General features: G+C 37.3%; 1 protein-coding gene and 2 non-coding genes across 3 annotated transcripts; all 3 read left to right on the forward strand.

Moving 5' to 3' along the window:
* The first annotated feature begins 5,075 nt into the window (after positions 1 to 5,075).
* On the forward strand, positions 5,076 to 43,059 carry LOC105035619 (plant UBX domain-containing protein 2). The gene is given in 5 exon segments (XM_073253803.1): positions 5,076 to 5,593; positions 5,596 to 6,236; positions 39,635 to 39,794; positions 39,797 to 39,912; positions 42,493 to 43,059. Coding segments are annotated over 5 exon segments (1,404 nt in total). The 5' UTR covers positions 5,076 to 5,358; the 3' UTR covers positions 42,745 to 43,059.
* Positions 23,382 to 23,487, forward strand: LOC140856812 (small nucleolar RNA R71). The gene has a single exon (XR_012140414.1). It is a non-coding gene; the product is annotated as a small nucleolar RNA R71 (small nucleolar RNA).
* On the forward strand, positions 33,391 to 33,496 carry LOC140856741 (small nucleolar RNA R71). Its single transcript, XR_012140345.1, has one exon. It is a non-coding gene; the product is annotated as a small nucleolar RNA R71 (small nucleolar RNA).
* Positions 43,060 to 72,089: the final 29,030 nt, after the last annotated feature.

Below are 72,089 nucleotides of genomic sequence, written 5' to 3' on the forward strand. Positions count from 1 at the left end.
TTTTAGGCTCTATTGTCTAATGAGCTCGGATGTCCCTAGGATTAGTGTCTAATTGATTTTATTTAAAGGTTAGGATTAATACAAATGAGAAAACATATTTGTGGATTAAGGAAGGATGATAAAATCTCCACCTTATCTTATTTAGGTTCGTGCCCTTAAAGTAGTTTAAATATACTTATGCACAACCAATAAAAACAAACAAGTTTTAATGAAAAACTAATAACAAATAAGATTTAAGTAATATGCAAAAATAAAAGAATAGGTTAGACTACGTAGGTAGCTACCAACACTCATCAACTTAATGTAAAGCAAAAAAAATACAAAAAAGAAAGGCTAAAACTAAGTCTAAATGTACGAAGAGCAAAAATTTAGAACATAAATTAAAGCATGCCAAATTCTCTGGCAATAACGTCAAAAACTTGATATGTCTTAAAAGTAACCATAAGCGCATGGTGTGTAATGCAGCACGTTTGGTGAATACAGATCGATCTCATAAGGAATTGAGTGTTTAAAATACATTTAAACTTTTACTCAAGCAAGCTTTGAAGAAGATATGGAGATTGTTCGTTAACTAAAATCAAAAGAACACGGGTACAGAAATATGATATTTAAGGGATCTAAGATTTTCGAATCCACTAAACCAATAGATGAGATAGCCTTCTTCAATGATTTCTCAAATAATACATCCTTTAGGTCTTTTTATTAGGGTGTAAAGTATGAACAAACATGAATTATAAAGAGATTTAACTCAACTATAATCTATCAAGCATTTTGTTTTATCCTAGACAAGGGACTCTCCTTTCTTGTGTTGATCCAAGCATAGGCCATGAAGGGACTCTAACCCAACTATGATCTATTAAAGTTTTATAGCAAGAAATGGTTGAGGACTTGTAGAAATTATGAGCCTTCTATCTGTTATCTTTCTTGCACTGAATCAAGTATGAAGTATGAAGGAATTTCAACCCAACTATAATTCATCAAGTCTCTTAGCAAGGGGATAAAAATAGGACTCTTCAACATTAAAAGTAAGCAAAGAACTATAAAACATCAGCATCTAACTACGGTCTAGTTTTATCGTAAATCCTAGAAGGATGCTTAACTAGACATGATGTCATAAAAAAAAGTTACTTGCAAAATAATTAAAGATTGTGGAAATTAAAAAAAAATTGTAAGATAAAGTAAACTATCCTATGTTGAAATTAAAATTTGTAGAATTTAACTCATATAAAAGAAAAAAAATTTATTGCTAAAATATTAAAACCTTGATTACAATAAAGTCCCAACTCCTAAGCCATTAAAGAGATTTGGAGTTGGATTTAAAATAGAAAATAAACAAAAGAAAGAAATCACCTAAACTAGAATCTCCTCCCATAGCCTTTCTCTGTAGAGCTTTCTCTCCTTCTGATTTTCACACTTCCCCTGTTTGACTCTCCTTCTCGTGCATTGGAAGGATGGAAGAAAATTGGAACAAAATAGCTAAAGAACCTAAAAGATGGGTATTCCTGCCTGCCACACAGGCTTTTAGAAGAGCTATGGTGTGGAGAAAGAGATGTCTCTTAATAGAGGCATTGGGTTTATTTATAGATGTAAGTAAGGAGGAGGTTTTCATATTTTTTTAATATAGGACTAATAAAAAGAATAAGAGTTAGGAGATGAATGGATGAGATTGAAGATCAAAAAAAATTTGGATGGCTTGATAAAGAGGATGTGATGCAAGATTTTTTTTTAAAAATAATTTAAAAAAAAAAACTATTCCTTTTCTGCATTGATCCATGCACTGTCCTTTTCTACTTTCGTGATTTTATCACGTTTCGTGCTTCATTGCCACGCACCGTAGGTCCTCAGCTCCGCTCACTAAAGCCCAACTCACACGCAAGAGCCCAGCCATCCCGCTTCTTCCTACATTGCTTCTGTGTGTCCTTTCCCTCCGCATACCCATTTAAAACCCAACCAGCATGTGTAGCGCGTCTTCCCGCATCCAAACCCAGCTCACGCACTCATGCTTCCCAAAATCCACTGGTTTAAAAGCCCAAGATACCTGACTGCTTTTAATACTCTCTTTTAATACTCCAAAATTCTCCTTTCAAAATCTCACTTCAACCAAAATCTTCTCTCAAAATACCTTCTCACCTTTTCTCTCAAAATTCTTTTGACTTTTAATCTTACATGGTCCAAATCCAGTACGCATCTATTCTACATCCGCATGCCTCCCACATGGCGTGTTCAAGCCATGCACCATTTCCAACCCTGCACCGCACGTGCGTTCCTTCCAAAGCCCACGAGCCTTTGGTTTGAGCTTGATTTAAATTTGAGTTAGACTATTTTGCTTATTAATTTTTGAATAATTTTTTATACTAAATAATTTTTAAAAAATAAAAAAAATCAAATTCTACATAATATGTATCAATTGCTAAAGGATTTAATATTTTTATATCCTAATTAGTGCATTTATTAGTTTTCTTATCGAAGAGGCTCACCATGTGGGTTTTCTAAGATCCGTCATTCATCAATATAGCACCAAAGACATCCACATCGAAGGAGCTCCTCTATCTTCTCCCTGAGCTGCCAACATTCTTCTATATCATGTCCGTGGTCACGATGGTACCTACAGTATTTCCTCAAATTTCTTAGTCGCATCAAAGCGAGCATCCTCTTTGGCCGGGGGAGCTCTTCATTAGTATCTGAGCTCGAGAAACATTGAGCGGAGTGAAGTAATGAAATCTCTGTAAAAAGTCTTAGATCGGTGAGGTGCTGCAAGGGATCTAGATCGATTGTCCTAAGATGGGGTTTGAGAATGGTGAGGCTTGGTTTTGCACGTCAATGCTACACTCACCGATAGTCTTTCTTCTTCTCCTGCCCGACATTCGACTATGATCTGTCATTGAGATTCTCCCCTTGCTGACCTCAGGCTTCCTCGGCTTAAGCATACCTCTCAGCCCGCTCCAATATTTCGGCAAAATTCTTCGAATAATTCAAGTTGAGCGAGAAAAAGCGGTCATTTTGAAGAAGTCTAGCCTTCAATGCAGTCATCACCACAAACTGATCTAGATTTCGAACCTCCAAGGTCGTAGTGTTGAAGTAGTTAATGTAATCCCTAAGTGGCTCATTCTCCCGCTATTTTATGCTGACCAAGAAATCCAAGTTGCGATGCTACCGATGACCGCTGATGAAATGGATGACGAACAGCTGACTTAGTTGATGGAAGGAGTCCATTGTATTAGGTTGCATATTTGAATATCAGTGGCGGACAGCCTTCCTTAGAGTCGAGAGAAAATCTCTATAAAGAGTCACGTCGTTGGCCCCCTATAAGAGCATAAGAGATCTAAAGTTCTCCAAATATTCCACCAGATCAGCAGTTTCGTCATAGAGTTCCATCTGAAGCATTTTGAACCGAGGTGACAAGGGCTCATTCATAATCTTCTGAGTGAAGGGAGAGTTAGTGTTGAAACCCATATCATCATTTGGCTGTCTCAGTGCTTGTAGCACGTCGATCCGTTGTTGCATCTCTTGGAACCTTCTTTTCATAGCGTCCTACTGAGTTAAACGATGCCGAGGAGAAACGTGACCCAGAGTCAAATCCCTTCTCAAGATCGGGGAAGGTGATCATTTATGTCTGTGGCAAGGTGAGTTGTCAGGGCAGCTAAGATGACTGGCTCTCATCCTTGGGCTACGGGGAGGTCGGTCTGCTGGCCTTCCTCTGGCTGACTGTGGATTTTTAGGGAGAAGATGAGGTTCAGTGTTCTGTTGCATCCCTTTCACTGTAGCCAAAAGCACTTGCACTTGTTGTACGAGGCTATTATATTGGTCCTGAGAGACTGCTGGTGCTAGTGATGGGTGGTTCTCCTGAAGCGATGGCGGTGGTGCATTGGTCAGCAGACATTATTGGCCTGTCTGCTATTGGAGCATTACAATGCATTTGATGCCCCTCTTCGTGTCCTCATGATAACTGGTGGTGAGCTCTCTCCTCTCGAAATAGGATCTCAAAATCAGTCGAAGATCTTTCCTCTTGCGTCAAGTGTTGCTCCTGATCTCCCCGCCTGAGGTCGAACAACCAAGATGAAGGTGGCCGAATTGATGCTGTTACTAGAGCTCCACTTGAATACCTGCAAAAAGTCCTTACTGGGGTGTTCTCTGGTGAAGACTCTGGTGAAGACCCTCCGACGCTCAAGTCAAGAGATGGAGAACAATGATAAAGAAAGAGGGGGCATTGGAGAACTTACTTTGAGGGTTCCAGAGCTCCTTTATTTATAGGGAAGGAATTGGAGTCGTATCCATCTCGAAATCCTGATGGTTTTTTGGATTTGTCATATAGATGGATTCAGATGAGATATTTTCTTTTTATGGAAGACTCGATTGTGGAAGAATTCTAATCTATTTGGATTTTTCCAATTTAGGAGAAGGAAAGGCAGATCTGTCGATAAAGAATATAGCTCGACTGTAAACGAGTTATGTTAGATCGTCTAAAGTTGAGGTCATAGAGACTGTAGAGTGCATGTTAATCTCAGACGATCGGAAATAGGTTGGTCGAAAATGACTAGATCGTTCAAAGCCGAGGGATAGAAAACCTCTGCTGATGAGGTATATTCGACGATCTTCATCTCTGTCGTATATACGCATATCTAATGGGTACTTATCTTTCATTATTTAGCCGGAGTCAAAGATGTTATAATCAAAGCCAAGGTATAAATCCATAATAAAAACTGCGACCCAAAACTTCATCCAAAAGAGTAGATTGCCACCTTGAACAACCGAGATCCAAATCTCTATCAAAGAAAGCAGCAACTTGTGTGAATCGTTGTTGAAGAGCCAAAATATCATCATTAGAGGGACGAGACGTGGTCCACCGAAATATCCGGGGCCCTTGGATGACCTCAGACCAAGAGCGGCCGGATTCCAGTGAAGGACTCTCACGGGCGGTAGGATGAGGAGACGACGTGGTCGGTCCCTTCCCATAGAATCGGGCCCCCAAGGGACGAGGACTGTAAAAACGAGACCCTCGGTGAAGAGCCTTTACCTTTTCGATGGAAGAAAGGATGTACTGCACTAGCGTTTATACAACATGATCCGTTACCGTTACAACAGATCCAGCTCACCTGCCCGTGCTCGAAAACGCGTTTCACCGACCTGCCGTCCGTTTACAAGCCGGGGAAATATCCGTGCGATGTCCCGTCCGTTGTTCTTAGACGCGAAGCAACGGGTCTCCCAAAGTCTACGGGCGCAAACCTCCAAGTCAAGAAGTCTCTCCCCTCCTTCGTTCCCTCCGTCCCCTCCTCCCATTCCTTCTGAACCCGCCTTCCCTTCCTCCTCCTTCCCCAAACCCTCGTTTCCAATTTCCCCTGCCGACCTTCCTGTTCCGCGATGGAAGATGTGAAGGACAAGATGAAGGGCCTCATCAAGAAGGTCAACAACCCCTTCTCCTCCTCCCCTTCCTCCAAATTCAAAGGCCAAGGACGAGTCCTCGGCTCCTCCTCATCCTCCTCCTCCTCCTCCGCCTCCGGCTCCGCCTCCGCCTCCGCCTCCGCCGCCGGATCCTCTCCGTCCTCCTCCGCCGGCTCCGCCGCCGCCTCCCGTCTCCTCCAACCCCGCCATCCTCCCCCTCCCGATCCCTCCCCAAGTCCTCCCTCCAATCCGTCCCCAAACCCTCCGAGCCCAATCCTTCCACCGAATTCAGCCCCTTCGACCCCCTCATTTCCTCTGGACGCCAGCTTGTCAATGGTTCGATCCAGTCCTCTGTCAATTCCTTCGACTGCCCCGTCTGCGCTCGCTCCTTCCCCTCGGAGGCCGATGTCGCCGCCCACATCGATGCCTGCCTCACCCAAGATGCCGCGACCGCTTCACTGGGAAATGGCGTCGTGGCTGAGCGTGTCTCGGCTTTCTTGTCTGCCGTCCCAGCGGATGGGGCGGTGGAGGTCGTGCTGAAGCTGCTGAGGAATGTCGTCCGGGAGCCGGGGAATGAGAAGTTTCGAAGAATAAGAATGGGCAATCCGAAGATTAAGGAGGCAGTCGGCGAGGTAAAAGGAGGTGTGGAGCTGTTGGAGTGTCTGGGGTTTGAGCTTGGAGAGGAAGGGGGTGAGGTTTGGGCTACAATGCCGGCCCCAGCAGAGGAGCAGCTTGCGGTGGTCAGACAAGCAGTGTCATTTTTGGAAAGGTGGAAGTCACAGGATTCTAATCCTACATCGGCTGAGACATTGGGTACAGTAGTGGAGGGTTTGGATGAGCAGAAGATTGACCGGCAGGTAGTTTCTTGAACATATATTTTCCCTGTATAACTTTTCTTTACGGAGTTTTGGAATCTTTAGCTACATTTGGTTGCAGCATTTGATATTTCCTGGATACTGATAATATGGTATTACTTCTACTTGGAGAATAGTTGCTCATTTGTTGTGTGTTAGTGAATTTGCTTTCTGTCTTGTTGTTTGATCTTATAATTATTTCATTAAATTGTTGCTGTGCATCTTCGGACTTGTACGTATGCCATCTATGCTGACATCCCACATTATTTTTATATATTGTGGATATTGATTCTTACTTAGCTGATTCATTGGGTCCATGGCTGGTTTCTTCGGGTGTTTGAGGTGCAGATTCGGCATGTCATTGAGTTGATTTTCTACCATCAGTCCCTTTGTTAGTTTCTCTTGAGTTTCATCATTTTTCAGAAAGTTTTGCCAATTTTACGTAGCTGACCATTGTAATGGTACCAGCTAGCACTGGCCCAAGTTTTTGGGGATGACTCTTTGAGTTCTCTTTCTGCTGCTAGTCCCTTCTTTAGTTTCAATTACTGTTCATTTTTTTAAAAAAGTAATTGCTATGTTGTTTTCTTGAACATTATATGAGTACACACCCTGCATGACTTTGACATGCATTTGATTAGTAAAGCTAAACTACGTATAGCTGCACTAGCATAAGATTATGCCTTGATACTTTTTTCCTCAAATAAAAAGCGTCAGTGCTGTAAAATATTTAGTCATCAAAAAATGTTGAATTAATTGAAATAGCACAAGTTATAGACCATTGTTCTTTATGGAGGAAATTACAAAAAATATCCCTGAAATGATCATCTTATTAGTTATATGGAATTTCCTTGTCGATTTGGTCACTAACTTTTCCATTGAAGTTGCATATTGTTTATGAACAGCTCGTAACCTGATCTTGCCATCAAGTTATGAGCCAAGTCTTATAACTGAGGCAAGTTTTGGTTGAGTTACCCCTATGCCACGAGACCCTAGTGAAGGTGGTATCCAAAGCTATTTCTTTGGTACAACCACCAATATCTTGGTAAGCGGGCACCTTTAGCAAGAGGACGGCTTGCTACATGACTCTTTAATGGCCCAGTACTACATGATTCTTATAGTAGTCTTGATGACCCACTAGTAAATGTTATGCGATGGTCCAACTACTCTCCTTGACTCTTTGTGACATTGCATATAAAATAAATGTCACATTATACCTCGTGTATATAGTCATTACCTGAAATATAATGGTTGTCATCACTTACCATGTACTTAATCTAATTATCACATGCAAATATATGAAAATAATAGCCTTGCAAGCAAAGAACAAGAATGAGGTTTGGTATAAGATAATTTAGACAATGTCCCATTAATTCTCCTTGCATTGGGGAGAGCCCATCCTCAAGTTTTAAGCTTCTAGCTTGGCAAATGCCTCGATCTAATACTCCATGTAATTCTATAATCTTGATGACAATCATTTGCACATCTTTCTTTTATTAACATTAAGTTCTCCACAAATTCTTGGAATTTGATCTCTGCAAAGCTGATGTGTGAGAGAGGGGAGGTTGGAGGGAGGGAGCTCGGTTTGGAGTAAGGTAGGAATGCATAGGAATCTAAACTTAAGAGAAAATACAATAGACTGATGTGTTGGGACCCTTATAAGAGCCTCTTAGTACATTTATTTCCATGTTAGGTGAGAATAAGATTTTCAGATTCTCTATAGGAAAAAAGATAGTGGCATAGTTCTTTTAAAAGAAAACAATAAGAATGACTTGGGAGGATGAGTGGAGAATTACAAAGTGAAGGTAAGAAGAGAGTTAAAAATTATAAGAGAGATGTGAGGGGGAGGGGGGGGCGGAAGATAGAGGAAATTCATTCATAAAAAATCATCCAATTCTTCTTTCCCTTTTACCATTTTCTACAACTACTACGTAAAAAAGGTTTTCTTTTAAAATACCTAAATGATTCCTCGCTAGTGATGCTTGGACTACTTTTGATATTGCTAGTAATTAAGAGATGCAACCAAAAGGTTGTTAACTGTCTCATATTGTATGTAGATTGAAAAGAAAAGTGCTATGATCTGAATACATATCAGATTTGCAAAAAAAAAAAAGTTTTTTTTTTAAGCATCACATCTATGAACTACAAGGAATAACTCTTGGCCAAAATTGAAGAGAAGTTGTTCAAGAGAGAACCAAACAGAAGTCTGAATTCACAAAGATTTCCAGTGACACCAATCACAACTCTTTCTAAATCCTAAACATCTCCTATTTCAAGTTAGAAGTCATTCCTATAGAAGAATTCTGCCCTTTATTATTGAGCAAGATAAAATAAAGGGAAAGAAAAGAGGTGAATATGACCACCCTCCTTTCTTGTTATCTGACTCACAATTGGTTGTTGACTTATAGCAGCTGGTATTAAGACCCATTATAATAGAAGCCTTATTAAAGTTTTCTTTTTTTAACAGCAGGCTACCATAAATGCTGATGTGGCAGTTAACATAGAATGTTGGATTGAGATAAACTTAGGATACCAATTAAGACTTTGAAATATCGGCAGTATAACTCTCAGTGTGCTCAGAAATAAACTCCAAACCCCTACCTAAATGACGTCTGGAAATTAATCATCTTGTGCCCCTCTTTTCCCCTTCTTGGTTTTTGCTTTGGCAATTATTGGCGGATTTGGCTTCAATACTTTGAAGATACTCTTTTGCACTTTAGGACCTCACTCTGCAGCTTGAGGAGTCTATTGTTGAAGGCAAAATTGTGGTGATTTGTATCCATGGGCTCAACGTTGAGCTCCCTTATGCTTGATTGTCTTTTAAGGAACTATGATCACCTTGGTTTCATTGGCTCTTGCTAGAGGATGATTTGTTGATCTTTGTTGAAGTATTCACATGCATAGGGTGCACGCAACTTTGGGTACTATATCAATGGTTAGTCTAAAGAATGCATGATTTAGAACTCATCTAGGTTTGTGTTTAATCCCACATTGATTATGTGTTGGGTAGATCTTAGATACTTATGTAGGCCTAAGCAATCCAAATAATATATTTTAGTGTATAGTTTCGAGCAGGATCCTTGGTTCTTACAAATTTTATTAGAATTGGACTTTGCCCATGACCCGTGTAGACTAGGGTACATTGCAGCACAGGGCTTTTTGAGGCTGATCACAAGTCATCATGGTGTTTGTGCTTGGACTTGTTTGAATCTGGACTCTAAACATGGCGAGGATGCGAGAGCTTAAATGAAGTGAGTGTGTAAGGACTTTGTAGGCACATGTTTAGTCCTATATCAGTTATATGTTGAGTAGATCTTGGATACTTATACAGTGTCAAGGAATCCAAATAATATCTTTTTGTTAGACTTTATGGGTGAGATCTTGGGCTATTAGACATGATGCCATCATGAGCATAATTGCATTCCAAATATGTTTTTCAGTTCTATCATAATAGGAAACTATAGCAAGCAACTAGGTTAGTGTTCAGCCTTTTAGTAGGTTGGCCATTGTAGTCTCTTTCAGCCCTAACTTTTGAATGTAATCCTTAGGTATCATTTAGCATTGCTGTTGGTAGTAGAGCTTTTATTTTTAGGGCTTTAGACGGTAGAGCTATCACTAGTAGAGCTTTTAATAAAATGTTGTTTGCTATTTGGTAACTACATTTCTTCGGTACTATAGAACATTAACATTTGTTTGGTAACCAATCAAGAAAATGATTTTAATATTTGTAAATGATAATAAATGTTATTATGTAGTGCTTTCAATTGTCATTTTGTATTATCAAAAATAGTTATTATAAAGTAGTCTTAAGTTGTATATTTAACGTAAAAAATATAATAAATAATAAAGTTTTAAATTTATTATGCAAACTAATATATTTATAATATTATTATATAATGACATGATATTTTAGTATATTATAATATTATTGTAGTATAATAGTATTATGCTATTATAATATGATTATTATAATGTAATAATGATGATGATAATATAAGATTAATGTAATATAATAAATTATATTGTATTTATTGTAAAAAATTATTACTATAAAGTGCTATTAACATACATATTATTTTATATTTTTTGAAAAAAATATTGTTGGGAGTCAAACCTGTGTCTCTTGTTTGAAAAACAGGTTCTTGATGGATCTCAAGTTGACCTTTTGCCCAAAAGTCGGAGCTTTTGCCTAAAAGCTACATATTGGAGATTTTTCGTGGTAGACCTTTTACAGCTTTTGGAGGAGCTAGAAAGCTGTTTCAAAATTTCTGCCAAACATATCAAAATCTTCCAAAAGAGTTTCCAACCCTCCAAGAAGCAGTTTTTGGCCCTCCAAAAGCAAAGCCAAAAGGAGCCTTATAATATATATTGTGAATCTTTTGCTGTTAGTTCCTAGTTACTTTCATTCGTGGGCTCCTCAAGGTTGCTATACATGTCATCTTTCACCTTGTTTTCTTCAAGAATAGACCCATTTTATTCGTAATTACTTTCATTCTTAGGCTTCTCGAGCTTGCTATAATTGTCACCTTTCACCTTGATTCTTCAAGAATAGACTCATTTTCCTTTTCTTGCTTGCCTTTGTGTTCCTCTTCTTCTCTAATGTTGTAGACACTAGAGAAAGTTTATTATGCAATCTTGGTGCTGCCTTTTACAACTCTAGGTAGCTGTACAATTGATTTAAGTGATGAAAGTCATGTCCTTGAAGTAGGATGAAACATAGCTGATCTCCTTTCAGCTTCTCTTTCATTTGAGGGCAACCTGGTATATCTCTTGTTTTGACAAAAGTCACTATATTATCCTAGATGGATGTCCCTGGTCTTGCAGCATAACTTGGTACTGATACTTCTTTGGACTTATAAACTCTTGCTTGCATAGGTAGCTTGAAAATTTTATATGCACTCACATACATAATTGTCCTATTGATGAAGTTGGTGGAAGTTGATAAACAAGCTATGCTGCCATCTTAAAGAAGAAATCTTCCTCTTCTAGAATATCTTGATCTCATTCCAGGAGGTTACATCACCCTTGCTACTTTCTTATTGAGCTAAATCAAAATCTACTGCATGTATGCATCTCCTTTCATTTGCTATGGCAAATTGATATTTGTATCTTCCATCAGTTGATGCCATGCTATGATATTCAACTTGTTTTGATTAACCTTTTTTACTTCCAACTTCACACCCTTTTCTATTGTAAAATGATGTTTAGCTGCTAGACAAGTCACTTTGGATGGTTATGTTGATTCTGTCAATGATGTGCAGCTTGCAAATTTCTCCGAACTACTAATTCTGGTTCATTTCCTCAAGAGGGAGATAGTTACCCTCTTTTGTCATCTTGAATGATCGGAATAATTCTGAGTCTATTTGGATGCAATATTAGGGTCACCCAAGGATAGAGAGGATAGAAGTTTTGAGTCTGTTTGATTGGGCTGTGGCACATGTTGGACAGTTTGTCATTTTTCCCAAGATTTCCACACTGTCATCTATTTTTGTACAACTTAGCCCAAAATTGGCAAAGTGTGGTGGACCAATCTACTAACCAGCCTGCTTGGTCAAATTCATGTTCATATACACTTTCAGTGCCATATTTTTTATATCAATACAAAGAAAACATACAAATGATCCATAAAAACCTAACATGCAATTGGCAATCCGTTCACTTTTACATCTAAACATAGAAAGAATATCAAAAACATAGAACTTGGTGCCATTATCAATTTCAAACCAAGTTCCAATAAAATCTACATTTGTCCTCATTATTAGCTTTAATTCCTGCACACATAATATCAAGGTAGGCCTGTTACAATAGAAATTGTGGTGTCATTCTTTTCGAAGTAATGCATTGAAATAGGAGATGCAAGGATGAGCATTTGAGATATTCGAGGCTAACATTGCATCCCACTTATTTGAATCATTGAAATTGGGAACTTCCATTGCAAGTCCCAACTTCACCTATCCTTACTTTCAATATCATGGTAGGGTGCAAAATAAGACCTCTTAGATGGGTCTTTAATGCCTGAAGGCTGATCGATAAGTTGGTTTGGTCATGGAAATCTGAGACCAAGAATCAATGTGAAAAGTGCCCCTCGTAAGAATTCTTTGTGGTACTTTATCCTTATTAATCCAATCAGAAATTGATCTACATTGTGGTTATAATGGATTATGGGCATCTTGAACAATGATCTATGTTGAATTTGTCCTCGTGATGTTGAAGAATAAAATATACAAAATAATAATTTTAAAAAAAATTGAGAAATATAAGATAAATCTAAGGATAAAGGGGTTCAAAGTGGTAAAATGTTGTCGGATGTTACGATTGTATGCCATTTGTTTGCATACTTCTTTAGCTAACACTCATGAAAGCCAGTTGGTCATCATTGTCTTATTCAGATGATATCAACAGCAAGATTTTAAATCCCGTGGGATGGAGATGTCCCGGTTTCTTCATGGAACGGGATATCCTATTGTCTCATCCCATCTCGATAGCAGTTCTGATCGTGCATCCCTATACATATTCCAAGTCTCTTTCCCCTTCTTTGCTTTCTTTCTTTCTTTTTTTCTTTCTTTCCTTCTTTTCTTTGTTTTCTTCTACTTTCTTTTCTTTCCTTTTCTTCTCCCTTCTTTTCTTTTTTTTTTTCATTTTTCTTCTTTCCTTTCACTCTTTTCTTTTCTCCATTTTTTCTTCCTTTCCTTCGTTTCTCTTTCTTTTTCTCTCCTCATGTTGATGGGTTTTTCGAACCTATCTCGGTCCCATTTTTCTTATAGGAATAGGATGAGATAGTCAGAACACCCCCATCCCATTGGGACGTAAAACCTTGACCAACAATTGCCTTCCCTTTCTTCAAGCATGACTATCCTAGTTGGCATTAGAGTGACACCCTTGAGGATACGACTATCTCTAATCACCTTGAGTTATCCAAAAAATTTGCAAGAACGCATGCATATTAGCACCCAAGCAAAGCATTTCATGGTCAATCCTCATTGAAAAACAACAAGAGCAAATTAGAGCAATTGAAGTAAATTTTAACTCATGATATTGACAACATAGAGCAATCTAACCAATTCATGAAAGAAATTTTGCAAATTAGGGCAAGGCATGTCCATATTTAAATTAAGCAATCAAGTCATAACAATGTGGAACATTCTGATATGGTGATGCCTAAGATATTCAAGCTCAAATTTAGCTCCAAAAAAATGGATTTCCATGAAAATCACATTATTAAGAAATTCAACCAAAAAAAGGTTAACAAGGGATTGATTGCAATAATGAGTATTCTAGAATGATCAAGCCTTATTTTAGGTCAATATGATATGGATATTCGAAGAACACATAATGTGAGAAACTCAATAGAAAAATTGCACAACAAGGGATTGGCCATTAAATCGTCAAATATGGTCAACTAATCAAACTCAATTTAGCTCATGTCATGGTAGTGACATGTAATCAAGATGCATCAGATCGAAAAAATAATCAAGAATATCACATGATTTAGTCTAAGACAAGGTTTTAAATATTGGTGGGATGATGGGGCTTCCCACCTTTCCTAAGTGTTAGGATAGATGAGTTGGGAAATGGACTAGGATGGGGTGGGACATCTGTCATCTCGAGTGCCAAGGCATAGAGCATCCATGGAAAAACTAGGATGACCCTATCTCACTGTATTTAAAACCTTAGTCTAAGTTTTTTGGGGACAAAAAAAAGAAGGGCAACATGCAGATTACTTGGAATTAGGGACAAATTGAATGGTATTGGTGGTTGGTGGTCGGGTTTAGTGAACAATGGCGATTAGTGGCCTGCAAAAGCTTTAGGCTGTACTCATGGTTGGTGGTCTATATCACTAAATTATGTCTCCCCACCGGTAAGTTGTGCATTTAACACTTGCAAATATTATTCAATTCTCAAATTGATCATGTGATGGAGTATTTTCTCTTGATCAATATTTCACATTCTTCAAGTTGATCACAACCTTCAAGCTGATAGAGAAGCTTTTGAACTCCAATGGCCAATGTCAGTAATTATTCCAAATCTGAGCAGAAAATTCTGCTAGGCTTTAAGTCCTTGGTCCTAAAGGATATCGGTCAATGGAAAACCCAGGATCAAAGAGAGCATAAAAAATAGCGAAGATGGAAAGGGGAAGTATGACTTTTGTTTTTAAAGATAAAAATCCTCTACTTGGTAGCTGTTTTCCGTCTATTTTTGGATCGATACCCATGGGACGCTACCTTTGTTTAATTCTAAAATAAAGAAAAAGGTAATAAAAGTAAAGAAGCGTGTGATATCCAGGGACAAAATGGAGATAAAGATGGGATGGCTAGCTACAGACCTTTTTCTTTTAGTTGGTTCCAGAAACAGTTGTACACTCTGTATCTCATGATAAGTTGGTTAACAACTTGTCGCTCATATATGTCAGGACATTTTATAACAGTCAGGTCTCAAAAACTCTCCTTTGAAGAGGTAGGCTCTCATATATGCAAGGAACACAGCATTTTAACTAGTAGACATGCACCCAAAAAAAAAAATAAATCACAGAAAACTTCTAATATTAGCCATCTATGGTAAATTATACAAAAAGCAATGATGACTCAAAAACTAAGTCCTTTTGTGTGCAAATTTCCCCCTCGTGGTTTGTATGTGATCTTCTTTTTCAATTACAATAATTTAGGAAGACTCTTTAAGGATCCATTATATCATGATTCTTTGGCTACTTACCGAGTCTTTCACAATCCATTATTAGATGACACTTGCACTATTTTTTGATGACTTCAATAATACATCATGGCTTTTGAATTCAAGGTTTTAAATATCATGTGGTGGGGCCATCCTGATTTTCTCATAGAATGGGATGCGTTGCTAGCCCCTCCCTATTTTGTACTTGGGATAGGGATGTCCAAGGTCATGTCAATTCGGAGTTGGAATGATTGCAAGATGGTTCTGTCTTAACATTTGGTGAGTACCCTATCCGGTGTCTAGCAGAATGTAGGGGTGGCAATCAGGTTGGGCTGGATTATATATAGGTTGGTTAGATACAAGTTAGGTCAAAAATCTGTTGACTCGAACTCAACCTATTTATTAAGCAGGTTAAAAATTTAGGCCTTAACTTGGCTATTTTGTTTAACAGATAATCTGACCTGACCTACACTGGATTGAATCAAGTTAAATAGGTTAAATAGGTTAAAGTATTTCTATCCCTAGTGGGATGTCCCACCAGAATTTGAGAGCATGCTTTTATCCCTCTTCATGACATTTGGTCAATTAGTACAATTTAAAGGCAAAAGGATGTATAGCAATATCTTAAATACCAAACCTCTCAAAAAATCATGGTGACTATTTATAATGTAAACATCTTGCTGTTGCATCCAAACACAAGAAATTGTCTTATAACCAAAAGGACTTGAAATGATATGACTTCAGTTGTTAAAGGTGTTTGCGTTGCCTAAGTACCCCATCACTTTGACATTTGTCACTTACATGGATCCTAGGCAAGGTGGTTGCTGCCTTGCCAGTGTGCCCAGTTGGTGCTAGGAGGGTACCTTGGTTCCTAAAAGACTACCTTCTGATTTGGGCTAGCACCCTGATCGCCACTTATTACCTAAGGGTGATTTATGTGATATTGCTTCTACTTTTGTTAAAAGAATAACGAATCAAGTCAAACGTTCTGTAAGTGTAGTTTGCATTGTTTTTGAAGATTGTAGTATTAAAAGTTGGTGTTTAATCTACTTTTCTTCTTTGGAAAATGCATTCTCTTGCTTCTCTCCAAATATGGTCAGGCATTCATTAGCTGGGTCTGGGTTAGGCCGAGCTTCAGCCTGGCTTTACGCAGCCTACATCCTAGACTTCGTAGCTTGAGCCCATCTGAAGTCAGGGCTTGAGCTGGTGCCTAGTTTATTCTGCATAGCATTGTCTTGACCATGGTGGCATCATTGCCTATCCAGGGCCACATTATAGAAAGAGAATGCTGGATATTAGGCTGGTTGTGACAGGAAGAGAGTGGTAGCTGTGAGGATGCCTGTAACAGTGGTGGGTAAAAGGAAGGGGACATACTGAATAATGGTGTAGAGAGGATATTTGTGGTGGTGAGGAAAGATGTGGTGAGGGTTAAACTAATGGTAACGAGCAGATTGTGACATTGCTTTGGAGCCAATCAGTGGATTCTCTTTGGGGTTAGCTATTGCCTAGTGATAAACACTTAATTTAAGTCATTAAAGCAGAAAATCATATTTAATTTATTTTATTTATTAAGAATTTGATGCTTCTTTTTATGTTTTACAGGAAAGATGATCGCCGATACAAAGAGTCCGATTCATAGATCAAAAAGACTCAAGTTTGAAAAAATTGGACTTAAAATAAAATTAAAATAAAAGAAGGATGCATACGGTATTATAGAAAATGAAGATATCCAAAAGGATATAGACGTTATTGTGAAGAAACAAAAGTTTCTTTTTGGAATATAAAAAGAGTATTCACGCGGCAGTGTTCACGCGGCGCGCGTGGGCGCGAGCGCGGACGCGGGGGCGGGCGCGAGCGCGGGCACAGGCGCGGCATCGCGAGCGGGCATGCGCAGACGCGCGGGTAGTCGTTGATAGCACCAAAAATAACTCTACTCACTACGTAGGTAGGATGAGTCGAGATTGTATCTCAGGGACCTTGGGCTAAGTTGAGATTGCAAAATAAAAGAAAGAAGCGTTGTTTTTGATTTAGAAAATAAATTATCTTAAAATTGATGTAATTAGAAAATAAAGAGCTCGGGAGTTTTGAATTAATTTTGTACTAGTAGAGTTGTATCTCTTTTTTTTAATTAAATAGATGTGATTAATCTTAGAAAAATACTTGTCTTTTCTCGGCACGCCCCGTATCCGTAGATCACGGCGCGTCTCCGGAAAGTACTAGGTTGTTCTTAATATTAATATAAGAAGAAAGCATAAATAAAAGCATATGAAAGGGAGCAAATAAAGAACTCATGATGATTTAAATAAAAAGCATAATCTTTATTGCATATAAAGAAATACAAGAAAGTTTAGAACAATAAACCATCTCTGTGTCGTTACAAAATTTTTTCTCCACTCCCGAGACTGCTAGCCTAGCTGCTCATGGAGTAGTCTCTTTCTATTCCTCTATGCAAGGCTCTAGAAGAATTTCTGGGCTCCCCCTCCAATGGGAGTACAAAAGCCTTTTTATAGGTGTTAGGAGGGAGGAGTTTTACATGGTTTTTCGATATGGGACTAAAAAAAATACTAATGACTAAAAAATGGATGGATGAGATGGAAAGATCACAAGCAGATAAAGAAAATACAAATTTTTCTTCTTGAAGCATTTCCAAATATATATTTCCTTTCATCTGTTCGTCTGTCCCCGCGTGCCCGCTTGCCTGCCGTGCCGCGCCCGTGCCCGCTCCGCCCCGCGCTCGCGCCCATGCCGCCCGCGCTCGCGCCCACGCGCGCCCGCGCTCGCCCCGCGCGCCTGTGTGAACACTGTCGCGTGAACATTGCTTTTTTTATTCCAAAAAGAAACTTTTGTTTCTTCACAATGACATCTATATCCTTTTGGATTTCTTGCATAGTATCTTCATTTTCTATAATACCGTATGCATCTTCTTTTATTTTAATTTTTTTTAAGTCCAATTTTCTTCAAACTTGAGTCTTTTTGATCTATGAATCGGACTCTTTGTATCGGCGATCATCTTTCCTGTAAAACATAAAAAGAAGCATCAAATTTTTAGTAAATAAAATAAATTAAATATGATTTTCTACTTTAAATGACTTAAATTAAGTGTTTATCACACCCCCAACTTGAATTTTGCTCGTCCTCGAGTAAAATAGATATATCAGAATTGTGTACCGACTCGGTCTTGAATCAAAAGTTAGGTTAGGCATCCCAAAGGTAAATGATATCTGGTCAGACCATTAAAGAGATATTTCATTGGATTATCAATTTGACTCAATTAGTGGCTGAGTATTAACTAAAGAAATTTCAAAATCTTTCTTTCACCAACTCCCACTTTACTCTTTAAATCCTCTAACTTAATGGGAGAGAGGTTTATTATCTTCTTGCAATTTAGTCCCCTTATTATCCACTATTTTTTTTTTTTTTTTTTAACATTGCCTACCTTTTTACGCGAACCACAACGCTTAGGCGAAAGAGCCCGGTTACTCAGTAAGAAATCAATATATTTTTTTTTTTAAGTAAATTTTAAAGAGAATTTTTTGCATACCTCGACCTTTCCACCCAATCTCTCATGAAGCAGATTCTTTATTGAGATCAGTAAGAAGAGGGTTGTAGAATCACTCCTAAAATTTGGTCTAGTTTAAACTCTACCATTCATTGAGTTTTCTTAATAATTTATTCCTTAGTATCTCTAAAATTATCTTGACCATTAATCATTCATTGTTTAGGATGCCTAATTGACTCTTAATCAAAATAAAATTTGGATACACAAAACTAATTATTTCTGACCATACTCGAGGATTTGATTAATTTCCTCCTCCCCTAACTTAATCTACATTGTCCTCAATGGAGTAGGAAGCAAAGAAAATAAAAGGAGAGTGCACCTGGGATAGTTTTACTTCGGAAGTTGAAGATAGCTTCATTGATTAATAGGCTCTTGTTCTAAATTCCTGCAGCTGTGGTAAAGTAAAAAAATATGAAATCATTGGGTTGCCTCCCAACAAGTGCTAAGTTTTACGTCTTCAGCCAGATTGAATTGAGTATTATAGCGGTATTGGATCCACTAAATCAATAGATTCAATTAATTCTCCATCACTAATTTCATCTATGTAAGGTTTTAAAAGCAGTATGGTAAGGTTTTAATTCCTATGGGTGTTTTAAAAGCAGTACGGTAAGCCCATAATGCATCATCTAAGCGTGCTGATCAGTCTTTTCTATCGGGTCTTACCGTTTTCTCAAGAATATGCTTGATCTCCCTATTGGAGACCTCAACTTGGCCACTTATCTGGAGGTGATAAGGTGTGGCAACTTTATGAGTTATTCCGTATTTTTTCATTAGCATGTCGAAGTGCTTATTTGTGAAGTGTGTACCCCCATCGCTAATTATGGCTCTTGGGCATCCAAATCGACTAAAGATGTTATGTTGAATGAACTTGATCACGATTTTGTGATCATTGGTTCGGGTTGCCATAGCCTCTACCCATTTTGATACGTAGTCCACTGCTACCAAAATATACTCGAATCCAAATGAGGAGGGAAAGGGTCCCATGAAATCAATTCTCCAAACATCAAAAATTTCTACTACAAGTATAGGGGACAGGGGCATCATATCTTTTCTCGAAATATTTCTTGTTTGCTGGCATCGCAAGCAATTACGACTGAATTCATGTGCATCTTTGAATAGTGTTGGCCAATAAAACCCACTCTGCAGCACTTTTGCTGCAGTTTTTCTTCCACTAAAATGTCCCCCACATGCCGAAGAATGGCAAAAAGTGAGAATGCTTTGGAATTCACTCTCGGGGACACAACGGCGAATAACTTGGTCAGGACAGTATTTGAATAGTTCAGGTTCTTCTCAGAAATAATGTTTAATTTGTGAGAAAAATGGATCCTTTTCTTGTTTTGTCCAGTGAGAAGGTACTTGTCCTGTTGACAAGTAATTGACAATATGAGCAAGCCATGAAGGACGGCTAGAGGAGATTGCGAAAAGTTGTTCGTTAGGAAATTTTTTTTGACCTCATCTATGCCTATCGTGTGTTCAACTAAGATCCTGGAGATGTGATCAGCTACCACATTCTCAGAACCCTTCTTATCTCGGATTTTCAGATCAAATTCTTGTAAAAGAAGGATCCATCTGATCAAACGCGGTTTAGTATTTTTTTTTGAGAGGAGATGTTTCAGAGCCGCATGATCAGAGTAAACTAGAACCTTAGACCCTAACAGATATGAGCGAAATTTTTCAAGGGCGAACACTACTGCTAGTAGCTCTTTTTCTGTTGTGGTGTAGTTTAATTGGGCATCGGAAAGAGTCTTGTTAGCATAATAGATCACATGTGGCTCTTTATTGATATTTTGGCCTAAGACGGTACCTATTGCAAAGTCAGAGGCATCACACATAATCTCAAATGGAATGGACCAGTCAGGGGGTTTTATTATGGGTGCTGTTGTCAGGGCTGTTCGTAATGTGTTGAACGCTTTCAAACAGTCTTCGTCAATGACAAATGGTGTATCTTTGGCCAACAGATTGCACAAGGGTCTTGAAATCTTGTTAAAATCTTTGATGAAGCGTCTATAAAATCCGGCATGACCTAAGAAGGATCGTATTTGTCGGACCGAAGTAGGGGGTGATAGTTTTGAAATGACCTCAACTTTGGCTTTATCTACCTCGATCCCTCTTTCAGAAATAATGTCCTAATACAATTTCTTTCCGCACCATGAAATGGCTCTTTTTCCAACTTGGGACAAGATTTGTCTTCATACACCGTTTAAGAACTTTGAAAAGATTATGGAGACAATCCTCAAAGGTGGTTTCAAACACAGAAAAATCATCCATAAAAATTTCAAGACATTTGTCCACCATATCCGAAAAAATGGCTAGTATGCACCGTTGAAATGTAGCGGGTGCATTACAGAGCCCGAATGGCATACGCCGAAAAGCGAAGGTGTCATAGGGGCAGGTGAAGGTAGTCTTTTCTTGATCATCCGGAAATACAGGTACTTGATTGTACCCTGAATAACCATCAAGAAAACAGAAGAAATTGTCCTGCTAACCGTTTTAAGATTTGGTCGATGAAGGGCAATGGAAAATGGTCCTTTCTAGTAACGGCATTTAGTTTTCTATAATCTATGCATACTCGCCATCCAGATGATATGCGAGTGGGAAGCAATTCACCTTCTTCGTTCTCAATCACAGTAATACCTGATTTCTTAGGTACTACTTGAGTGGGACTGACCCATTTACTATCGGATATGGGGTAGATTCCAGCATCTAACCACTTTACCACCTCTTTCTTTACTACTTCACGCATGTTTGGGTTCAATCTCCTCTGCATATCTCGATGGGGTTTGGCATGTTCCTCAAAATGAATATGGTGCATGCAAATGGAGGGGTCAATTCCTTTTAAATCGGCAATGGACCAACCGATAGCCTCTTTGTGTTCCTTCAGAATACCAACCAATTGTGCTTCCTGATTAGGGATCAAGTCTGATGCAATGATTGTTGGGAGGGTGTCATTGAGTCCTAGAAATACATACTTGAGCGTAGCAGGAAGGGGTTTCAATTCTAACGTAGGTGGTGATTCTAAAGATGGGACTATTGGTGTACTGGCTAATGTGGGCAATGGCTCATACTTGATTGTCCATGGAGGAGTGGTTTTATCGTGTGGTGTATCCAACAAGATGTTAACTTCTTTCATATATTCCTCAAAGTCATACACTCCAAAGTGAGCCAAGCAAGTATCTAAGGGGTCTGGTGCTAGAATTGTGGGTGTTGCATCTTCTATAATATCTTCTAGTGTATCTACTTCGAAGCAACTATCCATTGATGGTCTTGGGAAGCACCAAACACATTCAGTCTTAGTTTCTTATTCTCAAACGATACGTCCATGACTCCTGTCCTACAATTAATGCATGCATTTGCCGTAGCTAGGAAGGTCGTCCTAAGATAATGAGAATTTGTCTGGGGTTGCCACTTAGTTCCATGTCGAGAACTAGAAAATCAACTGGAAAGTAAAACTCATCTACCTTGACCAAGACATCTTCAAGCATTCCATGTGGTTCCTTAATTGATCTGTCGGCTAACTGCAGTGTGACTGATGTGGGTTTCAGTTCTCCGAATCCAAAAAGTTCATACACCGAACTAGGTAAAAGATTCACACTTGCCCCTAAGTCCAGAAGAGCTTTTTCAATATGATAATCTTCTATAACACAGGAAATGATGGGGGCTCCTGGGTCCTTAAGCTTTGGAGGAGTGGCATGCTGGAAGACAGAACTAGCCTGTTCAGTGAGGCGTACTTTCTTTGAGATTTGTGATATAGATTTACGTTTTTGGATGCACAAATCCTTCAAAAATTTGGCATAAACAGGGACCTGTTTGATTGCGTCTAGAAGGGGAAGATTAATTTGGACTTGCTTAAACAATTCCAACATCTCATCGAGTTTTTCTCCTTCTTATCTGCAGGAATAGGGGCTTTCAGGGCATCCGGAAATGGGGTTTAGACAAGTAAGATGATTCCTGTGCAGTTGGTTCATTCTCTATTTTCAGGTCCTCCTTGTTCTTGGGTGATTTGGCTTCGGTTAGAGGTTTAGGGACGGTCTCATTGGTTTTACTAGTGTGTTTAATGACCTTCCCACTTCTCAGAGTCATGATTGATTTGGCGTGTTCAGAAAAAGCTTCTGGGGTATTAGAGCTCTCAATCACAAATTGCCCTCTTGGGTTGCTCTCGGGTTGGCTAAGTAATTTTTTTCTTCCCTCCTACTGAATGCAGTCGCTAGTTGACCTATTTGGGTCTCTAGCTTAGCAATGGATTGTGTGTGGGAGTTAGGGGTCTGAGTGTTGACTTCTAATCGTTCTAATGCTTTCAGAATTTTTTTTCAAAAGCTGAGCTGTGATCAGTAGTAGATGGTTGAGGAGTATTTTGAAATTGATGGTATGGTCCATGCCTATATGTTGGGTCCTGATATTGAGGTCGAGGTGCGGCAGGGCCAACCACTGGTTGTGATCTCCAGGAAAAATTTGGATGGTTTCTCCAGCCGGGGTTATAAGTGTTCGAATATGGATCGTTTCCTGGTCTGCGAGCTTGTTGAACCTGCTCGTGCACAAACTCAGGAAATTGAGATGCGGCTGGGCATTCACTAACAAAATGGTTCGGACTTGCACATAATACACAAACTTCTTGGATTGGGTGAGGTGGAATCGGGGATTGTCCAGTATTTAGAAGACGATCTAATTTTTGGGACAGTTCATCTACCTTATGATGGATATCTATGGCATTTCCTACATATATTCCACCTCTCTTTGGGTTTAACATGGGTTTATCTCTAATAAAGGCAGACATATGATGTAATGAATTTTCACTTAAAATTTCAAACAGTTGTCATGCCTCATCCTCACTTTTAGCATGAATGTCCCACCGCATGATGCATCGATCATTTGTCGATGTCTTTCCGATAGCCCATCATAAAAACATTGGATTAATTGCCACTTGGGTACAGCATGGTGGGGACATTTTCTAATAAGGTCCTTTAATCTCTCCCATGTTTCATGAAACATTTCTCCATCTAATTGGTAAAAATTAGTTATGGCTTTCCTTATTTGATTAGTTTTTCCTATGGGAAAATATTTCTTGAGAAACTCTCCTTGCAGCTGGTCCCAGATTGATATAGTCATGGAATCCAAAGTATGTAGCCAGTATTTGGCTTTGTTCTTAAGTGAGAAAGGGAATAATTTTAACCTAAGAGCATCATCGGAGAAGTGAATTTTGACAGTTGAGCATATCTCAAGAAATTCTTCAAGATGTTTATAAGGGTCCTCGTTACTAAGTCCATAAAATGAAGGTAACATTTGGATTATACTGGATTTAATTTCATATTGAGTGGCCTCCACAGGGGGCACTTAATACAAGGAGAGTAGGTATATGTGGAAAGAGTAAAGTACTCTTTAATTGCTTGGGTGGATCATTCTCCTGATTTCGGTCCATATTTTTACGTCTGTTGGTTCTAAAGGTTCTTTCTATTTCTGGATCAAAAGGTTGGATTTTTTGTCGTAACGATTATGGCCAAGCATACACCTTACAATTATACTGTAGAGCAAACACAGAAAATTTTATTTTTATAATATATATATTTTTATAATAAAGTGAGAAAAGAATGAAGAAAATCTAAAGAGAAGAACTTAAGAATCTTAAATCTATGAAAAGAGAGAAATTAGTTAATGTTAGATGTTAATTGCAATCAACTTAAACAATCATAGACTCTCTATCCTAAGGTTAACTTAGATCTAGACAGCTCCTAACTTCCAAGACTGCCTTTGAGCACTCCAAGCTCAAGACTGACTAACTGACTCGGCCAGATAAGCGTAAGATGTGGGAGGTTCCCTGCTCGTTGCTTTCCTTAGATACCAACTGAGTTGGCCAGGTCAGTCAACGGAACCAATCGAAAATCATTTTCTTTAATCACTTGCCTTAGACACCGAGCAATTAACCAATCCGCACTCGGTTCAACTCTAGAGCTTTCTTATCCTATTGAGCTCGAAATTCTTAGGGCTGATGTCTAGTTGATTTTAGATTAAGGTCTAGGTTATGCAAATGCAAGGGAGTGATTTGTGGGCCAAGGAAGGGTGATCAAATCTCACCTTATCTTAGTTAATGGATTGCGCCCTTAAAGTTAATTATGGAGATGAGATGCAAAGAAACAAGGTATCCAATCAAGTTAGAAATTTTTATATTTGAGGTTACGCTATTTTATTTAAGTGTTATGAAATGTCAGTGGCTTTTTTTTTCAACCGTACCAAGGTCCCCGGAACGGTGCCAAAATTTGATGCGTAGTCGTTGATAGCACCAAAAATAACTCTACTCACTACGTAGGTAGGATGAGTCGAGATCGTATCCTCAGGGACCTTGGGCTAAGTTGAGATTGAAAAATAAAAGAAGGTGTTGTTTTTGATTTAGAAAATAAATTATTTTAAAATTGATATAATTAGAAAATAAAGAGCTCGGGAGTTTTGAATTAATTTTGTACTAGTAGAGTTGTATCTCTTTTTTTTAATTAAATAGATGTGATTAATCTTAGAAAAATACTGTCTTTCCTCGACACGCTCCGTACCCGTAGATCACGATGCATCTCCGGAAAGTACTAGGTAAACAACTTTCTTTCCTCGACACGTCCTGTATCCATAGATCACGGCGCGTCTCCGAAAGTACTAGGTTGTTCCTAAATTAATCTAACAAAAAACATAAATAAAAGTATATGAAAGGGAGCAAATAAAGAACTCATGACGATTTAAATAAGAAGCATAATTTTTATTGCATATAAAGAAATACAAAAAATTTAGAACAATAAACCATCTCTGTGTCGTTACAAAATTTCTTCTCACTCCCGAGACTGCTAGCCTAGCTGCTCATGGAGTAGTCCCTTTCTATTCCTCTATGCAGGCTCTAGAAGAATTTCTGAGCTCCCCCTCCAATGGGAGTACAAAAGCCTTTTTATAGGTGTTAGGAAGGAGTTTTACATGGTTTTTTGATGTGGGACTAAAAAAAATACTAATGACTAAAAAATGGATGGATACAAATTTTTCATCTGCTTGTGATCTTTCCATCTCATCCATCCATTTTTTAGTCATTAGTATTTTTTTTAGTCCCACATCGGAAAATCATGTAAAACTCCTCCCTCTAACACCTATAAAAAGCTTTTGTACTCCCATTGGAGGGGGAGTCCAGAAATTCTTCTAGAGCCTTGTATAGAGGAATAGAAAGGGACTACTCCATGAGCAGCTAGGCTAGCAGTCTCGGGAGTGGAGAAGAAATTTTGTAATGACACAGAGATGGTTTATTGTTCTAAATTTTTTGTATTTCTTTATATGCAATAAAGATTATGCTTTTTATTTAAATCGTCATGAGTTCTTTATTTGCTCCTTTCATATGCTTTTATTTATGCTTTCTTGTTAGATTAATATTAGGAACAACCTTGTACTTTCCGGAGACGCGCCGTGATTTACGGATACGGGGCGTGCCGAGGAAAGAAGAGTTGTTTACCTAGTACTTTCCGGAGACGCGCCATGATCTACGGGTACGGAGCGTGCCGAGGAAAACAGGTATTTTTTCTAAGATTAATCACATCTATTTAATTAAAAAAAAGAGATACAACTCTACTAGTGCAAAATTAATTCAAAACTCCCGAGCTCTTTATTTTCTAATAACATCAATTTTAAGATAATTTATTTTCTAAATCAAAACAACGCTTCTTTCTTTTATTTTGCAATCTCAACTTAGCCCAAGGTCCCTGAGGATACGATCTCGACTCATCCTACCTACGTAGTGAGTAGAGTTATTTTTGGTGCCAAGATAGCATCATTGCTATCCGATACGCATCATTTTGGCACCAAAAATAACTCTACTCACTACGTAGGTAGGATGAGTCGAGATCGTATCCTCAGGGACCTTGGGCTAAGTTGAGATTGCAAAATAAAAGAAAGAAGCATTGTTTTTGATTTAGAAAATAAATTATCTTAAAATTGATGTTATTAGAAAATAAAGAGCTCGGGAGTTTTGAATTAATTTTGCACTAATAGAGTTGTATCTCTTTTTTTTAATTAAATAGATGTGATTAATCTTAGGAAAAATACCTGTCTTTCCTCGGCACGCTCCGTACCCGTAGATCACGCGGTCCGGTCTAGGTACCTCTTCCTCGCACGCCCGTATCCGTAGATCACGGCGCGTCTCCGGAAAGTAAAAGTTGTTCCTAATATTAATCTAACAAGAAAGCATAAATAAAAGTATGTGAAGGAGAGCAAATAAAGAACTTATGACGATAAAAAGCATAATCTTTATTGTATATAAAGAAATACAAGAAAGTTTCGAACAATAAACCATTTCTGTGTCGTTACAAAATTTTTTTCCACTCCCGAGACTGCTAGTCTAGCTGCTCATGAAGTAGTCCTTTCTATTCCTCTATGCAAGCTCTAGAAGAATTTCTGGGCTCCCCCTCTAATGGGAGTATAAAAGTTTTTTATAGGTGTTAGGAGGGAGGAGTTTTACATGATTTTCCGATGTGGGATTAAAAAAAATACTAAAGACAAAGATGGATGGATGAGATGGAAAGATCACAAATAAATAAAGAAAATACAAATTTTCCTCTCAAAGTATTTCTAAATATTATTTTTTTCTTTAATAAGCATCTGTTCGTCCGCCAGCAAAAACTCTCCGCGAACCCGCCTGCCGCGCACCCACTCGCCGCGCGCCCACACGTGCACGCCCGCACCTGCGCATCTGCACACGCCCGCTCGCGATGCCGCTCTTGTGCCCGCGCTCGCATCCGCCCCGCGTCTGCGCCCGTGCGCGCCTCGTGAATACTCTTTTTATATTCCAAAAAGAAACTTTTGTTTCTTCGCAATGACGTCTATATCCTTTTGGATTTCTTGCATAGTATCTTCATTTTCTATAATACCGTATGCATCCTTCTTTTATTTTAATTTTATTTTAAGTCCAAATTTCTTCAAACTTGAGTCTTTTTGATCTATGAATCGGACTCTTTGTATCGGCGATCATCTTTCCTGTAAAACATAAAAAGAAGCATCAAATTCTTAATAAATAAAATAAATTAAATATGATTTTCTGCTTTAAATGACTTAAATTAAGTGTTTATCACACCTCCCAACTTGAATTTTGCTCGTCCTCGAGTAAAATAGATATATCAGAATTGTGTACCGACTCGGTCTTGAATCAAAAGTTAGGTTAGGCATCCCAAAGGGTAAATGATATCTGGTCAGACCATTAAAGAGATATTTCATTGGATTATCAATTTGACCCAATTAATGGTTGAGTATTAACTAAAGAAATTTCAAGAGCTTTTCTTTCACCAACTCCCCATTTTACTTTTCAAATCCTCTAACTTAATGGGAGAGAGATTTATTATCTTCTTGCAATTTAGTCCCTTATTATCCATTATTTATTTATTTATTTATTTTTTTAACATTGCCTACCTTTTTACGCGAACCACAACGCTTACTTAGGCGAAAGGGTCCGGTTACTCAGTAGGAAACCAATGTTATTTTTTTTTTTTTTTTTTTTTTAAAGAGAATTTTTTGTATACCTCTACTTTCCATCCAATCTCTCATGAAGCAGATTCTTTATTGAGATCAGTAAGAAGAGGGTTGTAGAATCACTCCTAAAATTTGGTCTAGTCTAAACCCTACCATTCATTGGGTTTTCTTGATAATTTATTCCTCAGTATCTCTAAAATTATCTTGACCATTAATCATTCATTGTTTAGGATGCCTAATTAACTCTTAATCAAAATAAAATTTAGATACACAAAACTAATTATTTCTAACCATACTCGAGGATTTGATTAATTTCCTCCCTCCCCCAACTTAATCTACATTGTCCTCAATGGAGTAGGAAAGCAAAGAAAATAAAAGGAGAGTGCACTTGGATAATTTTGCTTCGGAAGTTGAAGATAGCTTCATTGATTAATAGGCTCTTGTTCTAAATTCCTGCAGCTGCGGTAAAGTTAAAAAAATATGAAATCGTTGGGTTGCCTCCAACAAGCGCTAAGTTTTACGTCTTCAGCCAGACTGAATTGAGTATTATGGTGGTATTGGATCCACTAAATCAATAGATTCAATTAATTCTCCATCACTAATTCCATCTATGTAAGGTTTCAATCGCTGACTGTTCACTTTAAAAGTGTTCCCCTGTTTAGGATTTTTGAGTTCTATAGCTCCATGAGGAAATACTTGAGTTACAATGAAGGTCCGTCCCAACGTGAGCGAAGTTTTCCAGGAAACAGACGCAACCTAGAATTGAAGAGCCAAACTTTTTGATTGGGCTCGAACGTTTTTCGTGCAATGAATTTATCGTGGTATGCTTTAGTTCGAGCCTTATAAATTCTGACACTCTCATACGCTTCATTGCGTAGCTCTTCAAGTTCATTTAATTGAAGTCTCCTATTGGAACCTGCATTTTTCATATCAAAGTTAAATTGCCGTATGGCCCAAAATGCACCTCTCATACGCTTCATTGCGTAGCTCTTCAAGTTCATTTAATTGAAGTCTCCTATTGGAACCTGCATTTTTCATATCAAAGTTAAATTGCCGTATGGTCCAAAATGCACGATGTTCCAATTCCACCGGCAGATGACAAGCTTTTCCGAATACAAGTCGATAAGGAGACATTCCTATGGGTGTTTTAAAAGCAGTACGGTAAGCCCATAATGCATCGTCTAAGCGAAGAGATCAATCCTTTCTATCGGGCCTAACCGTCTTTTCTAGGATATATTTAATCTCCCTATTTGACACCTCTACCTGACTATTAGTTTGGGGGTGATATGGTGTGGCCACTTTGTGTGAAATATTATATTTTTTATAAGTGCTTCAAAATTTTATTCGTAAAATGAGTCCCCCCATCACTAATGATCACCCTTGGGAAGCCAAATCGACTAATGATGTTTCGTTGGATAAAACTAGTTACAATTTTATTATCATTAGTCCGTGTAGCTATTGCCTCTACCATTTTGATACATAATCAACTGCCACCAGAATATATTCGAATCCAAATGAGGCTGGAAAAGGTCCATGAAATCAATCCCCCAAACATCGAAGATTTTACTACTAAAATGGGGGTCAGCGGCATCATATCCTTCTTGGATAAATTTTCTGTTTGCTGACATCGCAGACAATTCGGCCAAATTCATGTGCATCCTTGAAAAGCGTTGGCCAATAAAACCCACTCTGCAGCACTTTTGCTGCAGTTTTTCTTCCACTAAAATGTCCCCCACATGCGAAGAATGGCAAAAAGTGAGAATGCTTTGGAATTCACTCTCGGGGACAACGACGAATAACTTGATCAGGACAGTATTTGAATAGTTCAGGTTCTTCCCAGAAATAATGTTTAATTTGCGAGAAAAATCGATCCTTTTCTTGTTTTGTCCAGTGAGAAGGTACTTATCCTGTTGACAAGTAATTGACAATATGGGCAAACCATGGAGGACGGCTAGAGGAGATTGCGAAAAGTTGTTCGTCAGAAAATTTTCTTTGACCTCATCTATGCCTATCGTGTGTTCAACTAAGATCCTGGAGATGTGATCAGCTACCACATTCTCAGAACCCTTCTTATCTCGGATTTGCAGATCAAATTCTTGTAAAAGAAGGATCCATCTGATCAAACGCGGTTTAGTATCTTTCTTTGAGAGGAGATGTTTCAGAGCCGCATGATCAGAGTAAACTAGAACCTTAGACCCTAACAGATATGAGCGAAATTTTTCAAGAGCGAACACTACTGCTAGTAGCTCTTTTTCTGTTGTAGTGTAGTTTAATTGGGCATCGGAAAGAGTCTTGCTAGCATAATAGATCACATGTGGCTCCTTATTGATTTTTTGGCCTAAGACGGCACCTATTGCAAAGTCAGAGGCATCACACATAATCTCAAATGGAATGGACAGTCAGGGGTTTTATTATAGGTGCTGTTGTCAGGGCTGTTCGTAATGTGTTGAACGCTTTCAAACAATCTTCGTCAAAGACAAATGGTGTATCCTTGGCCAACAGATTGCACAAGGGTCTTGAAATCTTGCTAAAGTCTTTGATGAAGCGTCTATAAAATCCGGCATGACTAAGAAGGATCGTATTTGTCGGACCGAAGTAGGAGGTGGTAGTTTTGAAATGACCTCAACTTTGGCTTTATCTACCTCGATCCTCTTTCAGAAATAATATGTCCTAATACATTCTTTTCCGCACCATGAAATGGCTCTTTTCCCAACTTAGGACAAGATGTCTCCATACACCGTTTAAGAACTTTGGAAAGATTATGGAGACAATCCTCAAAGTGGTTCCAAAACAGAAAAATCATCCATAAAAACTTAAGACATTTGTCCACCATATTCGAAAAAATGGCCAGTATGCATCGTTGAAATGTAGCGGGTGCATTGCAGAGTCCGAATGGCATACGCCGAAAAGCGAAGGTGCCATAGGGGCAGTGAAGGTAGTCTTTTCTTGTCATCCGGAAATACAAGTACTTGATTGTACCCTGAATAACCACAAGAAAACAGAAGAAACTGTCCTGCTAACCGTTCTAAGATTTGGTCGATGAAGAAATGGAAAATGGTCCTTCCTAGTAACGGCATTCAGTTTTCTGTAATCTATGCATACTCCCATCCAGATGATATGCGAGTGGAAGCAGTTCACCTTCTTCGTTCTCAACCACAGTAATACCTGATTTCTTAGGTACTACTTGAGTGGGACTGACCCATTTACTATCGGATATGGGTAGATGATTCCAGCATCTAACCACTTTACCACCTCTTTCTTTACTACACGCATGTTTGGGTTCAATCTTCTCTACATATCTCGATGGGGTTTGGCATGTTCCTCAAAATGAATATGGTGCATGCAAATGGAGGGGTCAATTCCTTTTAAATCGGCAATGGACCAATCGATAGCCTTTTGTGTTCCTTCAGAATACCAACCAATTGTGCTTCCTGATTAGGGGTCAAGTCTGATGCAATGATTGCCGGGAGGGTGTCATGGAGTCCTAGAAATACATACTTGAGCGTAGCAGGAAGGGGTTTCAATTCTAATGTAGGTGGTGATTCTAAAGATGGGACTATTGGTGTACTGGCTAATATGGGCAATGGCTCATACTTGATTGTTCATGGAGGAGTGGTTTTATCGTGTGGTGTATCCAACAAGATGTTAACTTCTTTCATATATTCCTCAAAGTCATACACTCAAAGTGAGCCAAGCAAGTATCTAAGGGTTGGTGCTAGAATTGTGGGTGTTGCATCTTCTATAATATCTTCTAGTGTATCTACTTCGAAGCAACTATCCATTGATGGTCCTTGGAAAGCACCAAACACATTCAGTCTTAGTTTCTTATTCCCAAACGATATGTCCATGACTCCTGTCATACAATTAATGCATGCATTTGCCGTAGCTAGGAAGGATCGTCCTAAAATAATGAGAATTTGTCTGGGGTTGCACTTAGTTCCATGTCGAGAACCAGAAAATCAACTGAAAAATAAAACTCATCTACCTTGACCAAGACATCCTCAATATTCCACGTGGTTTTTAATTGATCTGTCGGCTAACTGCAGTGTGACTGATGTGGGTTTCAGTTCTCCGAATCCAAAAAGTTCATACACCGAACTAGGTAAAAGATTCACACTTGCCCCTAAATTCTGAAAACTTTTTCAATGTGATAATCTCCTATAACACAGGAAATGATGGGGGCTCCTGGGTCCTTAAGCTTTGGAGGAGTGGCATGCTGGAAGACAGAACTAGCCTGTTCAGTGAGGCGTACTTTCTTTGGGATTTGTGATCTAGATTTACGTTTTTGGATGCATAAATCCTTCAAAAATTTGGCATAAGCAGGGACCTGTTTGATTGCGTCTAGAAGGGAAGATTAATTTGGATTGCTTAAACAATTCCAACATTTCATCGAGTTTTTCTCCCTTCTTATCTGCAGGAATAGGGGCTTTCAGGGCATCCGGAAATGGGGCTTTAGGCAAGTAAGATGATTCCGGTGCAGTTGGTTCCTTCTCTATTTTCAGGTCCTTGTTCTTGGGTGATTTGGCTTCGGTTAGAGGTTTAGGGTCGGTCTCATTGGTTGTATTAGTGTGTTCAATGACCTTCCCACTTCTCAGAGTCATGATTGATTTGGCATGTTCAGAAAAAACTTCTGGGGTATTAGAGCTCTCAATCACCAATTGTCCTCTTGGGTTGCTCTCGGGTTGGTTAGGTAATTTTTCTCCTTCCCTCCTACTGAATGCAGTCGCTAGTTGACCTATCTGGGTCTCTAGCTTAGCAATGGATTGTGTGTGGGAGTTAAGATCTGAGTGTTGACTTCTAATCGTTCTAGTGTTTCAGAACTTTTTTCTCAAAGCTGAGCTGTGACCAGTAGTAGACGGTTGAGGAACATTTTGAAATTGATGGTATGGTCCATGCCTATATGTTGGGTCCTGATATTGAGGTCGAGGTGTGGCAGGACCAACCACTGGTTATGGTCTCCAGAAAAAATTTGGATGGTTTCTCCAGTCGGGGTCATAAGTGTTCGAATATGGATCGTTTCCTGGTCTGCGAGCTTGTTGGACTTGAGCTTGCTGAATCTGCTCGTGCACAAACTCAGAAAATTGAGGTGCGGCTGGGCATTCACTAACAAAATGGTTCGGACTTGCACACAATGCACAAACTTCTTGGATTGGGTTAGGTGGAATCGGGATTGTCCAGTATTTAGAAGACGATCTAATTTTTGGGACAGTTCATCTACCTTATGATGGATATCTATGGCATTTCCTATTTCATATATTCCACCTCTCTTTGGGTTTAACATGGGTTTATCTCTAATAGAGGCAGACATATGATGTAATGAATTTTCACTTAAAATTTCAAACAGTTGCCATGCCTCATCCTCACTTTTCAGCATGAATGCCCCACCGCATGATGCATCGACCATTTGTCGATGTCTTTCCGATAGCCCATCATAAAAACATTGGATTAACTGCCACTTGGGTACAGCATGGTGGGGACATTTTCTAATAAGGTCTTTTAATCTCTTTCATGTTTCATGAAACATTTCTCCATCTAATTGGGAAAAACTAGTTATGGCTTTCCTTATTTGATTAGTTTTTCCTATGGGAAAATATTTCTTGAGAAACTCTCCTTGCAGCTGGTCCCAGGTTGATATAGTCATGGAATCCAAAGTATGTAGCCAGTATTTGGCTTTGTCCTTAAGTGAAAAAAGGAATAATTTTAACCTAAGAGCATCATCGGAGAAGTGAATTTTGACAGTTGAGCATATCTCAAGAAATTCTTCAAGATGTTTATAAGGGTCCTCATTACTAAGTCCATAAAATGAAGGTAACATTTGGATTATACTGGACTTAATTTCATATTGAGTGGCCTCCACAGGGGGCACTTGAATACAAGGAGAGTAGGTATATGTGGAAGGAGTAAAGTACTCCTTCAAGTGCTTGGGTGGATCATTCTCCTGATTTCGGTCTATATTTTTACGTCTGTTGGTTCTAAAGGTTCTTTCTATTTCTGGATCGAAAGCTTGGATTTCTGATCGTAACGATCTACGGTCAAGCATATACCTTACAATTATACTTTAGAGCAAACATAGAAAATTTTAGTTTTTATAATATATATATATATATATAATAAAGTGAGAAAGAATGAAGGAAATCTAAAGAGAAGAACCTAAGAATCTTAAATCTATGAAAAGGGAGAAATTAGTTAATGTTTAGATGTTAATTGCAATCAACTTAAACAAGCATAGACTCTCTATCCTAAGGTTAACTTAGATCTAGACAGCTCCTAACTTCCAAGACCGTCTTTGAGCACTCCAAGCTCAAGACTGACTAACTGACTCGGCAGGTAAGCGTAAGATGTGGAAGGTTTCCTGCTCGTTGCTTTCCTTAGATACCAACTGAGTTGGCCAGGTCAGTCAACGGAACCAATTGAAAACCACTTTCTTTAACCACTTGCCTTAGACACCTAGCAATTAACCAATCCGCACTCGGTTCAACTCTAGAGCTTTCTTATCCTATTAGCTCGAAATCCTTAGGGGTCAACGTCTAATTAATTTTAGATTAAGGTCTGGTTATGCAAATACAAGGGAGTGATTTGTGGGCCAAGAAGGGTAATCAAATCCCCACCTTATCTGATTAATGGGTTATTGCCTTAGATTATTATGGAGATGAGATGCAAAGAAACAAGGTGTCCAATCAAATTAGAAATTTTTATATTTGAGGTTACGCTATTTTAGTTAAGTGTTATGAAATGTCAGTGGCTTTTTTTTTTTTTTTTTAATTCAATCGTGCCAAGGTCCCCGACAACGGCGCCAAAATTTGATGCGTAGTCGTTGATAGCACCAAAAATAACTCTACTCACTACGTAGGTAAGATGAGTCGAAATCGTATCCTCAGGACCTTGGGCTAAGTTGAGATTGCAAAATAAAAGAAAGAAGTGTTGTTTTTGATTTAGAAAATAAATTATCTTAAAATTGATGTTATTAGAAAATATAGAGCTCGGGAGTTTTGAATTAATTTTGCACTAGTAGAGTTGTATCTCTTTTTTTTAATTAAATAGATGTGATTAATCTTAGGAAAAATACCTGTCTTTCCTCGGCACGCTCCTACCCGTAGATCACGGTGCGTCTTCGGAAAGTACTAGGTAAACAACTCTTCTTTTCTTGGCACGCTCAGTATCCGTAGATCACGGCGCGTCTACGGAAAGTAAAAGTTGTTCCTAATATTAATCTAACAAGAAAGTATAAATAAAAGCATGTGAAGGAGAGCAAATAAAGAACTTATGACGATAAAAAGCATAATCTTTATTGCATATAAAGAAATACAAGAAAGTTTAGAACAATAAACTATCTCTGTGTCGTTACAAAATTTCTTCTCCACTCCCGAGACTGCTAGTCTAGCTGCTCATGAAGTAGTCCCTTTCTATTCCTCTATGCAAGGCTCTAGAAGAATTTCTGGGCTCTCCCTCCAATGGGAGTACAAAAGTTTTTTTATAGGTGTTAGGAGGGAGGAGTTTTACATGATTTTCCGATGTGGGACTAAAAAAAATGCTAAAGACTAAAAGATGGATGGATGAGATGGAAAGATCACAAATAAATAAAGAAAATATAAATTTTTCTCTCAAAGTATTTCTAAATATTATTTTTTTTCTTTAATAACATCTGTTCGTTCGCCAGCAAAAACTCCCCGCGAACCCGCCTGCGGCGCCGCTCGCGCGCACCGCACCTGCACGCCCGCACCCGCGCTTCTGCGCACGCCCGCTTGCGATGCCGCGCTGTGCCCGCGCTCGCGCCCGCCCCACGTCCGCCTCGCATCCGCGCTCGCCGCGTGAACACTGCCGCGTGAATACTCTTTTTATATTCCAAAAGAAACTTTTGTTTCTTCACAATGACGTCTATATCCTTTTGGATTCCTTGCATAGTATCTTCATTTTCTATAATACCGTATGCATTCTTCTTTTATTTTAATTTTATTTTAAGTTCAAATTTCTTTAAATTTGAGTCTTTTTGATCTATGAATTGGACTCTTTGTATCGGCGATCATCTTTCCTGTAAAACATAAAAAGAAGCATCAAATTCTTAATAAATAAAATAAATTAAATATATTTTCTGCTTTAAATGACTTAAATTAAGTGTTTATCACCTAGGGAGGAAGCTCTCTAAGACATGGAACATGCATGACACACCGAACCCGAATGCCAACAAGCTAGGAGCTAGGGGAAGAAAAAGAGGAACAAGATGAGGCTGCATGTAGCCAGCTTTCTAGCAAGAAGAATAAGGGGAAAAGGAAAAGAAAAGGAGGGAAGAGCACAACAGGTTGGAGGTGTCACCAGGCCCAGCAATTAAGGAAGAAGAAGGTAAAAAAGAAACTAAAATAGGGGAAGCCATGATCAGTGGTAGGGGAAAAAAAGCAGGAAGAAGAAGACTATGAAGAAGTAAATGAAGTAAAAGAAAATGACTGGTTCATAAATAATGAAGAAAGGAAAGGGGGAGAAGGAAAACTACCTGTTTGTGTGGGCTGATGACTGCCTTATCACCTCCTCTACATGTTGCCTTCTGGCAGAGCCTTTGGCGGCCATGTATAGACTTTGTTGCGTTGGTTGGTGAGAGCATCTATTATCCCTTAAATGTCTTGAGTTGAGCCTTAAATAAGGATAGCTGGGAAAGGCCTTAATATATTAGGATTTAAGTGGCCTTGGTGTAGTAATGGTCTTGTGTGTGGCAATAGAGTCAGGTGGAGAGAGGATGATTTACCTTGTATCAAGCTTATAAGTCCCAGTGGGACATCCCATGAAACACTAGGATGGGGTACCATCTTAAGTGTTGGGACTGGATCATCCCGCCATTATCCTAGCATTTTAATTAGCATGTCTTGGGACATCCCCTATCTCAAGTGTTAGAATAGGGCGGAATGGCAGCATGTCCTGTTCCATGGGCAAATCAGCACAGTCTTGTCCCACGGGATTTAAAATGTTGCTTGTATATATCGAGGATTTACTGATTTACCTCGTAAACATGGATGTATATATGTATGTATTTATGTATGTAAAGGGCTGTATCTTAAGAGAGAGAGAGAGAGAGATCAAGGGTTGTATGCAAAGAGAGGGATCAAGGGTGAGAACAATGTGATTTAGTGATAGGAAGTGGATTTTAAATAGCATATAATGATGAAATAAATAGTTAATAAGTTAATCTTATTAATTAACATACCTACTCTTCTACCAAAAAGAAATTAATATATCTACTCTGGCTTGGCTTAGTTGTTTCTAGGTAAGATCGGCTCATGTTTGACAAGCTTGAGATGTGTTGCCAAGCTCAACCATGGGCACAATGGTTTCGTAGTTTTCGATAAGTCTACCTCCAAATATTGTTTCAAAGAGGAGAGAGAAACATGGGAAGTATATTAACTCAATGAAGGGACATTTCTTTTAGGCATCATGGTACTACAAATTTTATTAAATGCTACTTTACATTAAATTTTTCACATGCATCCATTGTATTCTACTTATATTGATTAAATAAAGTTGAAACAAATTCTAGAGAGCTCAACCACAAACATGAGAGAGGGTTGCAAGTAGGGCTGGAAATGGGCTTGGGCTAGCTGGAGGCTTGTCAACTTTGCTGGCAGTTGGGCTTGGCTTTAGAGGGTTTGGGTTTGGGTTAGGCTTAGACTCAACCTAAGTCCCTAGGTTGTCTAGGGTGTTCAAGGCTGAGCATGTCAATGTGGTGGTGGTCGCTTTGCCCCCTTCGCAGCAGAGAAGCAAGAGATTGCTGCTCTCATGGCTTCCACATTTGCGAAAAGAGGGGAAATCTAGGGCAAAAGTAGGGAAAGAGGGAAAGTGTAAGGCAAAATTAGGGTTTTGGGAATAAATTAGTGTATTTTAGGCAAGGTTTAAATAATGTGTAACAGGGTCATCTTGATTTTTTCATGGAATGAGATGCCCTCTATCTCGACACTAGGGATGGTGGATCTCTTATCCCATCCTGGTCCCAATCTGAATCTTAAAACTATTGTAGTCATACCTAGGTGCATAGGAACCTGATCTGGCGAGGCCCAGTTCTAGCTCTAGTACCCGCCCTAGTTGCAAGACAGCACAGACAGGAAAGAGGGAGGATGCAAGAGGGGAAGCAATGACTAGTAATGGTCATTCTTGTGCAACAATGGCACATGGATTCTTTGGAATCCTTGTATTTTTCCTTTTCTTTTTTCTTCTTTCTGCTTCCATTTTTATTCCTTTATCTTCAAGCAAATCTTCTATTTCTCTTTTCTTGGATCATCCTTTACATTATACTCCTTTTCTACTTTTTTTGCCTGTTGGAATTCATAAATATATGAACCTCCTCCTTTCAGTTAGCTTAGGTATTATTTTAGAAAGTGGTTATGAAACATAGATGCCTAGCCTATCGCCTACTACATAGATGGAAGGCAAGCACATAGGCATGTTGTTTGAGAAGATTTTTGGCATGCAACTGTCCCATTTTAGAGTTATTGTAAAATAAGCTCTTTTTTGACATACTTGTAGATCAAGACCTCTTTTATTTTGGAAATTCTCTAATTGGACCAAAATTAAATTTCCATCATTCACAATATAATTTTGTCATGTTTTTTCCTCCTATTCATCTCACTTGGCACTTGGAGATGCTAGTTGGTGAGCTATGCTGCTTCTTTTTGTTATTTGGCACAATCTATGCTGCCGCTTAATTTTAATATCTCCAAATCTGAAATGCATTAACTATGGTGTTGGTGAGATGTTCAAATTCATCATTGGTATTGTGAAGTCCAAGTGGCCTATCATCTAGAAGGCTAGAGGGCAGAGTGAGAGGATAAACTGGAAAAAACACAATAATTATCCTATTATGTTGATGAAAATTTAACTTGGATCTTATTAGGAAATTACTGGGACAAGAGATTTTTAATTTGCAAATATATAAAGAAGGGGCTTTATATGCAGTGACTCTAAGGGGTGGTGTAACATGCACAAAGCCCAATTAATAAAAATTCTTAAATATACAAAAAGCTTGAAGATTTGTGAATTAAATCAAAAGAATTTGAAGGAGAAGAATAAAAACAAGGAAACATTATACTTAAGGGTCATTTTGGTAATATATGTCAACTTGTAAAGTTTTAAAGTTTAATCTACAAATGATGCAATAATATTTGACAACCATACAAACAACTCAATAACCTTGATTTCAAAAAGTTAGAAGTGAAAAACTGATGAAGAAGAAGGGAAGCTTTCAAGTTTTAATTAAGGTGCTTGGGTTCTAATTGAAAGCCAAGTGGTTATAATTTGACTCCCTACATATCTAATACTTGAACCTGGTCCAAAATATAGTTCAATGTCCATAATCCTTTTGTTATTTCTTTTCTTCTTTAAAAACAAAAGCACACAACATTCCTGGGTTACCTAGGCCTAACAAGCCACTTGGGTGTCCACTAGGTGGTTGGCCCTTATAAAGGGGCTGCCTACATGGTCTGGACTGGGGGAGTGGCTGAGGGACCGCTTAAACATAGGCAGTTTAGTTGAGTGCTTCCTGAAACAGTGAGCTGTAAATGTGAACTTGGTTGCATAGTGAGTTGCAGAAAATTGATGTCCTGTTCAGATCCACCTTACCTACTCTTTTTACTGATCATGAAGAACTCCTAAGTCATTCCTGCAACTTTTGTCCTGTATCTTCTATTGATAATTGACTCTCTAATGGTCGTAACATATGCCTATTTCTTAGGTTCGAGTGTTTTCTCCTGTTCCTGAAAATGTGGCTGCAAGAATTGACCTGCCAAATTCTTTCTATAACCTTTCAAGTCAAGAACTGAAGAGAGAAGCTGAGCTAAGGAAGAAAAGGATAGCAGAATCTCAGCTGCTCATTCCTAAGTCATATAGGGAGAAGCGGCAGTGGCTGCTCGGAAGAAGTATGCGCGGACGGTTATTCGAATCCAATTCCCTGATGGCATAGTTCTCCAGGGTGTCTTTCTCCCTTGGGAGCCAACAACTGCATTATATGAGGTCTGATTCTTCTTTTTAATTTGTGTTTCATATATATTTTCACACTTTACTCCTGACTGCTTATGTATGTCATTATATTGTTACAATCATTTAAGTGAATTAGTCAGGCAAATGGTGTCATTCCTCTTTGCTACCCCGTATAAACTGGTTTACAGCAATTCTACCAACTGATGGTTAAAAAATCGAACTCTGCTGGGAGTTTATTTTGTTATTGGTGAATTTTAAACAAGATGTCATATCACCAATTGAAGTAATGATTAATAACTTGTCAATTTACAGTACAAGTACTACAATATTGAACTAGCTTTTGGCATCAGGGGTATGTTTTGCATGGACACTTGCTTTGATGCCAAATGGTTCAGTAAATTTATCAGTCTTAATCGGTTCAGAATTCTCTAACTGGAATCGCTGTTTGAATTCATCCTATCGAGACTGAAGCATCACTTGACTCAAGCTCAGATTGGCCAGAAAACAATCCACAGTTTATGCAAAAGAAGAAAACAATCCACAGATATACTATGGATCAGATTGATCCTGCATTGGTCTGCCACAGGATGCTTGAAAAACAGATTTCTGCACTTACTTCAGTCGCATGTTATTTTAGAAGTGGTTGCACTTTATCATAATACATCAGATCAGAACACCAAATTAGCTGCTAATTCCTAAGTCACTTTATCATAAGTATTATGAAATACTTTTTACTTTGAAATCACTGTGCTGCCATATTGGAACTCTCAGCTTGTTCCTCCCTTCACCACTTCAAAAGACATAATGTTATCATTTAGTGCACATGCCATCATCTGTATGTGCGCATGATTTTTGGCTTGTTGCTTCTCATCTTGCTGTCCCTAATTCTATACTTATATCCTGAAGTTCACTTTGGTTTCAGTAACTCTGTTGGTCTTGTTAAGTTTGACTAGAATAAAGTAACTCAAATTGGGATCAGACATGGGGAATGATATATAAATGTTGTGGTTAATGGGGTAAGCACATTACTTAGGTGGAAGGCAGGTGGTTAGGTGCATTGAAAAATACAAAGTTACAATTTAAAGTATGTGGCAATAACTGGTAAAAAAGGATGAGTCAGGAGAAATTAGAGAAAAAGGCAAACTAAGCAACCAGGTTTTCATTTTACAATTTTTCATTAACAAGGATGCAATAACACTAATTACTTATCCAAAAAGCTATGCATCATAGATCAGCTTAGTGGAAAAGGAACTTTTCCGACAATTAATAATTGATATGAAGTTTTTTTTAAAGGAGTAACATATCAATAATTAGGGACATTTGTAAGATGTTATTATGTGAGTTTATGGCCACCAATAAGAAAAACGGGCTCACCTACTACATCAAATACTCTAACCAACACAATTTGTGTAAAGCTAACCTGGCTATGCCTGGCCTAGGATGGCCTAGTGGGCACCTGCTGTGTGGTGAACCCAATATACAGGAGGCATCTAGATATTGTACAGCACTAAGAGGAGTCTCAGTTTTGGCTTCCATGGTTGAACCACTGAAGCAATGAATGCCTTGTACAGGGTACAAATTATAGCCTATCATTCCAAAGACCAAATATGGGTAAATTAGTTGGATGCAAATGGTTATTTCTGCTGACGTAAAGATCAAATTCATTGTTTGTTGTAAGGTTGTTCAATTGCAACCACATACAAGCGGCTATTTAGGCATAAATTGTGAAATCTTGTCAGGCCAGTTTCAAAGGGCTGTTAGTTGACTCGTTCTTTCTATCACATCTTGTTGGCTTCATCAATCTATTGTTTAAATGGATAAACACTGGTGCCTTGTCTCGCAGCTTTTTGAAAGAGGAAGTATGCATTACCTAGATGCTCCAAATTTTGGGGTTCTTAATGTGTTGGAAACTTGGACTCTGGGGAATCTTCATGAAACTTCTATACTTAATATTACCAAACTACAATTTTACCATTATTTCTCATATTTGATTTGGCATGTCAACATGAAAATTTTCAAGTCTGACATAATATTAGAAAATGTTTTGTCAGTTTTATAGACTAACAAGCAACTAGTCTACCTCATTACATGCATATCAATAAATATCTACATGTACGGCTGCAAGATAGCAGCAGTCTCTCCTTGTCCAACTTTTAGAAAGTTCCCATCTCAGATTCTTCTAAACACCTGGATATTTCATGTCCATGTCATGTGTCCGTGTTAGATGGATGCATGAAATATTTTCATGTGTTGCTAAAAATGATGGAGATCTTTAGGTAAACTCAGGAAGGTGGATTATGACACATAACAAGCTCTGAAGGTACTGGTGAAACCTGATAGCCCAAGTGCATTAAAACATCGGTCCAGAAAATCTGTTCTGTAACTGTAAAGAGAAACTCTCTTTGGGTTCATCAGCTTCCGAGTCTCCAGTGGTTCCATTGTGTCATGAGAAGATAAATGGAGTAATGATTATGTGAATGCAGTTTAAAGTTGACTTATTTTTTCCTGATTTAGTTTTGCTCGAACATGTTATTTGGATAAAATGCACTAATTTATATCATATTATTCGTCATCCAGCTTTTAATTATACGTTATCTTTTGGTTATCTTGTAGTTTGTTAGCTCTGCTTTGAAGGAGCCCAGTTTGGAATTTGAGCTCTTGTGCCCAGCAGTGCCTAGGCTACGCCTGATCCCTCATTTCCCTAGACCCGGAAGTAAAACATCAACCCTAGAAGACGAAGACTTGGTTCCTTCAGCACTACTCAAGTTCAAACCCATCGAGACAGTTTCCATTGCCTTCACGGGCCTGACCAATGAACTTCTTCAAGCCAGTGAACCACTAACAAGTACGACGCCTGTCTTGTAGCTGTGGGACCTAGAAAGCCGGAAGCTCCAGTAATGGTGATGGCGACGGTGAGTGGTAAATAGTCCATTTATAGACTGCTGATTCGAATGCATTCAGATCTCAGGTGGTCGAACATTAGTCAACATTGTGGTGAAATTTGTTTGTAAGTCATTGTATCCCTTGATGTGCGAGTGCACGGTAAATAATGCATTTGCAATCTACATCAGTGGATTGTTCTGTCTTGTTATAATAGCAGTGTGATAATCTCAGGAAGCGAATGTAAGAACAGCAAAGGAAATCAAGTGCCATCGAATTTCCGTACGGTTTCAAAGTAAATCATTTTGAATTCTCTTAAGGAAACCCCCTTTTTCCGTGAAGAAATTTGCTACGTTATTATATTTTCCGAAAAATAATGAGACATCAGTCAGTGTCCTTGTTTTCGAAGCAGGCTCAGACGCTCGTTGCTTGGTTGGGGCTCCACCATGCTGGTGTATGGGTTGGTTCTTTCTGCCCGTGTTTTGGTACTCTGCCCTCAGCCACCTGATTGCCAGTGGGGTTCTGTTAATTGAATTTTCCGTCCATCAATCGTACGTACTCATCTCTTTCTGTAATAGTAGCTAAAATTATCGGTTTACAAATCAAGAAGTATCTTATTATTTTATTTATACAGAGATACAACGAGGCGCCTCTTCTGTAATATTATAATTCAACAAAAATGACAATGATACAAGAGAGTAAAAAAGGATATTAAGTGAAGAATATCTAGCATATAAACATTATAAAAGAATCTGCTAAAATATGAATGGAAACTCACCCTTCATAAACGAGAAGGGCTAGTCCATGGGATGATAGGAAAACTACTAGGCTAACAAAGAGAGTCCTCAAAGTGAAAGGAATATAACCATCAATTTATCTCAAAATATTTTCTCATATTTGAGTTTTTTAAAAAAATTATAGAGACATCTGTTCAAGTGGAGCCATCTAAAAAAAAAAAATCCTTGATCTCTCTTGCGATATCAAAGTATTCTATTCATTGCCATTCATCTATTTGAAAAATTTAAATGTTCGGTCCTCCACCATTCATCGACGTATATAGATCTCAAATCGCTTCATCCTCTATTATCCATCAAATTATATAGATCTTGAATCATTTTATTCCATATTTTTCATCTGCTTGTATAAATTTCAAAGTGTTTCATTAATTATCATATATCTGTTTGTGCAAATCTCAAAGTACTTCATCCTTTATTATCCATACTTCTGCGTAGAATTTAAAATGCACCACCTTCTATCATCGATTCATCTATGCATATCTCAAATCACTTCATTCTTTATCTTTCATTTATTTACATAGATCTTAAATGCTACATCATCTGTTATTGATCTATCTATACATACCTTAAAGCACTCTATCTATCATAGTCCACCTCCAAAAGTCTCAAAGTCTACAATGTCATTTATCTGCCTACATAGATCTCAAAGCACTTCGTCCATCTATACAGATTTCAAAAACACTTTATTCTTTATCATCCATCCATCTATATAGATTTCAAAGTACTTTATTTTTTATCATCCATCCATCCATCTGTATAGATTTAAAGCACTCCATCTATCCTTCATCTATCTATACAAATATCAAAGCATTTCATCTATCTTTATCATCAAGCCAACTATATAGATCTCAAAGAACTGTGTTCTTCCTTATTCATCCGCTTACAATAGATCTTAAAATACTCAACCTACATGATTTTCTTTTTTTCCCCTTCAATTTCTCTCGTTTGGTTAGTGGAAAAGATAGTTATAAAATTTTATAAAAATTTAGTTATTAGATAACTCTGATGTGATAATATTTTATCATAGAAATAGATAGTCTCATTTGATTTATAGTTTTTGTGTCTAATTAGTACTTTTTTAAATGATTATAGTTTATGCGTAAGTAGAACCAGCGTGTTGGTATATCCATATTTTTATTATTTTTTATTGATTTCTTTAGATTTCTGATTTAGCTTGCGTTCTAACTTCCATAAGAGATTCAGACTTTAACAAACGAAAATTAAAAGTGGAAATCAATGTTCCGATGTTGACGTGACTTTGAGGGTGGGCCTGTGACTTTGAGGCGGCAAAAGGAGTCGTCCGCTGCTGTGGATGAGGTTAGCACTAGAATTCCCGTGGAGCATTAGGGGCCACGGCTCCTGCAGTCGATCCTGGCTCCATCCCTGATGGAAGGCCGGTTTCGGATGACAACGCTGGTGTTCTTGGTGCGCAAGAATAAGGGTTAGTTGCCTGACGGTGGTAAATCCGTGGACATTCACATCGGACCATAAAGACTCTTATTGAAATGAAGAGGCATACTCAATCAAATCAGTGTCAAGGATCTAATCACTCACTAATGTTGCATTATCTGAAGATTTAAATCGAGCTTCACTTCTTGTGATGTTAAGCATGATTAGATATTTGGCTTCATACGTGGCTGATTATATTGGATAGCTGCTCTGTTTCGCAGAGAACTCTTCGAGTGCCAGTGGAAGTATCTACTTGAGAGCTTGATGAAGCAGCCAAGGTTAAACAAAAAAAAAATCAAAAAATGGCATACTTAATTGAGGAAGCGATGCTTAACCATTTAATTTATTTAATTTGATTCAGATGTTGTAAGTTAGATTAGGTTAGATTAGTTGTTTGATATAATAATCAAGTTCAGATGTCGATTTTTGGCTTCATACGTGGCTGATTATATTTGACCTGATTCATATCTGATTTGCTTTGATTGATTACCACCTTTGCTCCAAATTCAATCATCGATTGGTCCCTGTTATAATCCTTAACAGATATCATAAGGTCAACAAAAGAAGATGCTCCTGCAATTGGAACCCATGCAGGCCATTCCCACCATTGTTTCTGAAGGAGGAGAAACATTTTCTCCGTGTAGGATCTTTCAGATTTCATCAAATCTGAGATGGAATAATTTAAAAAAAAATTATCCTACATATTTCAGATCTAATTTTCTAGATCTAATTTTATTATCTGATATTTAAAATCTAAAATTAAATCTAAAACTATGATAAAAGAAAAATACCTCAAGGGTAATCTGATTACCCTATAGATGATCTCTGCACAGCCCGAGGTTCTGATGTAGCCACGCAAGCGCCTGCCTCTACCGGTATCCACTCGGGCAGGATCTGGAACGTCTTCTCCTCGCGAATCTACGCTCCAAAAATCAGATCTAAATCTGATTAGGAAGTACTTCAGAACTCCTTCTGAAGTGGAGCAGCAGCCTGTCGAAGATGTCCTACAGCCTTCTGTTTCAGGCGTCACCACGCCTTAGATCTCTGCCAGATGGACGTCCAACTTTTTGGACGTGAAGAGGGGAGGAAGAAGAGCAGGGAGGACATAGAGAAGAGGGTAGGGGGTGGCAGCTATTGGATTTTGTGCATAAAATAATTTCTTCCATGAAACCCTAGGCGCAGCAGGGTTTATATAGACCCTGTATGCTGTGCAGTGCCACATCATTCAACCAATCAAAAAATTTCAATAAATTCTAAAAAATTCTGATTGGTGGAGTGATGTCATCTGATCACATCAGATAAGAACTCCACTATCTCTCCTAAGTTGGTGCCAACAATGGATAAGCTCAATCAAGATGGCGCCAAAGAGTCCAAGTTTATCAGACTCTTTGGTTCTTATCCATTTGGGGCGCCCACTTAAATCCAATTGAGCCCATGCCATAATCTGATTATGGCACCCAATTCAATTGGATTTTGGCATGTGGACACTCCACAAAAATTTTCAATGAGCCCTCTTCAGTTTAAGACCCATATGTCAACTTTTGACAGATGTCCTAAAATAAAATTGGCAGGTACTAGAAATTAGAAGGTGTTGTCTTAAATTCATTTATAAATTAAGACAAGTCTTTTCTGAGCTGGACAAGCTTCATTTAGACTGAAAAAAATCTTTCTAAGGTTCTCTGGGTGAGTCAAATCATATTTGGCTCAGTAGAGACAGAAAAGATTACACGAGGAGAAAGTTAGGCTCAATCGAGTGCTAGCACGATTTTCTTGAACCTAATTGGATCTAATCCAAATCAATTGAGTTAGCCCAATTGATGACATCCAGACCCTAACCCTTGTTTGTGTGACCCAGTTAGGTTCAATTCCGTATAGTAATGAGACATATCGTGATCTCATCATCGATATCATCGAAACTCCTTTCGATAGATCAAACTCTTCTGATTCAGACAATTAGAATGATCGATCATCAATATCATTCTAATTGCTCCCAAAATTTACCAGTGACACCTAGCAATATGTGGTGGCAATCCATCAAAATTGAAAATGAATCTCTCGGTGCAGCTACTGTGTGATTGAGTTCCTCTATCATGAGTCCCACTGAATTAGGGTTAAGATGAACTCGTCAAACCCAACATCAATCATATGAGTTAATCGATCGATTCGAGTCTGATGTAAACCTTAATGAAAACTTCTTTTCCATTATTTCACTCTGCCATGGCCATGGACTTAAGGACTCGATCTTTCGATCACCATAGGACTACTCCTCTCATCTACCGAGGTTGATAGATCCCATCTTGGTACGATCTGGTTCCTACAATGAACATGCTACAGCCAATATACACCTCAGGGTTCGAATGGCTAGGAGATCGAGTTATGGTGTAGTCAAACTATAACACACTCAAGGTGAACTGTCGATGCACCTCATATCAAAGAACTAGACACACAACTGCAGCATCGAGCTAGTCATCGACGAGAAGTAGACTTCCTTATGATTGCTCGAAGTGGTCATACTCAGTACTCTCGTTCTTAACGAATACCTGTACTCTCGCTCCGGTGTCTCCACACAGTAGACTCAAGACACATCTACCCTAAGGAAGCGATCATATACCAATCTTCCGGATCGATCACCATCCTCGTGATGATCCTATGGTCAGGAGCTGTTTATGAGTTAGTTATGTAAATTCATGCCTTAAATTTTCAACTCTTGAAAATATGAATTTACATTCCTACTAACTCAAAGAATGTATCACAACACAATGTACACAATGTGATAGAAAAATAACCTTTTATTCATTTATAATCAAAATTATAAATTTACCCTTAGATCTGTACAGGAATGTGTCAGCCGATCTGACATCTAGGGCACACATCTAACAGTTCCCATATATATATATATATATAATTTAAAAAAATTAATTTAAATAAAAATAATATTTTTTAAAATAATAAAAAAATTATCTACTTGAGTTTAAACTTAAAAATAACTACCTACTTGAGTTTCTAGTAAAAGCAGCTATCTATTTAAAAAATAACTTAAAAGGATTATCCAAATGGGAGTGACATGATCTAATTATCCTTACAGTTAGAAAGCAATACTATATTATTATAAAGTAATATTTTATTATTATAAAATTATATTGTACTATTATAAAAAAATACTGCATTGTTGAAAAATAATACTAAAATAAAAGAATACTACACTATGATAATATAACACTATTTTGTTGTAAAGGAATACTACACTAGTATAATATAATAAAGTAAACTGTATTATTATAAAAAAATACTATATTAATATAATATAATACTATCTTATTATAAAAGAATACTAGACTAATATAAGATAATAAAATAATACTATATTATTATAAAATAATATTATATTAATATAATATAATATTATCTTATAGTAAAAAAATATTATATCATGATTATATAATATATAGTATTTTAAAGGATATAAGGATGATTTTAGTTTAAATAGATAATTTATTTTAATTTATGTTTCAAATGAATGGTATTTTTATCTGAAACTCAAAGAAATTTTTTTTTAAAGTTAAAAATATAATTAAAAATTTATTTTAATTTTTTAAAAATAATATTATTTATTATTATTTTTTTATATCTACTCTCAAGATTAGTTCATGGAGGGAAAAAAAAAATCAAGATTCAAAAATATTTAAAATATTTAAAAAGAAAAAAAACCTGATACATACACAATAAAATAGGAAAATGGGATGTCCTGTCACAGTGTTATCCATGCCATAAACAGTAACAGCAGAGGCCAGGAACTCAGTATCATCCATCGTAAATTCTTGAAAGTTCGAAATCCCTCCCACCCAAAACGGACCCTCCGCCCGCCGCATCAGCGGTCCCCAACACCAGGCGGGCACACGCATCAACGTCCTCCCCCTCGATCTCCGCTCCCGGTCATAACTCTCCCCTGTACCACTTCCCGTACCGCACGTTTGCACCCTTCTCCACGCATCATCATTACAAGCCCACGAGGAAACGTCTTACCACAGCCACGTGCACCCACTCCATTCGCTCTTACCACAGCCCACGGCCTCCACTGTCTCTTCCTGCCACGTGTCCCCCGACCCCACGGAAAAGGCCGTCGCATAGGTCGGCGTGCCTTATTTTTGGCGCATCCGTCACGTGCGCGGTCCTCCCGCGCACATGCGCGCGCCCCCGCCAGCTGTCCCCACGTCGCGGTACGAATACCGCCCACCCTCCGGGACGTGGTTTTCGCCCGGCGGTTTCAGAGGAGTTCAAACGCCGTCGCTTTCGTACCGTCGAGGCGGCACCGTGGGGATTATTTTATTCGTAGTTTATTATTATATTTGGAGGATAATAGCGCATGTGTCCCCGTGGGAGATTAAAGGCTAGCACTTGCTTTCTTTCCCTCCATTCGAAATAATAAAATAATGGGTGGCTTGAGGCCTTGGTCCCCGCATGGAATTTGCACCGCCTCATTCCTTCACGTGCTTCGCTGGTGGGGACTACCTAACGAAGAGAGACAGTGTTTGATTGGCAGGTGCAAGTTGGAATGAATGGATGGTGACGGTGGTGGGGTTGGTAGACCTCACTCAGATGAGGAGTTATCCCTGTATGGGAAACGAGGATAAGTTAAATAGAAGAATCGGGAATAGTAGGATAAAATAGGGAGAACGCAAGGCAAACGCGGTTTTCCCGCGGAATAAAGCTGTCAGCAAGTCAAAAATAATGCAATATATATATATATATATATATATATATGATTCTCGTAGGGTTCACGTACATGTTGCTTCCTTTCATGCTTGTTTTCATATAACTAATTATATTTTAAGAATACTAAACTTTTAGTCTCAGCTATCCAAGATTCCTCGGAGACGTTGCGCATGGTATAGTTTATATATATTTTTATATATTTTATTTATTGAAATGATCACATCTCCAGTGATTGCACGAAAAGTCATGATCGTACCCGAGTTCCGGGCTTGCAAGTTGACCGTCGGATGGGTGGCTCAATCATGGCTCGTGGCTCCCGCGGATGGCTTCGGATCATCATTCCTTTTGGGTGTGCGGAAACTGTGATAAAATCTACTGGCATTTAAAGGCATGGTCACGTGGCCGATTTGACGATCCGGTCACCTGTCACCATCCGTATTCTTTTCACAGGGCACGTATTATGTCTGCAGTATGCGCCGAGGAATTTGCCGAGGAGGGACCACGAGGCGGAAAGAACCTATTGTACTGCTCGCTTGTGTACAACATCCGCCATTAAATATTCACACATGGCAGGGATTGAGAGGATAATAATATTCTAAAGCGATGGCTAGCTTTTTCTCATTAAAGTAGGTAACACGCATGTGTTGGATTATTAGTTCCATAATAATCCTTGTCGTTAAGAGGATTGGCATATGGTGTGTGAAGTGTGAACGCATGGAACAAGTTTGTACAGGACAAAGTTTTTTTTTTTTTTTTTTTCCTTTCTGGATGGATCATGAAGTGGAGACTTTTCATACACATGGACATTTGGAAGGACTAAAATGAAAAATGACCAGACGTGTGATAAAAAAATAATAAGCATCTGAATGATGCCTGATCCAGCCAAAAATTTAGTTTGCGGGGAGGGAAAAGATAATATCTAAAATATATCAATGTAATTCACATTGTTTAAGGCACAGGAAGTAGATTAGCTAAGTACCTTATCCAAAAAGATAAATAAATAAATAAATTATATTTATATTATTATTTGTTGGTACAGAATTTCATCGACGTCGAAGAAATTAGAGCCGAGAGAATCGCATCCGCCGTCGGGATCTGTAAGGAAAGTCTAAATCGAAGTTGGGGTGCTTCGGCAAGACCCTCCGATGCTCAAGTCAGTACTCTGCCTCAATAGAAATGGAGCACTCGAATGGGATTTTAGCAGAGTTTTGAGATAAAGTTTAGAGCTTAGAGAAGAACGTATCTGGGGGTCCCTTTTTATAGACGGAGAGCGTAACTGATTGACAGTGACGTTTGTAACTGCCTGATAGTGGGCCGTTCGGGGCCACGCAGAGTTTGTTACGAAGAGTAGTGGCGTCAGGGGGCCATTCGGAGCCACGTGGAGTTTGTTATGGAGAGTGGAGTGGTGTCCGTTGTCGCGACTTGTCAGAGAGTGGTGGGGCCACGTGGAATCTGTTACAGAGAGTGGAGTGGGGTAGTGGCCATTGTCGCGACTTGCCAGAGAATTCGGGCCTGACGGCTGAAGCTCGGCTGGGACGTTTGATGGAGCAGAATGGCTCTCTATCTCTGCAATTTAAGAGAAGCTCGGATGTTTTCGAGGTTGCTGACGAGTCCACTGTTGTCGGGTGCCTTGGGCGCTGATGCTGCAGGTGGAAGTTATCTGCTGTAGAAGCTCAGATGGGAACTTTTTGTTGGAGAAATCCGGTAAGAGTTCGATTGCTAGAAGAGTCCGTTTGGAATTTGCCTGATATGTAAGCTTGTCTGAAGATTGTCCGTCGGAGAGGTCCGGTTTCATGAGGAATCTGGCAGAGGATCGTCCGACAGTGGAGTTCGGATGGCGTTGTGGAGGTTCGTCCGCTGGAGGAGTCTCGAGGATACTGGGGAAGGTCGAACGTTGGAGGAGTTCGGGATTCAATTCTGTTGTAGAAATTCGGACGGAGTCCGACTCTTGTAGGAATCTGAAAGGAGACCGTTTATTGTAGAAGCTCGGATGAAGTCCGCTTGCAATAGAAGTCAAGAGTAGAGATCCGGCTGGTGGAGCCAGTCCGTTATAGAAATTCGTCTGGAATCTATCCGCTGTAGAAGTTCGGCTAGGATCCGGCTCTTGTAGGAGCTCGGATGAAATCCGGAAGGCAGTCGACCGCTATAGAAATTTGGATGGAGTCTGGTTACTATAGAAGTCCTGCTGTTGGAGAAGCTCGGATATTGACGAAGTCCGATAGATGAATGGAGGAGTTCATTATCGGAGAAGTCCAGATGGTATTATGGAAGCTCGGACGGTCAGGGGAGTTCAGAAAGACGCCGCACAAGATCGGAAGTCGGAAGAGCCCTGAAAAGGTCAGCCTTTTACGAACTTCGACTGGGGTTACTTTATACCCAATATTATTGTTATTGTTACATGAAGCATCCTTAGAATGCATGCAGAATAGTGCAAATGACCAAATTACGTCGTATGCATCTTAAAATCAATGTTTAAAAAAATCTTCTTTTAGAAATAAGGGTGATCTATGACTTGCTGCACTAAATAAAGAAAGGAAAAGATAAAAATAAAGCTTTACAAATTTTCATTTCTACCATTCCTAAGCAACATTGCACTAGTAAGTTTAAAAGGCTAGTTTGAAGTCATAATAAAAGCTTCAAAGTTATTTGATGCACATACGTCCATTAACAAGAAGCACTGGTCCTAACCCTAAACGGTTGGGAATGAGTAAAGGGGTGAGACTCACCAAGCATGAAGAGGGGCAAAAGAGTGTTGCCATGCGCAGAAGAGTGTCTTGGATGAGACCTTTAACCATCTAATATATTTTATTATACGAAGTTGCCTTTCAACCACCAGTTGTTATCGAGAATATAGAATGAGGCCGTGCTTAATTTGCCACCATTTTTCCCTTCTGCTCTTCTTGCATGTTTTATATGGTCAAATAAATGGCATGCGGCGTGCATGTTTATAATATTAATTATTCTATATTTCATGCTTAGCAAATTGAAGATAGGCACCAAGGCTTCATTTGGTTCAAATACTAAATGGGCATAAGGTTTTGAATAGATCTTATTGTTAGAACAGAAGTAGTCTAAATGACCACATTAAAATTTTCTTTTATCTATCTACATGTGTGTATCCTACATTCATCATGTCCTTAAACTTTCTACATTCAAGTGTCCCTTGACTTTCTGCATTCATCCTTCGTTTACTAAATGCATTTTACTTCATGCATGCATATGAATGACATAATTTTTCATTCAATATTCACCTTGAAGAACACAAATACATTCAAATAATACTTCAAAATTAAATGAAGTTAAGAGGATTAAGCTAGAGTACCTATTTAATTGGTTTATTGATGGGAAGAACTATGGACGGCTTATATAGAGGATTTTTGGTCCCTCTCTTCACTCATACATTGTTCAATCAAGATTAGTCCATACCCATCACTAAGGACATCATAAAAGAGAGGGAGAGTTAAGAAGGGAAGATCAAGTTAGCTAAGATAGTAGGAGAAGGAAGATCAAGTTAGCTAAGATAGTTAGAGAAGGAAGATCAAGATAGTCAGGACAGTTGGAGGGGAAAGATCAAGATAGCCAAGATTTTTTTGATTTGGATATTCAAAAAACTCAAAGGAGAATGCCAAGTTTAACAAAACTCTATGGACCAAGATATGTTTTATATATTTGTTAGATTCTGAATATTTATTCCTAAACATCATAAAAATACCAACACTTATACCTTCCAAATGGTCTTTGAAAAGAATGTTTGACCGAGGAATAATAATGAGGGTCAATGAGAGACATGATTATTTCAAGGGAGAGCTACCACAAACTATTTCTTAGCATAAAGACGCATATATGCTGTTTGTTGATGCAAGAATTCATCAGGCATCGGGATGCTGGAGTCGACGGTGAGGTTGGCCTCCCAGGGGTGCAACATACATAAAAGTCCTAATTGGAGATGGCTACAGTGAGGATTCTCCAATGCTCAAGTTAGAACTTTCATTCAACAGAAGGAGGAGTGTGAAAGGCAGAATAACGGCATACCTTTTTAGTAGTCCTATTTGAGTCTCTTTTATAGCGAAGAGCTAGAGCTTCAATTGGTAAGTAGTTGACGCAATCATGCATGATCAGAATGTGATTCGTGGGGCACGAAATTATTGCTCGAGATATTTGGGATGCGGTGATTGTAATTACCTTATCAGTCTAGTGATAGCTGTTGCCTGACGGGTGCTATGTTCTGAATAAAATTATCAACCAAATGTTGTCGGCGATGATCAGGGGTCGGTCGCATTAAGGTGCTGCTGGATAGGAATGTCCACAAGCAGAATCTTTTTACAGGTGCGAAGCTGATCGGCCAAACAGGATCGATCAATGAGGAGACATCGGCAAATACACATAGGAGACATCGAGGAGCTATCGATGAGCTCTTATCTGCTTAAAAAGTAAAGCATCGATCAGATAGTTGCAGAGGACTAACTCAGCACAGCGGTCCCCTACAAGAAAAGCCATGATTTCCTATGGATTTTTTTCTGTGGATACAGATTTTTGTTTGGATATGCTTGTAGATTGAGTTTGGCTGAACTTTTCTTGTGGAAACCAAATTCGTAAGAAAAGATGCAGATAATCATAGATGGATTTTTATTCCTTAAAAAAATCTGCAGGAAACATTCCCATTATACAACGAAAATTTTTTTATTTTGACGGATGAAGCAAGTATCTGCTATTTTTTTAAAAATTTTTTATTTGCATGAAAAATCACAAAAAAAATCCATAGAAAATATTTTCTACAGCTTTTTCTGTGAATATGTGCGGCAGTATTATCTAAGGATTTGTTTCTTGGAGATCTACCTGTGAATTATTTTTTCTAAGGATTTACCTTTGGATATGTTTCCTAGGGATTTACCTAAGAATTTTTTTTTCTAGAAATTTATCTGAGGATTTTTATTCCTGGAATTTACATGCAAATTTTGTTGTGAATTTTTTGTTGTAGAATTAGCTGCAGATTTGTCTAAAAATTTTTTAAAATTTATTTTTTTTATCATTTTATGCTTTTATGAAAGTTTTTAAAGATTTAGTAAAGATTTCACTCTTACACTTATTTAAACATTATCTTAATAATATTTTTGTGCAAAGTTTGATATACATTTCTTTTAAAATTTAACATTTTGACAACTAATTAAGAGCTACTATTGTTCAGCTAGACAACCCAAGAGGGGAGAGGTGAATTGGGTTATTAAAATTTAAAACAGATATGTGCCCAATTGACCAATTTACTCTTAGTGAAAATAGTGCAGTGAGAGCTAAATGAAAATACAAGTAAGAAGAGATTATGAACACACACACAAAGGTATAATAATTTTCTAATGGTTCGGTGCACTCCCAGCACCTGCATCCACTCTCCAAGTAATTTTCTTGAGAGTTTCACTATAATCTATTCAAGATTATAGTTGGATAGCTATCTGCACTATAATAATTTTATAGTTGGATAACAATCCCCTTGGAAGTTTCACTATAATAATTTTATGATGTCCTATACTGTTTCATGATTATTTGTACTGTTTCATGACTTGGCACTATTTTCATAACTTTTGACAATATTTTATGACTTCCTACACTATTTTATGACTTTCAGCATATCATGCACTATTTGATGACTTCTGACACTGCTTCATGACTTTTTGCATTATTTTATGATCATCAAGTTATCTTATGGAATGGTCCCTAAAATAATGAAAACTTCTAAATGTATTATATAAGATGTCAACTTTCGAAATAGCTAAATACCAAGTGACAACAAGTAATTAAATGTTGCACACTGAGTTCAATTATGAGAACACAGATGCGGCTAGTTAACACTAATAAACTTGATATTAAGTTTGAAAATAAAAATATAAGTATGTAATTCATAAAAAGATATGATCTGATAAATCATAGATAATAGAGGATGTTTGATACGTTTAATACAAATACTGGTACATTCATAATATAACATATCCGCATAACCAAAATATAAAATACAAAGCATTACATCATCACAACACACACATACATCATCACAACACACAAACATGAGAGACTTGAAAGTAAAAGACATGATATGATGCCGACACACTCTAATCCTTAGAATCAGCTTGAACAATAGGATGATAGCGATCTTGAGGAACTCTAGCTTGACGACCACTATCTGTACGAGTAGGGTTAGATGAGGATGGTCTAGAGGAGGATGGCTAAGTAGGAGGAGGTTGATTGGGTTGAGCCTGATTTGGGAGACTCAAAACTAGGATATTCAATTCATTTGCTGGCCAATTTTGGCAACAATCTGTAAGACCATAGCCAACCCAGTAGAGAGCATGGCATGACCTTCTACCACGCTTGTGCCTCTCTATACCACAGTCTTGAGGATTTTAAGAGTACAGATCACATCGGATAGCTGATGTTGCAAGTCTGTGTGAGGTGGAAGTGATGAAACAATATCGAAAGTCATAAAATAATACAGAGAGTTGGATGTCATAAAATAAAACAAAAAGTCATAAAACAATGCCAAAAGTCCTGAAATAATGTAGGAAGTCATGAAATAATGCAGGAAGTCATAAAACAGAATAGAAAGTTATGAAATAATACCAGAAGTCATAAGATAATGCTGGATATCATAAAACATAATAGGAAGTTATGAAACAGAATGGAAAGTCATGAAATGATGCCAAAAATCATGAAATAATGAAGAAAGTCATAAAACAGTGCAGGATGTCATAAAATATTGAAGAAAGTCATAAAACAATGTAGAAAGTTATAAAATATTGTTGGAAGTCATGAAACAGCATCTAAAGTCAAGAAACAATAAATAAAGTCATAAAATAATGTCAGATTTCATAAAATAGTAGAAAGAGTAGAGGAAGTTATAAAAATAATGCAGGATATCATAAAAAAATACAGGATATCATGAAACAGTGAAAAAATTATAAAATAGTACAGTCATAAAACAGTGAAGGAAGTTATAAAACAGTGTAAGATGTCTTAAAGTATTACGAAAGTCATAAAATAGTGTAGGATGTCATAAAATAGTTCTAAAAGTCATAATAAAATGCATAGAGTTAGAAAATAATGCTGGAAGTCATGAAATAGTACCGAAAGTCATGAAAGGTCGCTAGCATAGAAACTTCCACTACGAGGAAGGTGATGGTGCACCTAAGTTTCAGTTTTTTCTTTGATGAAAGAAAGAAAAGGGGCCTTTCATCGGACGGGCGTAGAGTCAGCCTCTATTGTTTCTCTTTCTCTTTGTTTGTTTGTATGATGGCCTGTGTTATTTCTATTTGTATGATCGTAAATCGCTATGATCCTTTTTCCTATAGTTATTATACATAAAATATTTTATTTGGAATTGAACTTTCTTACTTTGTGTATGAAAATATTTATGTCTTGATTTTGAACTACAATGTCATAAAATTTTACCACCCGAGATATCAAGAAATTATAAAATAGTATAATACCGGAGGTTATAAAACAGCATCGGAAGTCATAAAATAATACAAAAAGTCATGAAACATTATAGGATGTCCTAAAACAATGTAGAAAGTCATGAAATAGTATCGAAAGTCATAAAATGGTGCACGATGATATAACACATTGTTGGAAGTCATCTGGGAGTGTCGAAAGTCATAAAATATTGTCAAAAGCCATGAAGCAGCACCAGCAGTCAAGAAAACAATACTGGATGTCATGAAATAGTAAAAACAATAGAGGAAGTTATAAAATAAGATAGAATATTATAAAATAGTACAGGATATTATGAAATAGTGGACAAAATTATAAAATAGTACTATCATAAAATAGTGAAGGAAGTTATAAAAGTGTAGGATGTCCTAAAATATTGTCGGAAGTCATAAAATAATGTAGGATGTCATAAAATAGTTCAGAAAATCATCAAAATACATGGAGTCATGAAACCATGCTTGAAATTATGAAATTTGACATCACAGGTCAAAATTATGATATCCTAGTTCGAAACATTGACATCATAGGTCAAAATTATGACATCCTAATGCAAAATGGTCTCAGATTATAGAACTATGACACGCTGGATCGAAATTATGGCATCATAGCTCGACATTATGATATCCTCATATGAAGATGTCTCCGAATGCTAAATTATGATATCTTGGATCTAAAGTATGATATTGTTGGATAAAAGTATGCAATCGTAGGTTAGAATTATGACATCCAGAATAAAAATTATGATATTTTTAGCATTCGAAGATGTTTTCACTGCTGGATATCATAATTTCAACCTACAATATCATAATTTGGATCTAAAATATCATATTTCTACTTTCTCGACAACGTCCATAGAGTTACGACATTCTGGATAAAAGTTATGATCATTTTGCTTCAGATTATGACACCTGGCATTAACTGTAGGTCAAAATTATGGCATCCATTTTTGCTTTAGCTATAGAAAGTCATAATATTAATCTTAAATATCATAATATTGACCCACAATGTCATGAAAATATCAAAACGTACATTCGAAAGGTGTTTTACGTGTAGGATGTCATAATTTTAATATCGAATATCATAATTTCAACACGTAATGTCATAAAAATATTCAAAAATTTTGTCAATTTTATTTTATCTATAGGATGTCATAAAAATATCTCTGCCTATAAATTTATAATATTCCATCCAAATTAAGACATCCTGGATAAAAATTATGACATCTGACAATATCCAAAGGTCCAAATTATTGCATGCTGAGTAAAAATTATGATATCGTATGTCTAAATTATGACATCCGGGCACATATACATGTTGGGTTGAAAATATGGCATCGTAGGTCGAAAATATGGCATCGTAGGTTAAAATTTCACCATATTTGGAATGCCACAAAATGTATATCCACAAAAGAGAGCAATTACATCTCATCAAACAAAATGAAAGGTATCTATACATCAAAATTTCATGTGCTTATGCTTCCTTTGGATTTTGTAAAGTAATTACATGAAATACTGCCTCTGGTTCACTACATCGAGCTGAATAAGAGTAAATACATTATATCATTATGGTAATTATGGAGGAACATTCGATGAAGATGATGTAGGTCCAACTTCTTCAGCTGGTGCACCGGGAGTCTAATCCGACTCAAAATCTACTAGTGGACAAATACCAAAAGAGGATGGATGCCCGGGTTCATAATTACGAATGAAAATAGAAATTAGGTATGTCACATCTCCGAGGACCGCATTTATGAAGTGAGGGATGTCCTCCAGATTTTCAAAGAAAACCATAAGTTTGAAGACAGTACGATCTCTACCATTAAGGGTTCTGGGACTGACTCGATCGAGTTGGCCAAAATCAGACACCATTTTCCTCACAGATTCTATGTCCCAAGCATGCTGTGGAACACCAGAAAGATGCAGTAGTGCACAAGCTTGCAAATGATGAGGATTGGCCCCATCTCTATAGGATTAAGGTCGAACAAAAAAGTAAAATAAGTATGATGGATGCGGCCACGTTGGATGGCCTGCATAAGAGAGATTCACGATAGGAAATTGACCAAGTAGGCATTATCATCTAGCTTAATCAGATCCCAATTAATCCCTAAAGGCCTAAGGCGATTCAGAGCTTTTGCAACTTTGGCTGCATCAGAAAGGTCTACCCCTTCTCTTATAAGGTGGACGTGCACTACTCCATCACTGTGGAGATTCCAATAGCTGCCCAAATAAATATCCTTGGTAGGTAAGAAAATTTTGATATTTTTGGGCCTGCCTTCAACAACAAAATCTCCCATGTCATCCATGTTCTCTCCACCCAACAATGCAAATGAATCCCCTATTCTAGCAGATAATCGTATTCCCAGAGAATGATTGTCATGTCCCTACATTTTCATTCTATTCATAGAGAGCCAGGAATGAGGGTTACCGATCCATCTTCTCTATACCTTCATTGAACATTGCACCTCACTTGAAAAATATTCTCTAGGTTCCAAGTTCCCACAAAAATATGGAGTTCGAATAGGCAAAACATGAAAATGCCCCTCGGGAATGACCATGATGAAGCCATAATTAAACTATTCTTCAGGAAGCCATAAAAAAGCATTAAATAGTGGTCATGAGTATCAGGATGTTGTATATATTCTTCAAAAAATATATTTTTTAAAAAATTATATATATTCACATGAACCCATATATATTCACAAAAATTCATATATATTATTCAAGAAGCCATGAAAAGGCATTGAATAGTCATCCTGAGTATCAGGATATTCTATATATTCTTCAAAAAGCCATATACATTCTTCAAAAAGTTATATATATTCACATGAAGCTATATATATTCATAAAAATTTATATATATTATTCAGAAAGTCATATAATGCATCACGAAGCCATAAAATGCATCTGGAAGCCATAAAGAGATATCGAGTAGCGAAAATGGTATTCAGAAAGTCTAATAATGATGCAGAAATGCATAAGTGATGTTCATTTGTCATGTATATTCATATGAAGTCATACATATTGTTCAAAAAGCCATTCAACGCATTAAGAAGCCATAAAAAGGCCTCTGAGGGGAGGATTGCGATCTGATGGCCAACCATCTCGGGAGCACGTAACCCATAAAGAATGCTTTAGAAAATATATGCCCTGACACTGCATGGATCCGCACTTCTCTCAAACGAGATGACTGTTTCCAATACCTCCCAAGCCAAGCTGGAATCTACAAGATGACTTCTTTCCCTCGCATGATAGGTGACAGCCCTAACTAAAAAGGTGGGCTCCTGTAGCGAAATGAGCTACCCCATCGCATCATAGTGCACAAGAGGTGAACCTCCACTCTGAACGAAGGTGAGATGGGGGTCTCCCTCCATAAAAAGAGGAGCCAAATTCAAGCGCATCATAACCACCATAATTAACTAGTGACACCTATCGACTGGGGGTTGGTCGCGGGCACCGCCCAAGCTAACATGCACTTAATTCAGACGTGAGTGGGGTAGTCGTATCGTTTTGCCTCCCCTCTCCTTGACTTCAATGCAACGTGCATTTAATGTGGGCACAGAAGTGCAGTGTCATAATATTGACCTTAGGTCGAAATTATGGCATCTATTTTTGCTTCACCTGCAGGATATCATAATATTAATCTAGAATGTCATAATATTAATCTTCAATATCATAAAAACATCAAAATATGTATTCAAAAAATATTTTACATACAGGATATTATTATTTTGATGTGGAATGGCATAATTTCAACACACAATGTCATAAAAATGTCAAATTTTTTTTTTGATTTTTTTCTACTGGATGCCCTACAAGATGTCATAATATTGATATAAAATATTATAATATTATCAAAATTATCTTTGCTAGGTATTTTACCTACAGTATATCATAATTTTTATGGTGAATGTCATCATCTTCACCTAGAATATCATAAAAATATCAAAAAAAAATTTTCATTTTTGTTTTACCTATAGGATGTTATAAAAATATTGTAGTATATAAATTTATGATATCCTATCCAAATTAAGACATCTTGGATTAAAATTATGACATCCGACAATATCCATAGGTCCAAATTATGACATCCTGAAATAGAGAAGTCTTGAAATGCAGAACTATGACATGCTGGATCGAAAATTAAACCATAATGTCATAATTTTAATCAAAAAAATTATAATTTTAATCCTCCCTTGGTACAATTAAGGAGGTAGTGAGGAAGAGAATATGCTCCGAGAGCAGTGAGCCATCCTCCAAAAGACAAAGGACTCTCCAACCTCCTGTTTCTGTCCCCTTTTCGCAACTGTCTGAGCTACCACTGGTTCGGTTGCCACCACCCTTCCAGGCTCTTCTTCTTTCTGGTTAGGCCTAGCCTTCTCCTAGCAAGACATCAGTCCACATTTTTGATGACATAAAATCCTTCTGCATCAATGAGTACAAGGCTTTGGCCAATTTTTAGGAGGAAATCATGGAGGCATCCTCGGTCGGTTTCATCTATGGCTTCAATGACTGCAAGGCACACCTACAAAGGATGATCCCAAAGTTGAACCTGACATACTTGCTTCAAAGAAACAGTGATGAGGAGAATTGTGGCATCCTAAGTAGAAATTTATGATATTGTAGGTTAAAATTTATGATATTCTGCTAAGTATGATATTCTGTCCAAATTTTCATAGGTATTACATAGATAAGATTAGTACATGCTCAATTATGTTAAAATATAAAACCATATGTTGCAATATATTCCACATCTTTATGAAACTAAAACATTTGATACACAAATTATGACATTCGATAAAAAAATTATAGCATGTTGTTCTCATATCAAGGAACTTTTCTCCCCCATCCCTTCTCTCCCCTATCCCTCTATGTCTCCTTTCACACAAACAATTTGGGAGGGACTTTGTTTTCATGCGTGGAGGTGCTCTTCTCCCCCACGCCTTCTCTCCCTGCCCTTTTTCCCTATCCCTACAGATCTCCTCTTCTTGCTATCCATTTCACAGGGACTTTCCATTTCGCACACCTCTCTTGAGCTCTCCGCATTCATTCGAGAGGTTAGGGAGTATCCATCACTATCGAGCTGATGTATCGCCACAATGGAAGCATCTTCTATTGCATCTTCACCGACGGGGAATGCTAGAGGAGATCATATTGGGCACACCTGGTAGCACTAGCTACTATTTGTAGAGGGCTTTGAGCATGGTGGAGAAGACATGGACGTCGAAACATACTGAGGGCTATTTGTAGAGGGCTATAGAAGGTTCTCAGGAAGAAAGGAACAATCTAGAAAGATTCTCAATGCCACACATGGTGCATAGAGAGATCACATAGCACAAACAGTGCATGCAGAATGAAGACATTGCATGTCAAAATTATACATCCACTGAGCAAACGGATAGAAATTATGACATCCTACATTAGAATTATAAATTGAGTGTCAATATTATGACATCATGGCAGATAAAATATCCGTGAATGCAGAAAAATGGCATCCTATGTCAAGTTTTGACATCGTAGGTCAAAATAATGACATAGTGGAATTGAAAACATACCAAAACACATCATTATGTCATCCATGGTCCAAATCATATGGATCAAACTCTCTCTTGTGTTAGTCGGCTGGAGACGTATACATCAAACTCATCCAAAAATGGATTAGAGGATGGTTGGTTGGTCGCATTTATTTGTACGCACGTATGCATCAAATCCACTGATCTAAAAATGGATTAGTAGATAATCACATTCTCAGATAATGATTCATCATGTCCCTACATTTTCATTCCATTTATAGAGAGCTAGGAATGAGGGTTATTGATCCATCTTCTCCATACCTTCATTGAACATTGCACCTCACCTAAAAAATATTCTCTAGGTTCCAAGTTTCCACAAAAATACAGAGTTCGAATAGGCAAAACATGAAAATGCCCCTCGGGAATGACCACGATGTCATAAATTTATTGACTAAATATGACAATCAGGGATGTTTTTGTTATCAGGTGTCATAAAATTAAACCACAATATCATAATTTTAACCTAGAAAATTATAATTCTGCTTTCCTGACAATAATGGCAGAATTATGGCATCCTGAAAGTTATGAATATTTTATTTCAAAGTTATAACATTTTATGTCAAAATTATGACACTGTAGGATAAAATTATAACATCCTCAGCATAGTATTCAAAACCTATACCTGTTAGATATTTTACCTATATGATGTCATGATACTAACATATAATGTCATAACTCCTTAGTAAAATATCAAAATATCACCAAAATTCTCTGGTATTTATGATAGTTTGTTCTTTGCATGACCAAGGGCCCCTCCATCGTCAAGTCTAACAATTGGGAAGAAACAGACAAACAAATTTCATGATATTATAAAAGCATAATAGGATAACATAATGATGCAAAAGAATGTCATAAATACTGATTAAGATATCATAGCATGTAGAGGAAGGCTCCCGTAATGCTTCTTGCTGCCTATGTGAATTTTTGATAGATCTTATGATATCCTGTATTCTATTTATGACTTTCTGTTTGCTCATTATTACTTCTGATTGCAATAAAAACTCAAATAATGTTCATGATATCAAAAAAAAATAAAATAGAATAACAAAATTATTCAAGATGAGGTCCAAAATGTCTATGGTCATGACTTATGATGCAGATGAAGGCTTCTGTTGAGTCAAACGAATAACAAGATGTCATAAAAATTAAATATGACATCAAAAGAAGGAAGAGAAGGTCAAAAATTTTAATCGGGATTACATAGGATGCAGACAAAGGTTTTTCACTGATCTGTTTCTCTCCTATATGACTTCTCGATAGTAGTTATGACATCTTATTATGGGTTATAACTTCCTATGCTCCCTTTATTCCTTTCACTGCAATGATGAGTCAAACAGAGTATAGGATGTTATAAATATATAATAGGACATCATAACAGTCACTATAACCTCAATAGGGCTATTGGTGTTGAAACATTTCTGGGACTAGCAGGAGAAAGAGACTGCTCACCCTCCACATCCCTATAGAGAGGTAATAGACCTCTCTAAGAGCAGATTCTACCCCCATGTACCCTTATCTTTTCAATATTCCTTGAAAGTTTATCAAGAAGTCATAGCATGCAAATGAAGGCTCCCATATTATTTTTTTTTGGCATATATGGCCTTCGGACAGCGACTATGACATCCTGTTATCTCTTTATGACTTCCTGTGGGATTGTTATGATATCTTGTTGCAAGAGAAATCTTGGAGGCCCCGAAGCTAAAGCAGAAGGAGGACGAAGGAGAGAGAAACAAAGCTCTTGTAATGGCCAAGCAAGAGGAGAAAAAGCTTTGATTGTTGAAGGAAAATGGTATTCTCGTCAAATGATAATTTTAAAATATTGATTTAATATGTGGTAAATCCCTCCCTGCTACGCGTTGGTACATCTTATTGCATTAAATGCGGCTTCAGGTGATGGACATGATGGATTGGAGACGGCACGAACAGATGACGGGACCCTCCACATGGACGAATTAGCGCAGCTAGTGTGCTCCACGTCAAATTTTTTGCACTACGACCGGTGCATAAAAAATTTCTCCATGGTCCTTTATGAAATTATGATATCTTATCTATTTTGTCTAGAATGATTTTGTTAGTTTAATTACATTTGTATTATCATATTTTATTAAAATTTTATTTTATTTAATTCCAAAGTCCTCGAGTTATTGTTTAATCCAGAGAATTTGAGCATAACAACTCCAGCTACAACATACTCAGCCTCGATTGTGAAAAATGCAACTGAGTTTTACTTCTTGCTAAATCATGAGATTAAATTCAACCCAAAGAATTGATAAATTTTTTTATCAATTCTACACCCTCCATATTCAGCATCAGAATATCTAATTAAGTGAATAGTATTTAGAGTACTACAATCCTAGATTCTAGATTTTGAGTGTCTATTAAATATCTAAAATTTTTTTTTACAGTAAGCATATGAGATTCTTTTATATTTGATTAGAATCTAGCACATATGTATACACTAAATAGAATGTCAGGCCTACTAGCAGTAAGGTAAAGTAGAGATCCGATCATATCTCGATAGAGCTCTTATCTACACTTTTATCATTTTCATTTTTTTCAAGTTTGAAAGATGGGCTCATGGGTGTTCCAATGTCCTTTGTATTTTCTAATGCCTTCTTTTGTTTGCTTGACTTGAAGCTTGAGGAAAAAATTAAGCTCTCCCATCATGCTCATTTCGAACTCACCCTGCATTAGATCAGCAAACTCTTGGCAAAGATTTTTATTAGTAGTTTTCAAGTTTGCAAAATAGGCTTATGGGTGTTCCAATCTCCTTTGCATTCTCCATCCCTAACTTCTTGAGTATGTTTCAATACCTTCCTTTGTTTACTTAACTTGAAGCCTGAGGAAGAAATTGAGCTCTTCCATCATGTTCATTTTGAATTCACCTTGCATTAAGCAAACTCTTGACAAAGATTTTCATTACTAGCACCAAAAATATTAGTAAATATATTAATAAATTTTTTTCATAAAACTTTCTTTCTACAAGATAATTTTGTGAAAAATATTAGTAAATATATACTCTAATATTTGATCATCATCAAAATCACTCCTGAGGTCAACAGCCACAATAGCTGCATATGCATATAGTCAATTTAAAAAAAAAATGTTACACATGTATATAATTATTTGCCAAAAATTATTTTGCACACAGGCTAAGTTATATAAGTTATATAGATATACACATGTAATAACTAAATGACACAAATATATGATATTGATCCAATTAATCATATTTAATTAATAATGGATATATAAATTATTCTATCATCGTCGCTTACATGCATGATAGCTAGATCCTAATTTAAATTTTTAGTTATTGGTTATATATGATCGATGTCGATTTTAATTAATAATTAGTTTAGTACTGTCTATTTTAGTAGATGATCGATCTTCTATATAATATAATAATCAAAATCCATACATATATTAATTTTGTGTACTTAATTAGAATATTGATTCATTTAATTATATGAACTGTATTTTGTTTGGACTTCTCAAAAAAAGATAATTAAAAATAGAATGACAAGAAAATATGATTAATTTTTTTAAAAAAATAAGTTTATTTGTATTAATTTTTAAAATTCAGAGGGAAAAACTTTCAAATTTTGCGTGATATATCTCTTTCCCTCCCTCACCCGCATGCACGCGAGATATTTCTCTTTTTTGCTCTTACCTTCGAGCCACAACCTCCTCTTTCTCTCTCTCTCCCCTATGCACTACCACCGTGCTTCTTTGCCAACACCTAAAAATCCTTTTTCTACCCATGATCTTGAAGAAAAAATTCGTCTGATCGCATCAGATGTCAGAAAGATAGAATAGATTAGCAATTAAAATTTTTATTATATCTATAAATTCTCACCTTGATCGTAGTGAAAAATAATCAAAGTTGAAGAAGCTCCTCAATCAATATCTTCACGAGATCCGGATGTGTAGATCCTCTACTTCGCGTGCATGCCAAACGCTATAGGAGAGAGGGATGAACTCTTTTTTTGAAGAGGAAGGAGAAGTACCTTTGAGATCTAATCTCAAAACTTTAGAGCAGCCTACACACCACCACACCAAGAGGAGGGAGGACACCCATGAAGAGAGAGAAGCCCAGGGAGAGCACATGCCCAAAAGAAAGAGGATGCCCACTCTAAGAGGATTCTCCATGCCAAGCCTTTGGTTGATTTCTCCTTTCTCTTCTCCACACCCCTCTTTATATAGGCAAGGGATCCTAAATCAAATCAAACTCCTTTTAGTACTAAAAAAAGGACTCTCCATATTTGAATCAAATCCAAACTCTCTAAAATACAAGAAATACTAATCCAAGTAGGAGAGCTGTCTCCTTTCATTATGGCACACGCCCAAGAGAAGGGGGCTATTTCCAGCCCCTTCCCAACCACCTTGTCCGACCCATAAGGAGAGAGAATATTTAAAAAAGTGGCTAAGTACACCAAATCAGATTTGCCTCAGATTTGAATCAATTTGAATCCAATTCAAATCTGATTTGAACCAATTTCAAAAAGGCTGCTGATTTTAATCTAATTAAGATTCTTATCTAAGTCCAACTTGATAAATTAATCTAATCAAATCTTAATAAAATTAAGTCTAATTAGATTAAATTTGATCTAAAGTAATTAGGACTCAATCCATTCTCCCATAATCGCTTGGATCATTGATTTGCTTTAATTCATCCCCGAAATCAAACCTGCATCTCATGTGCAGTGCTAGCTGAACATAGTCAGTATTTAATTCTATATGATCGATAACTTAATTCTTAATCAAGTTAATCTATATATTCAATCAAGTCTCATACTTTTAAATCAAACATATAAATATTCGATCAAGTCTTTCCTACATTGTTTGACTTTTGTGCATGACTCCATAGGTTCGAACACTAAGCTGATAATATAAGAACTCCTTCCTTTACTAATCGAAGTGACCATCTAGCAATAATATCTGATGTTTGCATAGGTCAAATATTTGCAAAGCAATATTCAAAGATTTTGACATATAGTTACCGTATAATTTATTCCTTTGATCCTAATGCTCAAGGTGATCTAGGGTTTAATTGTCAATCCTGAAACTATCATCTACATCATATTTCAATCTTTCAAATCTATCACATAGATTATCCTGAATAAGATTTTACTAAATTGAAATACAATGATGTATTAACTCCTGTAATTCAGAGAGATCAATTCCATCTTGATCCACACATAGATTTTGTAAGTATTTGACTGTACCCAATAGCTTTCCATCACTATATTAGAAATGCAGGTAGTCCGATACTTAAGCACAGTGAGTTGTTTGTAAGTCACTATGGTGATATTAGATCTAAGGGATACTTATGCCCATACATTTTGCGAGCTGCTTTTAATAGCAGAGTGCTCAGCAAGTGAGTCACTTGTTCAGTGATGATGTACTCCTATATCTCATCTATATACTATACCAGTGTCTCCACACTCTTTGGTTATGAGAACAACCAACCTATATGGCATACAATGACTTACACTTAATAAACATCATCATCCTATTAATGATGTATCATTTAGTTATGAACATATTTAAGAACTATTCGATAAATTTTTCTTTATCAATCATAATATAGTTCTAAGGACTTCATCACAACACAAGAGTTCTAATAATGAAGATGTTCATCTTATGATAAAAAATTAAAATAACTTTTATTCATTGATCAATAATTTATATATAAAATTTAATTATTTATAATAAGCTAATTGGCTTTAGGACATAATTTCCAATAGATCTCTCTCCCCCCTCGTGTCTGCAAAAATTTCTTTTTTAATCCTACCTCTCTCTTTCTCTAGCATCGACGCCATCTCCAAGTCTTGTCTCTCTCTTTCTTTTACATTGACGCCGTCTCCAAGTCCTCGACTTCCTCGAATCGACCTCCTCGTCTTGATCGATGGCTTCTGCCGTCTCTATGACCTCCACTTCGGAATGGGGGGACTGCCTCTACAGAGGTATTATTTAAACATTGACTTTGATTTTTGACTCTATAGGTTCTCTCATTAGATGGTGTGATTTGGTTTCCTACAATGTCCATGCTGTAGGAATAGACGGTTGCCATAGGCCTAAGGTCTCTATTCCTACTACTATTACTGTTGTTACTACTTTGTGAATTATAAAGATATATTTTTTGAGGCATTAGCTAGTAATGGTCTACATGAGAGTTTTTGTAGCATGGAATTTGCTGAAATTCTTAACTAGGACCAAGTTGAGGGGCTGCAGCAGTTCAGATTTAAATTCCTTTCATGATTTCATTCATGTCTTTAAATTTTTTTTTTTGGATGCAGTTCCAAATTAAGTCATCCAGAGGTTGGCAAACTTGTAATAGGTGGTTTTTCTTTTTATTGCTGGGAACTTGCAATAGGATTGATTTATTTGTTGTACTGAAATAAAAATTCTTGGACATTAGATATGGATGCATAATCGGCTTCTTCCAGGCCGAAGGGAGTATACAGATGAATTTTTAAATGGCTTAAAAGAGTTCATTAACTTTGCTTGTCAACAATCAAAATATATAATTAAGAAAGTTATTAAGTATCCTTGTAAGTTGTGTAAAAATGAGAAGCATTTAGCCCCAGATTTGGTGAATGTTCACGTTCTTCAAAAAGGGTTTACATCAAGGTATTGGTATTGGACATCACATGGAGAGGAAGCACCTCAGATCAATTTGGATGATGATATGCATTCAGCTGTTATAAGTAATCATTAAGAGTATGATTTTGACATGCATTTAGGCGAATCAAGTGGGTTTCCAATGAAGAGTTTTGAGATAGATTCAGGTGGTCCAAGCAATATTCCATGTACTAACTATAAACATATGAATAGATATCAAAGGATGGTGTGTGATGCTGCTGGTGTAGAATTTGGGCAGTTGTTTGAACAAAATATAAAGGAGGCTCCAAATATAGATGCTGCAAGGTTTTATGAGTTGTTGAATTCAGCTCAACAACTGTTATGGCCAGGTTGTGCAAACCATTTTGAGTTGTCTGCTACTTTTAGAATGTTGAGTCTCAATTCTCTTAGCCGTACTACTGGCAATTGTAAAGATCGATGGCTAGATGATAGAGAAATACATGCTGCCCAAGTACATATTTTGTTAAATTATGACAAAGTGAAACCATATCTTAGTAAGTAGTAGACATTATATATATATATATATGATCAGTAGCTTATAGAATAATTAGATTTAGCTTGAAACTAACATGGTGGTGTCTTGTGGTGCAACATGTATGTGCAACATTTGAAAATAGAGTATGGTAATCTTAGTATTGTCTACTAATATAGCTAAAAATATATGAATTGTTTATGTGTTGTATATTATTATGCTTTTTTTTTGTTACAGATGTCTAATTTTGGCCCTTCTAAAAAATTGATGGCTAATAAAGGGGTAAGTGAAAAAAAGAAATGGTCACTCTCTTCTAAGTTAGTGATCCAAAACACACCACAATTCAGTCACTCACATCCCAGACATCTACAACCATCACAAAATACTCCATTACACCATTCTCCTACACTAGAAACTCATGTTCCCCAAATTATTCCATCACATGCCCTCTTATCTCAAACTATCCCACCTCAAACTACCATATCTAATCCTCCTATATCTCAGTCTTCACCTGAATCTACTCAACCTCAACCCATTCCTTCACCTCTAGTTGCACCTTCTATGCATCATACTCCATCTATTCCCCCTATTGTGGTCCCTCCTAGGGAATCATCTCTATTTGCTAATCAAACACCAGATACTTCATCTAGTCAAGTTGGTGTTGGTGGAGATGATCAAGATAGTCGAATTTGGATAGAGCCTGATGGAGATGGGTGAGTAATACATGTGTTCACATGTGATATATTACTGTTTATATTAAAATGAAGCAAATGTTCTTGACTTTGTTTTATTGGAAATAGATTCGATGAATACTATCACAAAATGGTTATTGATGCTATTGCTTCATGCATAAAAGGTAAGTTTGAGGAGGCAAAGCCATCATAGAAAAAGTTTTCTCAAACTACTCGAGATTTTTGGTTGGAAGAATTCAAGGTAATGACGTGTAAAACTTTAAATTGATTGATAAATGTGCATATATTGTTTTGATTAGTACTTTATAATATGACATGTTTAACTTATTTTTCATGTATTTATCACCATTTTCAAAAATAATTGTAGAAAAAATTTAGGTGGCTGCCTGGCGATAATAACATGATTAAAATAAATTTTGAAAAAAGAGGTTCATCTAAAACGAGACAATTGTTTCAACAGCTTAGAAAGAACTTGGACCATAAGCCAAATTGGATAGGCGATACCATATGAAGAGAAATGAAGGCTTATTAGCAATCCCCAAAATTTCTAGCTAAGTCAGTACAAAATAAGATGAATCGAGATTCTTGTGTGTGTGCATCCCTTCACACTGGTGGATCCATACCTCATCGTATCCATTAGAAGAGAATGGTATTGTTGTTTTTTTTTCTTCTGACTTTACTATTATATTATATCAAATCTTAGTAATATTTCTCTATCTTTAGTCAATTATAGAAGGCTCAAAGTGGGACAGCTTCGTTCACTTTTAGAATTTTACTTTTGCACTCATTGGAGAAAGAAGGATCAGAGTTGGGTAGGTGCAAAAATTGAAAGTGCTTATGTAAATTTTTAAATTTATATTTATTTATGCTGTAGTTTTACCTACTAAACAAGAGCATTTCATTCTTTAAAGCTACTGTGGGTGTTCACAGAAAGTCATATATATTCATAGAAAGTCCTATATACTCACAGAAAGTTATACTAGATATCAGAAAGTTATAAAGGACCTTTTCATCACTGAAAAATTGAAGAAAGAAAAAAGCTGGACAGTATTAAATATTCGTCCCATCTGAATGCGCTATGTATCCTAATATTATTAAGCGGTGCGCTAGTATTATACCGTATGCAGTGCATAAAGAACTAATTGCTAGCTAGCTTAATAGTACTCACATACTATTCTGTACTCTTTTTTTTGTGTGATAGTATTGTGGTTGAAGCATAGCATTAATAGTTTTGTAGATCCAACTATTGTGGGTGTTCACAGAAAATCATATATATTCACAAGAAGTCATATATGTTCAGAAAGTCATATATATTCACAAGAGTCATATGATGGAAAGTTACATATATTCATAAGAAGTCATATGACAGAAAATCATATGTATTTACGGAAAGTCAATATATATTCACAGAAAGTCATACAATAGGAAGTCATATATATTCATAGAAAGTTGTATGACAGAAAGTCAGATATATTCACAAAAAGTTATATATATTTATAGAAGTCCTGTAT

This window comes from Elaeis guineensis, chromosome 3, assembly GCF_000442705.2.
Source record: "Elaeis guineensis isolate ETL-2024a chromosome 3, EG11, whole genome shotgun sequence".
In the NCBI taxonomy this organism is placed as follows: domain Eukaryota; kingdom Viridiplantae; phylum Streptophyta; class Magnoliopsida; order Arecales; family Arecaceae; genus Elaeis; species Elaeis guineensis.